General features: G+C 36.7%; 1 long non-coding RNA gene and 2 other non-coding genes across 3 annotated transcripts; 1 reads left to right on the top strand and 2 right to left on the bottom strand.

The window, feature by feature from the left end:
- Positions 1-32,774: 32,774 nt before the first annotated feature.
- LOC128292018 (small nucleolar RNA R71) lies at positions 32,775-32,881 on the top strand. The gene has a single exon (XR_008282002.1). It is a non-coding gene; the product is annotated as a small nucleolar RNA R71 (small nucleolar RNA).
- A 3,824-nt stretch (positions 32,882-36,705) lies between these two features.
- On the bottom strand, positions 36,706-37,627 carry LOC128291680 (uncharacterized). Its single transcript, XR_008281501.1, has 3 exons — positions 37,513-37,627; positions 36,860-36,934; positions 36,706-36,752 (listed from the first exon to the last, which is right to left on the bottom strand). It is a non-coding gene; the product is annotated as an uncharacterized LOC128291680 (long non-coding RNA).
- Positions 37,628-43,408: 5,781 nt separating this feature from the next.
- Positions 43,409-43,515, bottom strand: LOC128291927 (small nucleolar RNA R71). Its single transcript, XR_008281911.1, has one exon. It is a non-coding gene; the product is annotated as a small nucleolar RNA R71 (small nucleolar RNA).
- Positions 43,516-72,089: the final 28,574 nt, after the last annotated feature.

The raw sequence follows: 72,089 nt of genomic DNA, 5'->3' as shown, positions 1-72,089 counted from the left end.
GGAAAATGTGTAATTAATGAAAAGTTGAGGGTCATATGCATTGTAATGAAATGTAAAATATGCATGAAATTAATATATTCTATTTAATTATTATATAGATCAAGACTTGAATAAGAAAGACAATAATCGAAGAAAAAGGAAAATAGCGGATTAGTCACTGCATGTCGACTGGGAATTAAATCATAGGTAAGTGTAATAGCTCGATTTAGGGCCTAGTCAGAATAGTGGTTTCAGGACCATGAACCCAAAGTCAGAGAAATTATTTTATTATTATTTACATGTTATAACATGTTTTTAAGAATGCATGAAAATTTGGTAAAGAAATTTTAGTGTTTGTGAGCCCAATTGTGAAAAAGGATTAAATCGCATAAAGTGCAAAAGTCTTGAATTGATAGATAAAGGTGTTAAATAGTGAGAAAACAAAAATTATGGGCCTTTAAAAGGCAAATAGACCCTTGGAAGATGGTGTGGCCAGCCATAGGGTCAAGAGGAGATAAAATTGTCAAAATTAGGTGAGTTTTGGTCACCAATTTTGACTAGTTTTAATATTAAAATAAAACAAAGGCCGCTTCCTCTTGATTTTTCTTCTTCACTGATTTTACCAGCCATAGGAGGGTTTTGAAGCTTGAAATTTGCAACAACTTATCATCTCTAGAAGTAAGTGATTTTCATACCCTTTGTTGAAGATTTTTACATTTTTGAGACCCTTGAAGCATAAGCTTTCAAATGAGGGTACTATTTTGCAAAATGGTTGAAAGTCTAGAATTTTTCCATGAGAGCATTTAGGGTGTTTTCTAAAATTTTATGGAAGAATATGAAGCTTGGTGGTGTGATAAACAACTTTGGTGAAAGGATTTTCATAAAAATACCTAAAAAGGACTAGTTTGCATAAGTTATAAAGTAGATGATAAATGTGTGATATAGTGGGAATTTGGAGTTACTATAAGAGTAAAAAGGGTTGGGCTAGGCTTAGATGCAAAGAAATTTGATAAAAATCGATTTGAGAGACTAGGGGTAAAATGATCAATTTGTTAAAGTCTAGGCGCAAAATGGTCATTTTACCAAAAATATGAATTTTCGATTGCTTAATCCTATTTAGTGACTAAATAAGTATATTTTGCTATTATAGATCAAGAATTACCAAGTCCAAACCTAGACCGAGGGAAAGCCAAACAAATCGACTAAACCGTCTAGTTGCTACATTTTGAAATTCGAGGTAAGTTGTATGTAAATAATACGACTACATTGCTAATGTATGTATTAAATTGTAATTGAATTTAATATAGCTCACATTTTTTGATTGTGGAATTGAGAAAGTATGATGGTAATAAAGATAGTAATGTTCCCGTTCGAACCTACGAAAGATATCGGATATTCATGCCATGACATATGGGTTATTGTGGGCTAGTGTAAGACATGTCTGGGACATGCATCAGCCATATTATGAGAGCCAGTGTAAGACCATGTCTAGGACATGGCATCGGCACCGAGACGGGTGCTAGTGCAAGACATGTCTGGGACATGCATCGACCTCGAGATGTAAGCCAGTGTAAGACATGTCTGGGATATGCATTGGCTACGAGATGATAGCCACTGTAAGACCATGTCTGGGACATGGCATCGACATGAGATATGAGCTAGTGTAAGACCATGTCTGGGACACAGCATTGGCATCTTACCCACGTTTGAGGCTTAATGAATATCCGATAGTGATCTGAATGGTTCAACAGTGAGTATTACGACTTTAAGTTAATAAGCATGGCATAACCGTGTTGCCCTTCCACACGGGCGTATGTCCCTATGTCAAGTGACATTTTTTCTAGATGGCAAGAGGACCCGAATTGGCCCCAAATGATTTTTTATGTGTGTTTTGGGCCTCGTAAACCCATCTAAAGGATATGGTGATAAGTTTAAGAAAGTTCAAATTTGATCAGAGTTTCGGTAACTCGAAAATGTATGAAAGCATGAGTTTAGAGTTAGGTAATGCCTCGTATTCCGTCACGGTGTAGAAAACGGGTATGGGGTGTTACAGTAAGTCCATAGTATTTTAATATATAAATGAAATTCTACTTGTAATATTACATTATTATTCTTTGATTTATATGATTATAGATAATTATTGCCTGAATGCACATACATGCCCTTATTTCTACTTCAGTACCCTTGAATGGACATGCATGCCCCTGTTTGTACTTAGATACCCCTGAATGCACATACACGCACCTGTTTGTACTTTGGTACCCCTAAATGCATACACGTGCCCCTATTTGTACTTTGATACCCCTAAATGCATACACGTGCCCCTGGTTGTACTTTGGTACCCCTGAATGCACACACGTGCTCCTGTTTATACTTCGGTACCCCTAAATGCACACACGTACCCCTATTTGCACTTCGGTACCCCTGAATGAACACACATGCCCTTATTTGTACTTCGATACCCCTGAATACACACACATACCCCTATTTGTACTTTGGTACCCCTAAATGCACACACATGCCCCTGTTTGTACTTCAGTACCACTAAATGCACATGCGTGCCCCTATTTGTACTTTGGTATCGCTGAATGCACAGACGTGCACTTGTTTGTACTTTAGTACCCCTGAATGCACACATGTGCCCCTGTTTGTACTTCGGTACCCCTAAATGCACCAACGTGCCCCTAAATTCACATATGTTCCCTTGTTTGTACTTTAGATCCCCTGAATACATATACATGCCCCTGGTTGTACTTCGGTACCCCTGAATGCACATACGTGCCCCTGCTTGTACTTTAGTACCCTTGAAAGCACATACGTGCCCTTGTTAGTACTCTAGTACTCTTGAAGGCATATTCATGCTCCTGATTTTATTTTGGCATCTTTGAGAACATTATATCATTACATAATCTCATCATTTGTATTCTTGAAATTTTAATAATAAAATAATATATGAATCATGTCTAATTGTATTTAGATTAAACATTATACTATGTCCTTACTAAGCTATGTAAGCTTACGAGTTTTTATGGATTGCTTTGTAGATAATATTTGCTGACTCTTTGGAAGGATCAACCAACTGACTCACACTATCCATCTAAGTTGGTAGCTTTTGTATCTTTTGGGTAGTGGCATGTATATATAGATAAATATGTGGTTTTGAAATGTTGATAGATGTAGTTTATGAATGAGATGTGTGTTTTGGTTTGGGTATGTTTTGTATTAATGAAACAAGTATACGTATACAATGGCTAGATGAACACCTTAAGGTTTAATTGTTGAATGAAGTGATTTTAATCATAGTGCAATGCTTATTTGTTTAAAGTTATATAAATGAGGTTTTTTTTTAGACTAAATTTTTAGTATATATATGTGGTGCCTTTGAATGGCATATTGGTTGGATGAAATAGATTGATTGATTTGGTATATTTAGGTGTGTTGGAGTAGTGTCTAGGTCTATTGAATGTGTGCATAATTGGGGTGGTGGAATATTTATGGTTTGATCCTAAAATGGCATGATTTTTTGGTCCAATTTGGTGCACACGGCCTGGGACACGAGCTGTCACATGGACGTGTGTCATTCGTGAATTCATAGTGTTATAAGTCAGTGTGTTACAGGATCGTGTATGGCAAGTCAGAGAGTTACATGGTAGGGCACATGGTCTGCGACACGGCCGTGTGACCCTACTTAATGAGTTACATAGGTGAGGACACGAGCTGGGACACAGTCGTGTGTCCCTTATTCGATTGTTACATGGCCTAGCCACATGACCTTGTGACCCCTGTTTTCGTGTTTTTGTAACTTTTTCTTAAAACCTCAAATTTGTTTCAAAGTAGTCTTGAATTATTTCTAAACAATTTTTAGGGCCTCAAAGGCCTGATTTAATGCCCAAATTGCATTTTTTGATAGCCTCTTAATGAGTTTTCGTTAATTAACAATGAATGACAAATTTTGATATAAATTGTTTGGAATTTCTTGGTAATACTCTGAAACCCTAATCCAGCAATAGAGATGTGATTAGGGTGTTATAAAAGCTCTTACACAAGTTCAAAACTGAATTGGTGTAATATCTCGATTTTGGGCCTAGTAGGAACAATGTGTCGGGGCCACAAATCCGATGAAGAAAATTTTATTTTTATTATATTTTTATGGTCTACGATTTTACGAAATAATTTCACGAAAACCTCGTTCGAAAATTTTGACTTTTGGGCACTCAATTTAGTCAAAAGGACTAAATTGTAAAAATTGCAAAATATGTATTCTAGTTTAAAAAGGTACTAAGTACTTGTGAGTAATAGGTTTTTAAATTAGGGATCCATAAATAGTAAATAGCCCATTTTGTAATTAGTGGACAAAGATGGACATAGCATGGTATGTTTTTATTTATTTTTTATTAAGGGTATTTTGGTAAATTGGTAAATAAAGCAAAAATAATTAAGAAAAAGATGTCATCTTCTTTATTTTTCTCATGCCATAACCGTATATGGAGATGGAAGACATGGCTAGGGTTTCTAAAACTTCCAAGCTTGATTGTAAGTCCATCTTTTCCCCGTTTTTAAAGTTCTTTAAATTTTTGAAATCTCGGTAACTTGTTCTACTTATTTCTACCATTAATTTGAGCTAAGGTTCATGTCTAAAAATTTACCCATGAATAATATGCATGTATTTTGATGTCTAATGATAGAAAATGAAGGTTGGGTGTTAGATAAACGACTTTTGCTAAGCGATTTTATGTGAAAACGAGTAAAATGACATAATCGGTAAAAATACCTAATGTTCATAAATATATGTTAGAGTGAGAATTGGATGTTGCTATAGAAGGGAAAAATGATCAACATGTCATAAAAAATAAGAAAATAGTGTGAAATTTAATTTACAAGATTTGGGGCAAAAGTGTAAATATGTGAAAGCTTAGGGGCAAAATTATAATTTTTCCAAAATATGATTTTGGGTTGATTTGAATAATATGAGTCATAATTAGGCTATATTTGAAATGATAGAGTAAGGAAAATCGAAATTCTGGCTAAAATCGGTAAAATACCAAGTTGTGGACAAAATGGTAAAAATGACCATTTTCGCATACAAGGAAAGTTCATATGATTTTACTAATGCAATGTGTATTTTAATGTATTTTAATGTTAATGTTATGATATTATATGAATTGTAAGTATACATATATGTGAATAATTTGATATTATGTAATTGATGTAACATTACTATATGTTGTTGATGTCTTTATAATGGTATGATGATTATTATTTACGAATTGTTGCATGCTATGATTATTGTTGAATTATTATACAAATCATGTGGAATACTTGAAAAATATGAGTTGCCCCCGGAGTATCGATATTGACATCACGAGAAAGATGGAAAAGGCGTATGATCGAGGAAAGAGCTCGTTTGAACCTTAGGAATTGGTTAGGATACAAGTGACATGTCACTAGGAAATTTAAATCCGAACTCATTGAGTTATGGTCCAAGTTCGTGAGAATTATGAGGCATCTAAACTCGTTGAGTTGCGTTCCGAGTTCACCTATGGATGCAAGCATCCGAACTCGTTGAGTTGTGTTCCGAGTTCATTATGGAGATGCGAACACCTGAGCTCGTTGAGTTGCGTTCTGAGTTCATTATGGGTGAGATTATGGTAGCTTTGTTACATAAACCGTAGGCTATTGAGTTTGTCTAGCTACAGGCTTTCGTGTATTCGATTATATTTCGAGTGTTCAATGGGTAATTTGACGGAGTATTCGATAATGGTCCCAATGAGACAAGCCATTAGTGAGTATGTTTTTAAGTTAAATTAAAAGTTGTACAGGTATGTACACTAAACTTATGTGTGATGTCTTGATATATGAAGTATATAGTATTGGTGAATACTATGAAAATGACATGATGAGGAATAATTCTTGATACTTGATGACATTGAGATTATGGATATATGCCTATGAAGCATAATTATGTGTTCTTTCCATGATGGATGAAATGATATTGTATGGATTTAGTGAATAATAGTTGTGATTGAGTAAATTTAGCCTTGGCAGTTTTGGGTTACTGCAGTGATGCAACTTTGGAAATTCACCATAAATTGTGAAAATTGAGATAAAATATGAGATTAAATCTCAATGAGTCTAGTTTCACACAGAAGAAATGGTACATGCAATTGAATTTTATGTTATGAGATATTTAAATTGTTGTGAGACAGAGTCTGAATGACTTCGAGATCCCCTGTTCCTATTTGAGAAATTCACTAACAATTGTGAAAACATAATTAGGAGTTATAATTTAAATGTATAGATTAATTATTGAGTATATTTTTAAGAGAAATAAATGGCATATCCCTTTGAATTCTGTACAGAGAGAAAATTGATTCGTAGTGAATAGAGGTCAGAGTAGCCAAACACTAAAATAGGGAAAATTTTAATGAATAAACTGTACTAATTGGCTAAGTAAAAAATTCTAAAAATTTTATAGGAGAAAGGTATATGAGTATAGTCTTAATGAAAATTAACAGAACTTAATTTGGAGTTTTGTAGATCAAGATAAAAATGATTTAGTAACTGTAACTCGATAAAATAGCTTAATCTGAACATGTATAATTGTACAATTATAGTGTTTTATCTTGAAAAGCATGTTAGTAATTGCTTATTAATTTCATATGGACTTACTAAGCGTAAAGATTACCCCTCCTCTCCATTTCTTTAGTATTGGCAGGTCGGCTCGGGGTTGTAGATCGTCGGAGGCAGAATCACACTATCAAGCTATCACTTTTGGGAGAATTAATTCAAATATTAGAAATATCAAGTGAGTGGCATGTATAGGAAGCTAGTTTTATGACATGTTTTATTATTATGATTTGGCCTAACCTATTGATCGACGTTGAGTTATCATATATGGCCGTGGGATGTGGCCCATATTCACGATGGTTTGTAAGCTTAATTAATCATGTCATGTTCTATGTTTCTGGTGTGATGAGGTTGATAGTCATGGATGTTGGTTAAAGTGAAATATGTTTAAAATGAAAGACTTGTTGTTGCGTGAAATTTTCCAAGTTTTTGTAAGTTCTCGGTTTAGTCCCAAAACCGTTCCAAAGTATGTTTTGGGCTTCGTAGACCCAAATAAGGGATGTTATGCATGTGTCTGAACAGTTTTGAATTAAATGAAATTTTAGGGACAGTTTTTGTTTGTCTGCATGTTTAAGTCTGGTAATGCCTTGTATCCAGTCCCAGTGTCAGACACGGGTAGGGGTTGTTACAATTGGGACCATTTTGAAACTTTTATGAAAATATAGGTAAAATGGTAAAATAGGGGTCATACGACAGTGTCACCAAGTTGTGTAACTATCTCTTGTGAACATGATGTGAGAATTGTGCAAGTATACATGTCGAAAAGGTAATAAAGTGATCAGTAAGATCGTCTCCACATGGATTAGAATGGTATAATTTGGTCGAGTTATTAGAGTTAAGCTAGACGAATGCTGAAACAAAGTAACAGTGAGAATGTAGTGGTAAAATGAGAGAATGATGACGTATAAAATGTGCAACTCAAAACAAGTACACAAAAATAAAATGTCATGACCAAGTAACTAAAAAAAAGAAGCTTAAGTAATTCCAATATTGATTAGGACGACTGGGATTACTGATGCATCTACCTTCTCTAACTATTAATTCCACAACAAAGTCTGGACATTCTACTGCTTGATAGGTTTCTATAATAATCTGCTACTCTCGAGAGCAAACCTTAGGCTACCTTCCCTAAGGTACTATATCTCTATAGACTTAAGTTTGGCTACCACTAATATTTTCTACCCTCTTTCGAATGAGGCAAGGCTTTATGTCTAGAGCTTGCTACAAAGAAATAAATTTTCAATCACTCTTATTATCCAATGTTTATCCAAATAACCTAAACCTGCCGACATTAAGTTATCTTAATAACTTGCTACATATTCGTCAATAAACAACCTGTAATAAGTATGAAATACCATTAAATAAAACAACCAAATAATTCCAACTTAAATTGTGAACATTAATAGAATTTAAAGGGTTCAGCTAATTAATTGCAAGCCTAAGAGATTTAGCTCATAGCTGAGTAAATTGAGTTCAAGTTTAATGCAATAATCAACATCATATTTTACAATTAAGTTCTACAGGAAATGTGATAAGAATCAAAAAAGAAATTCTAAGATGTTGGCTTTTTCCTATTCAGCTATCAACACCAGCAACACAATGTCTTATAGCTTGCAAAGATGATGTAGTCATCTTCTACTTCTTTAATCGCCTTCCTTCTTGGTCCTTCCCTCCTTTCCAGTCAAAATCTGCTCCTATTTTTCTTCTATTTGAAAAAATTGCCCCTTTCTAGGGATCCCTTTTTAGCTTTTATAGGTTTGACTTCTAGGGTAGGTCCATCAGCCGATAATCCTTTCTCTCTTATTCAGGTGGATTTTTCTGGTACATGTACTAGATATATAATGCATGTAACACCCCGAACCCGAGACCGTTGCCGGTGTCGGACACGAGGGGTTAACAAGCCAAAACCACTTATGGCACCGACCAATTTGACATTTCCAGGCAAGCTGGAAAACTGCGTCGCTGTCGCCTTAAAAAGCATATCTCGAGTTTCACAACTCGGAAACTGATTCCGTAAATTTTCCCTGAATTTAGACTCATATATCCATCCATGGATTTATTTCTAGAATTTTTGGTTGGGCCAATTGGTACAGTTTATTAGTTGAAGTCACCCATCTTACAGGGGTCGACTACACTGACCTTCGCGCGTTACAACTTGAATATCACTATGTACAGGGTTTCAATACTGATGCCGTTTATTTCTAATGAAACTAGACTCAAAATGGAATCTGAAAATATAAGGCATGACTTCTAATTCATTCTGAATAATTTATGGTAAATTTTCAAAGTCGCGATAGGGGACCCAGAAACCGTTCTGGCCCTGTCTCACGAGAACTTTAATATCTCTCGGTATACTGTTCATATGATCGTTTCGTTACTTTCATATGAAAATAGACTCGTCAAGGTTCGATCGCATAATTTATTCACTATTTAACACCATTCCTACAAATTTTGGTGATTTTCCACATCCACGTTACTGCAGCAGGCAGCATCTGTTTTTAAGGTAGGCTTTACCTATATTGTAGTTCCCATGGACCAACTATAGTCTAGTCATACTTAGGTCCAACATATGATCATATTTAGCCATTACAATGGCTGATCATGTGACCAACTCTCTCATTCCAAACCATAATCACATCATGAAACCAAATATAATTACAAACCACATATGGTCAAATTCCATACTCCACTTTTACGAACCATTTTCGCATGGCCGCACACATATACATCACAAAGTACTTAAAACAACCGAGGGTAGTCCTATACATGCCATATTCAAAACTCGACTAAAGGAGTACCAAAAGGGCTTTGATAGTGTGGTTGACTTCAACTTCTATGATCCCGAATCCGATCGCTAACGAGCAAAATCTATAAACAGAGAAACAAAGAAACGGAGTAAGCAATTTATGCTTAGTAAGTTTGAGCCATAATATACACACAACCAAAGCATAGCATTCAAGTAGCTAAACAATAATTCATATGCACAATTTCTCAAAGACATGCTTACTTCACAATCCCAACTCTTATATTCATACACTAATAACGGCTTAGTCAAGGCCGATAACTCATTTATCATCGGAGCGAATACGCACATACACTTACTCATAGTGTGCAAAGCACACACTAAACGCATACCTTGTTGTTGGGAATTTCAAGCGTATTAACTGAAAATTTTTACAGCAAGTTCAAAGATCTCGAATCACATACCTTCGGAGTTTATCCGGATATAGCTACTCGTTCAAACGCCTTGGGACATAGCCGGTTATGGTAACCCGCACAAAGGCCTTGGGACTTAACCCGGATATCACAATTTGCACAATTGCCTTGGGCTTAGCCGGATATCATAACTCGCACAATTGCCTTGGGCTTAGCCCGGATATCATAACTTCGCACAATTGCCTTGGGCTTAGCCCGATATCACAATTTGCACAATTGCCTTCGGGCTTAGCCGGATATCCTCGAACATTCATACACATCTTTGTTTCAATTTCATAACACAACTTTTATGCACAATTCACTTAGCAAAAATATCATTTCGGCTCAATGGCCACATACAAAGGCACAAATTTGATTGCTTATTACTTCATTCAATCGAATCAAAATCTAAGTTTCGATACTCAAAACTTACCTCGGACGTGGTCGAACGATTTCGACGGCTATTCGACGACTTTTTCCTTCCCTTATCGGATTTAGCTCCCTTTGCTCTTGAGCTTAATTTAACAAATAAATTGGTTTTATCATTTGAGCATCGAAGAGGAATTCAAGATGCCTAGCCAATATATATGCTCATTAGGCATCAAAGTCGCATATGTACGAAATTACTTAATCGAACTCAACACATTAGTTAATATTCCTCTTAGCGAATTTTCTAAGCCAAGAATAGGCATCAATATGCTTGCCTCTAACCGAATGCATGCACACCAAATTCCCCTCATGTGGCCGAATATGCATGTCCATGTTGAGGCCAATTATGCACTTAATACCACACAAAAACAGCATGCATTTTACTAACTAACGCATTACATATTGTAGCTCAATACACATCTCTCATGTACTTCATAACCGAAACATCATCACAAGCAAATATATACCTTGAAATCGTATATATGTCATGCCAATACATCATGTGCAAACATGTATACACATATAGGTGGAAGGCCGAATCTCAAGGGGTTCATACCCATCCAAACACAAATTTTTACCAATCAAGTAACAAGCATAAATCATGCTCATGAATGCACCATGGCCGAATACATCACAACCATACTCTTTCAACTCGGTCATGGTTAAACAAAGAATTCAATGTCCTACTCAAGAATACTAAAAAGAAATTTCAAGAGTAGTCAATCCATCATTACATGCATCATCAACAAGCTTCACATTTAGCATGCAATGGCTTTAACACAATATCAACCTTGGCCAAATACCATTTTTCATGGCATAGCAAGGATTTGAACCATGGCTAACATGCACATCAAGTTAGCAACCAAAACAAGCATGAATCTCATGACACAACCTCATACATACCTTAATCTTGATGCAAGTTTAGCCAAATCTCCTTCTAGATCTCTTCTAAACAAAGAAAATGAAGCAAAATCTCTTCTTCCTCTTAGGAATTTCGGCCAAAGGAAGGAGGGAAAAGATGAACAATTTTTTTGTTTTTCTTTCTTAGTCTTTGCTCAAAGAAAGGATGAATGACAACTTTTTTTTCTTTCTTTCTCTCTAGCTACGGCACCATGGGGGGGGCATCCATGCTCATTTTTTTTTTTTTTTTTTTCATTTCTTAATTCTTTCTACATAATGCACTAACTAAACATGTTGGAAACATGTCCCCTTGCCCATAATCTAGACATGGCGGCCACTCATTCAAAATAAATGGAGTATTTGACATGCAACTCCATTTATTTTGCTTCATTCCTTTATTAACCTCTTGAAATTAGCTACATATTTTTAAATCCTTTCACATGTGTCCTTTTTCTTTCAATTCACAATCAAATTAACTAAATCAAAGAATTCAAAATTCACACATGAGCACACACATATCATAGGCATCAAAATAAATTTTAAATTATTTTTATACCTCGGTTTTGTGGTACGAAACCACATTCCGACTAGGGTCAATTTTGGGCTGTCACAACTCTCCCCACTTAAGAAATTTTCGTCCCGAAAATCTTACCGGTAAATAGGGTTGGGTATCGCTCTTTCATAGAGTTCTCGGTTTCCCAAGTAGCTTCTTCTATCCGTGTTTGAGCCATAACACTTTCACTAGCGGAACCGCTTGTTTATAACTCTTTCACTTCACGTGCGGATACGAATCGGTTCTTCCTCATAACTCATATTGGCTTGAATTTCAACCTCGATGGACTAATCACGTGCGATGGATCGGATCTATAGCGTCAAGCATCGAAACATGAAAGACATCGTGAATCTTTTCGAGTTCGGGGGCAAAATCGACGATATGCCACTGGACCGACTCACTCGGATATCTTATATGGCTCGATGAACCTCGGCTCAACTTGCCCTTACTACCGAATCTGAGTATCCTTTTCCAAGGTGAAACCACGAGAAACACTTTATCTCCCACGATGCTCGATGTCTTTACGCTTCAGATCCGCGCACGACTTCTCGATCGATCGAGGCTATTTTCGACTTTCACGGATTACTTTCACTTTCATTCAAAGCATCTCTAATCAAATCCACCCTAAAATTTTGCTTTCACCGAGCTCGGTCCAAAACAATGGTGTACGGCATTTACGACCGTACAAAGCCTCGTAGGGTGCCATCTTAATACTTGATTGAAAGTTGTTGTTGTAAGCGAATTCAATCAACGGCAAATACCGCTCCCATGAACCATCGAACTCGAGGATGCAACATCTCAACATATCCTCAAGTATCTCGAATTATCCGCTCAGATTGACCATCGGTTTGGGGGTGAAAGGCGGTCTTTGAAATGCAACTTGGTACCCAAAGCTTCTTGCAACTTTTTCCAAAATCGCGAGGTAAATCTCGGATCTCTATCCGACACGATGGAAATAGGCACCCGTGCAATCTCACAATCTGAAAACGCATAATTCGGCTAGTTTGTCCTTTGAAAAATCCGTCGTCACGGGGACAAAGTGAGCCGACTTAGTCAATCTATCTACCACGACCCAAACCGCATCCTTCTTACTCACGACAATGGCGGTCCGGATACAAAGTCCATGGTGACTCGATCCCATTTCCACTCGGGTATCGTGATCGGTGAAGTAATCTGAAGGCACTTGATGTTCCACTTTCACTTGTTGACATATTAAACATCTCAAACAAAGTCGGAGATGTCTCGTTTCATACCATGCCACCAAAACCGACGTTTCAAATCGTTGTACATCTTCGTACTCCGGGTGGATTGCCATTCGACTACAATGGGCTTCGTTCGAATTATCGAAATAAGTTCAATTCTTTGGAACACACGACGACTTTTGAACCTCAAACAATCGCCATCATCGATTTGAAATTCGAGTCCTTGTTCGAACACACTCACCCGTTTTGTAACCAACTCATCGTCGACTTTTCGAGCTTCACGAATTTGACGTATCAATAATGGTTTGGCTTTCAATTCAGCTACTAACACATTGTCGGGTAGAAACGGACAAGTGTACATTCATCACTCGTATAAGCGAATAATGATTTACGACTTAAGGCATCCGCAACCACATTCGCCTTTCGGGTGATAGTCAATGACCACTCATAATCCTTTAATGTACTCGAGCCAACGTCTTTGTCGCAGATTTAAGTCTCTTTGAGTCATCATATATTTGAGACTTTTGTGATCCGAACACATGGCACTTCTCACCAAATAAGTAATGTCGCCATATCTTTAAGGCGAATATAATGGCAGCCAATTCGAGATAATGGGTCGGATAATTTTTTCTCGTGTGGCTTTAATTGCCTCGACGCATAGGCCACAACTCGACCTTCTTGCATCAATACGCAACCTAACCCGAGTAGGGATGCGTCACTATAAATAACAAACTCTTTGCCCGTTTCAGGTTGCACTAGAATTGGGGCTTCAGTCAAATAAGTTTTCAATTGATCAAAACTTTTCTGACATTTTTCCGTCCATTCGAACTTAACATCCCTTTGGAGTAGCTTCGTCATTGGCGTGGCTATCGTTGAGAAACCTTTTGCAAATCGTCGGTAATAACCGGCAAGCCCCAAAAAGCTCCGAACCTCAGTAATATTTCTCGGAGGCTTCCAATTAAGTATGGCTGAAATTTTATTGGTCGACTCGAATACCGATCTGAGATACCACATGACCCAAGAAGCTAACCTCTCTCAACCGAACTCACGCTTATTGAACTTAGCATAATTGCTTATTCCAGTAAAATTTGCAGCACTAACCTCGTGTGTTCAAAGATGTTCGGTCTCATTTCTTGAATAGACCAAGATGTCATCAATGAACACGACTACGAACCGATCCAAATATGGTCTCGAAGATCCGATTCATTAAATCCATAAATACCGCGAGGGCATTAGTAAGCCCAAACGGCATCACTAGGAACTCGTAGTGACCATATCTCGCTCAAGGCGGTCTTGGGTACGTCCAGAATCTCGAATTCAGAATTGATAATAGTCCGATCTCAAATCTATATTCTAGAACACCGAGGTTCTTCAGTTGATCGAACAAATCATCGATCGCTGATAACAGATATTTGTTCTTTATCGTCACTTTATTAAGCTGACGATAGTCGATGCACAGCCTCATGGTTCCATCCTTCTTTTTCACAAACAACACTGGTGCACCCCAAGGTGAAAAATTCGAGCGACCAAAACCTTTATCCACCAATTCTTGCAACTGAGCTTTCAACTCCTTTAATTCGTTGGTTCCATACGATACGGAGATATCGAATTGGGATGGTACCGGTACCAATTCGATGCCAAACTCTATTTCCGAACGGTGGTAATCCCGCAATTCTTGAGGAAAACATCCGTATTCACAAACCACTAGCACAGATTCGGGTTTCTTTTCTAACTCCTTGTCATCTAGAACATATGCAAGGTATGCTTCGCACCCCTTTCTTACGTATTTCTGGGCCAACATTGCTGATATTACAGCTGGCAACCCCTTTAAGTCCGTAGACTCATCCCGAATTATCTCGTTATTTACGCACCTCAGATCAATAGTCTTGCTTTTGCAATTTACAACCGCATCGTGCATGTTCAACCAATCCAAACCAAGAATAACGTCGACTTCGTCGAACGGCAAAAGTATCAAGTCCGCCGAAAACAAGAACCTCGGAATACTAGGGGACTTTTCTTACACACTTTGTTGACAAGCACGTAATGACCCAAGGGTTTGACACCGAATTACAAACTCGAGACTCAATAGGCAAAGTCTTCTGGATGCTAAGGTTTCACATATATAAGAATGAGTAGAACCGGGGTCAATCAAAGCAATCACATTTGTATCGAAAAGAGTGAATGTACCGTAATGACATCCGGTGAGGCAAGATCCTCGGCGTGCCAGATGGCATAAATCCTAGCAGAGCACGAGCCTCGGATCGATGGTAGCATCTCTAGATCCTCTCGACCGCCACTAGCATTGCCCATATTTCTAGGTGGCCTACCTCGAGTTGTGGTAGCACCGGGTTCCCACTTTGATTTACGCTTTGTTCGGATAAACTCGGGCAATCCTTAATGAAATGATCGACCGATCCGCACTTGTAACAGAGCGGTCACGGAATCTACAACTCCCGAATGCCATTTGCCACAATATTGGCACTCGTTCTATCTCGACGATCATTGCCAACACTGGCGATCAAGTGACTCAGCGTGCCCATAGGGGTCGATCGCGGTCTCGTCTAGAAAAGCCGAAGTGTCTCTAGACCGCCTAAGCCATCTCTAAATTTCTTTGATGATCGTGGGAAGGGCTTCCCAAGACCTCTTCTGAAACTCCCTTGCTCCCACTTCAACTCTTCTTTCTCCATCTTGAGCTCCTCGGCTTTGCACGCTCGCTCGACAAGAGCCACAAACTCTGATTTCCAAAATGCCAACATACAGCTTTATATCATCATTCATCCATCTTGAGCGTTTACACATCACGCCTTCGAAGAAATGCATTCAGCTGCTGCATCGGCTAAGCCTCACAAATTTTCGTTCGAGTCGATGCCGACATGGAACCTTGTTTAAGTTCAAGAAATTCCTTCCGTTTTGATCCATAAATCTCGACCGATATACTTCTTTGAACTCGGTTAGAAAGAACTCCCAAGTTACGTGCTCCTAGGCACTGTGAGTCGAGTACTCCACCAATAGTAGGCGTAATCACAGCAAGGAGATAGTACACTTTAAGCATTCATCGGTGTACATGATAGCTCATCGAGCACCGAATAGTGTTGTCCAACCAAAATTCAGCTTGCTCGGCATCGTCGCTATCCGTAGCTTTAAATTCAGTAGCCCCATGTTTTGAATTACATCGATTGGGGCTTACTTGACCTTATTTGGTCGATTCTGGAGGTATTGTAGGTCTTGGGGTTGCATTAGTCGGGAATGGAGGTTGTGGAACAGCCGTGTTAGTTCGAATGTATTGGTTGAACCAATCATTCATCACGCTATAGAAGGCTTGCTTAGCCTCATCATTCGGATTGCTAGCAATAGGTTGAGAGTCTGCCGGCGCTGTCCCTTGCGGAGCAGGCGCCACACTCTCCACATCATCAGCTATTGCTCGGTTGGGATCGGGATCCATGGCTATAAACAAACACAAATTTCAAAATGTCAGAAATCACCACACTATCAATTATCACTTAATGGCATGTATAGCTAGACCCCAAACATATCACGGTAGTCCTAGGATCGACTAAACCGTAGCTCGATACCAATAAAATTGTAACACCCGAACCCGAGACCGTTGCGATTGCCGGACACGAGGTTAACAAGCCAAAACCACTTATGGCACCGACCAATTTGACATTTCCAGGCAAGCTGGAAAACTGCGTCGCTGTCGCCTTAAAAAGCATATCTCGAGTTTCACAACTCGGAAACTGATTCCGTAAATTTTCCCTGAATTTAGACTCATATATCCATCCATGGATTTATTTCTAGAATTTTTGGTTGGGCCAATTGGTACAGTTTATTAGTTGAAGTCACCCATCTTACAGGGGTCGACTACACTGACCTTCGCGCGTTACAACTTGAATATCACTATGTACAGGGTTTCAATACTGATGCCGTTTATTTCTAATGAAACTAGACTCAAAATGGAATCTGAAAATATAAGGCATGACTTCTAATTCATTCTGAATAATTTATGGTAAATTTTCAAAGTCGCGATAGGGGACCCAGAAACCGTTCTGGCCCTGTCTCACGAGAACTTTAATATCTCTCGGTATACTGTTCATATGATCGTTTCGTTACTTTCATATGAAAATAGACTCGTCAAGGTTCGATCGCATAATTTATTCACTATTTAACACCATTCCTACAAATTTTGGTGATTTTCCACATCCACGTTACTGCAGCAGGCAGCATCTGTTTTAAGGTAGGCTTTACCTATATTGTAGTTCCCATGGACCAACTATAGTCTAGTCATACTTAGGTCCAACATATGATCATATTTAGCCATTACAATGGCTGATCATGTGACCAACTCTCTCATTCCAAACCATAATCACATCATGAAACCAAATATAATTACAAACCACATATGGTCAAATTCCATACTCCACTTTTACGAACCATTTTCGCATGGCGCACACATATACATCACAAAGTACTTAAAACAACCGAGGTAGTCCTATACATGCCATATTCAAAACTCGACTAAAGGAGTACCAAAAAGGGCTTTGATAGTGTGGTTGACTTCAACTTCTATGATCCCGAATCCGATCGCTAACGAGCAAAATCTATAAACAGAGAAACAAAGAAACGGAGTAAGCAATTTATGCTTAGTAAGTTTCGAGCCATAATATACACACAACCAAAGCATAGCATTCAAGTAGCTAAACAATAATTCATATGCACAATTTCTCAAAGACATGCTTACTTCACAATCCCAACTCTTATATTCATACACTAATAACGGCTTAGTCAAGGCCGATAACTCATTTATCATCGGAGCGAATACGCACATACACTTACTCATAGTGTGCAAAGCACACACGAAACGTACCTTGTTGTTGGGAATTTCAAGCGTATTAACTGAAAATTTTTACAGCAAGTTCAAAGATCTCGAATCACATACCTTCGGAGTTTATCCGGATATAGCTACTGTTCAAACGCCTTGGGACATAGCCGGTTATGGTAACCGCACAAAGGCCTTGGGACTTAACCCGGATATCACAATTTGCACAATTGCCTTGGGCTTAGCCCGATATCATAACTCGCACAATTGCCTTGGGCTTAGCCCGATATCATAACTCGCACAATTGCCTTGGGCTTAGCCCGATATCACAATTTGCACAATTGCCTTCGGCTTAGCTCGGATATCCTCGAACATTCATACACATCTTTGTTTCAATTTCATAACACAACTTTTATGCACAATTCACTTAGCAAAAATATCATTTCGCTCAATGGCCACATACAAAGGCACAAATTTGATTGCTTATTACTTCATTCAATCGAATCAAAATCTAAGTTTCGATACTCAAAACTTACCTCGGACGTGGTCGAACGATTTCGACGGCTATTCGACGACTTTTTCCTTCCCTTATCGGATTTAGCTCCCTTTGCTCTTGAGCTTAATTTAACAAATAAATTGGTTTTATCATTTGAGCATCGAAGAGGAATTCAAGATGCCTAGCCAATATATATGCTCATTAGGCATCAAAGTCGCATATGTACGAAATTACTTAATCGAACTCAACACATTAGTTAATATTCCTCTTAGCGAATTTTCTAAGCCAAGAATAGGCATCAATATGCTTGCCTCTAACCGAATGCATGCACACCAAATTCCCTCATGTGGCGAATATGCATGTCCATGTTGAGGCCAATTATGCACTTAATACCACACAAAACAGCATGCATTTTACTAACTAACGCATTACATATTGTAGCTCAATACACATCTCTCATGTACTTCATAACCGAAACATCATCACAAGCAAATATATACCTTGAAATCGTATATATGTCATGCCAATACATCATGTGCAAACATGTATACACATATAGGTGGAAGGTCAATCTCAAGGGGTTCATACCCATCCAAACACAAATTTTTACCAATCAAGTAACAAGCATAAATCATGCTCATGAATGCACCATGGCCGAATACATCACAACCATACTCTTTCAACTTCGGTCATGGTTAAACAAAGAATTCAATGTCCTACTCAAGAATACTAAAAGAAATTTCAAGAGTAGTCAATCCATCATTACATGCATCATCAACAAGCTTCACATTTAGCATGCAATGGCTTTAACACAATATCAACCTTGGCCAAATACCATTTTTCATGGCATAGCAAGGATTTGAACCATGGCTAACATGCACATCAAGTTAGCAACCAAAACAAGCATGAATCTCATGACACAACCTCATACATACCTTAATCTTGATGCAAGTTTAGCCAAATCTCCTTCTAGATCTCTTCTAAACAAAGAAAATGAAGCAAAATCTCTTCTTCCTCTTAGGAATTTCGGCCAAAGGAAGGAGGGAAAAGATGAACAATTTTTTGTTTTTCTTTCTTAGTCTTTGCTCAAAGAAAGGATGAATGACAACTTTTTTTTCTTTCTTTCTCTCTAGCTACGGCACCATGGGGGCATCCATGCTCATTTTTTCTTTTTTTTTTTTCATTTCTTAATTCTTTCTACATAATGCACTAACTAAACATGTTGGAAACATGTCCCCTTGCCCATAATCTAGACATGGCCGGCCACTCATTCAAAATAAATGGAGTATTTGACATGCAACTCCATTTATTTTGCTTCATTCCTTTATTAACCTCTTGAAATTAGCTACATATTTTTAAATCCTTTCACATGTGTCCTTTTTCTTTCAATTCACAATCAAATTAACTAAATCAAAGAATTCAAAATTCACACATGAGCACACACATATCATAGGCATCAAAATAAATTTTAAATTATTTTTATACCTCGGTTTTGTGGTACCGAAACCACATTCCGACTAGGGTCAATTTTGGGCTGTCACAATGCAGCCTAAATGCACAATACACCCGTAAACCTAAGGGATGCATTTTCCTCAATGCATGTACAGTTATTTAACATAAAAACAAAAATAGAGATTTGTACAGAAAATGTCATGGAAAAATAAATAAAATGCATGAGGTAGGGAAAAACAATTTCCCTGGCTTGGACAGCAGTGTAATTACTTCATTTGGCCTTGTGATTGGATTTAACTAACTTTATATTGCAGGTTACTCTTCATGTGCTTCATTTTGTCCCCTTCCTAATCAGTTTTCGTGAGTTCATCAATAAGATGATCGATGTCATGGTCTTGTACAATCATTGAAGCTGGTGGGGTGGGTGGAATAGGGTCCTTACCTTTTGTGGTGGCAATAATGTCAGTGGCAGTTTCATCTTTCTCTTTTTCTTTTTCATTTTCAAGATTTAATGATGTCATCTTTTCAAGCTCCTCAGCAACAGTTCCCCTTCATCAATAGTGATTCCTAAATTCGTGGATTCAGCTCTAGCAATAGAAGTTTGAGCCAACTCTTCCACAGCTTCAAGAATTGGGAGCAAAGAGGTGGGGAAGGAAAGGAATTTTGGTATTGGCTTTGTAAAGTTCTTCTGTAGGGATTTTTTAGGAGTTAAATCTTTGCTCCTCATATAAGTCCAATATTGAGCTTGCTGTTGCTAGGACTTGACCATCCCTTTAACTATTTAAAACTGTTGAGTCTGAAACAAGGAAATCTTTTGCTCCAGTTGCTTTAAGGAGTGTAGCACTTCTTGTTCGAAAGATCTGTGAGATGTTAGGGGTGCTGCCATGGGAAAATGTGCAGTAGTAGAAGTGGTAGCCTAACTTTTTGAGTTTATTTTGACATCAATGCCTTAGAATTTGGAAAAAATGGCTTGAGACAGTCCACCCTTGTTGGGTTTGACATCCTCATCAGCATTGAGAGGGGCTGTAACAATGCAGAACAAAGCAGTAATGGGGGAGGGGAAGTTTAGGTTGCCAGCATTTTTCTCGGCACACCATTGCATCCTTTCATTTGAAACAGTTGTATTGTGAGTTGATGGCATGAGGCGGCTCTTCAGAAAATGGTACTGCACTTTTCCTATAGGCTTTAAAGAAGTACTCTCAACGATATAGCAATCTTGACCGGAAAAGTCCAACCCGTACCTTTGACACATAAATCATTCAAGACTTGAGTTAATCCATCAGCAGTGATATTGTCAGTGAAGGTTGTGTGTTCATATTGCACATCAGCGATCCCAAATTGAGTGTTAATATGATCATCAAATAAAAAATGAAGTGCCACGAACATAGATAAAAGGAGAATCAAGTTAATTAACATGTACATAAAATTCACAAACAACCTTTCCTGCAATATCCTTAAGGTGCAAATAGAAAATACTCCACCCTTCATAGCCCATTTGTGGTTTGTCCTTGAACAAGAACCCTAGTTCGAAACAAAAAGGGGCACTTTGAGATGTTATTGTTGTATTTTGTGGCTGCAACACTACTAAAAGAGGTTTTAGGTCGGGTAGTGCTGGACCACAATGATTTAGTGGGCTTCGAAGCAATCTTTACTCATGCCATTGAAGGAGGACATAAAGAAATCTCAAAAAATGTGGTCAAAGAAAATGTAGGAGAAGTTGAAGAGAAAGAAATGGTAAAGATGGAAACTTTGTGGGAAACATAAGCAGTTGACAAGAGGTGAATAGAGGAGATAATGTTGTTAATTCAGAAAAATGAAATGTGCAGAGTAATCTTTGTGGCGTGGAGGAGGGAGAAATATTGGGATTTTTGGGGGGCAAAATGTGAGGTGACCTTGCCCTAAAATAAAAGTTTTGGCTTTTCCCCATTGTGGCTACCCAAGTAATAGAATAGGCCCATCTATTAAAAAATCTCTCCCTTGGACTTTTCTGTCCGGTCAACCCATGTTAGATCGTGCCTCGACATTTATTCACCCATTTTTTCGTGGCATAATTTTCTTCTGAGATGCTATGGCAAAGTCCTTTTAGTATCACAACTGATAATCCCACACTTTTCTTCTGTCTCTAGAAATCTAGAAAAACTGCTCAGTAATCAAAGATAAAAATAGAAATGAAACAACATTAAACAATTAATGATAACAGTTAATAAAAACAAAATGAAAGTAAATCAATTAAAGAAAGAAAAAATAAAAACAAAACTGCCAACTCAAACATCTCAGAGGTCTATGGATTGCTTGTCACGATCCACATACCCCTAGTGCTTTAAGCATTGTCAATTAACTTTGAATGTGACCCCGATTTTTAGGTCTTTGATACTATCAGCTACATGAGAGTATACTTGAGCTATTTCAAAGGGACTTGACCAATGAGATTTTAATTTACCAGGGAACAATATAAGCCTAGAGTTGAACAACACATGTTGCCCTGGTTCAAATTGTCTTGGCATAATTCTATTATCATTGCAACGCTTGGTCTTCTCCTTGTACAGTTTAGCATTTTCATATGCATGTGCCCTGAGTTCTTCCATTTCATTTAGCTCTACCTTTTATATCCAACAGTGATCCAATCTAGATTTAGATTTTTAATGGCCTAAAATGCCTTGTGCTCCAATTCAACAAGTAGGTGAAATAACTTTCCATAGACAAACTGAAAAGGTGACGTTGTTTTAAATGTCATAAATAAGCCTACAAAGCTTCATCCAATCTAGAGGACCAATCATTCCGAGTTGGTTTCACCACCTTTTTAAGAATTTGCTTAATTTATCTGCTAGAAATCTTAGCTTTTCCATTTGTTTGAGGATGATATGCCGTGACAATCTTATGTTTCACCCCATACTTGATGCAAGGCATTAGCCACTTGCTTGCAATTAAAATGAGATCATTCATCACTAATAATGGTTCTAGTCATGCCAAATCTTGTGAAAATGTTCTTGTGCAAGAACTTTATTACTGAATTTGCATCATTAGTAGGAAGCACAATAGCTTCGACCCACTTAGAGACATAGTCCACTACCACTAGTATGTATAGGCTTCCTAATGAGGGTGGAAATGGACCTATAAAGTCTATTCCCTAGACATCAAACAACTCAATCTCTAGGATATTTTGCAGCAACATTTCATATCTCCTAAATAGATTGCCTGCCTTCTGACATGAGCATCCTTGAACATATTTGGCCAATAAAAACTAGATTGGAGTACCTTAGCAGTAGTTCTCATTCCTCCAAAGTGTCCTCCGTAAGGAGCCGAATGACAATGTTGTAGGATGTTGTATATTTCGTCATCATGGACACACTTCCTAATTATCTGATTAGCACAATGCTTAAATAGGAAGGGTTCATCCCAATAGTACTTCCTGGCATTATGAAGGAATTTTCGTCATCTTTGGTTATTGAGATCAGGTGGCATCAACCCATTTCCTAGGAAGTTCACTATATCGGCATACCAAGGTAATGCCATGGCAACTAGTAGTTGCTCTCATCTAGGAAGTCTTCCTTAATCAATTTGACATTGTCATCTTCATTTTCAGCTTCAAATCTTGACAGGTGACCAGCCACTTGATTTTTAGTCCCCTTTCTATCTCAAATTTCTAAATCAAACACTCTTGTAGCAAGAGCATCCACCTAATCAATCTTGGCTTGCATTCTTTCTTGGTCACCAAATACTTAATATCAGAATTATATGTGTAGACGGTTACCATGGTACCAACTAGACAGATCAAAATTTATCAAACATTAATACCACAACCACTAACTCCTTTTTAGTGGTGGTATAGTTATGTTCCACATCCGTCAAGGTCTTGTTTATATAATAGATTGCGTGAAATACCTTGTCTTTCACTTGCCCCAACACTACTCCCACAGCATAATCATTGGTGTCGCACATAAGTTCGAAAGGCAATGTAACGCTTCAAATCCCGACAACCCTTGTTAAATTATTTTTTTGTGTTGTGGCATGGATGTGTGACTGACTTAGTGGTTTAGTACTCTGGGAGTGTCTGGGATGGCATGGGTTCAAGCCTTGCCTTGAACAAATTTTTGCTCCTATTTGAGTAAACCTTTGTCCTTAGCTAGTAGACTTTTAAAATTATGTGAAGGTTGCATAACATAAGGCGCCTGCTATTCTAGGGGCAAGTGGCGTGTTACTTCTGTTAGGAGACCAGAGTTCAAGTCCTGTGTCATGCAAAGGGTGTTCTTTTTACTGTTGGTCGTGTAAGAGGTTGATTGATAGTGGGAGACCATGGCTCTTGGGGCAGTTGAGAGTGTTGGGGGAAATGGGAAGTGTGTAGCCGAATTTAGGGAGTGGTTAAGAGAGTTTGAATTGGTCAAATGAGAGTTTTGAGGAGAGAATTGGGGAGTGAATCATGGAGTAGGGGAGTGGGGAGTTATCTACTGAAAATATGACTCTCTTTGTGCCAAAATCGGTCATAGGCACTAAGTGACAATTAGGTTTAGTTCTTGCTCTTTACCGGTGACTTTTCTTTTTTTTCTCCTCTCTCGCTATTGTTTGTGTGATACACAAAATTTGCTTATGATCTTTCGGGTATGTTTCGGGTTAACCTACCTTGGTTTGATCCTACAGTAAGGTGGTTGTGTTGATAATTTTCCTCTCTCCTTCATTCTTCTAGTATTACCTGAACTTTCACTTCCCCTCTCTTCTCCCTTTCTTCTTCTCAATCAATCCCTACTAACCGATTGCACATTCTCTTCCTTCTTCCATTCAGATACTTGGGGCTGATTTCTGCTTGCTCTTCTCTAGTTGTAGCCGACTCATTTCTTCCTATCCTCTCAATTGTGCTATTTTCTCTTGCTAAAACTGAATATTTCTTTTGTTACTCGGGCAACATCTAGGTTGGAGTCTAGGTCGATTATTGGTTAATATTTTCTCTTCTCAGGTTTTCGATTTCTTTTTCTTCTATGGGTTGAATGTATCCTACTCATTCACCCTTATTTCACCTTTATGATTGTCACTTAACTCTGTGGTTGCTGAATGTTGCTAGGGGCGTGATCTCCTTGGTCAAGAGGGTTAGGCCAATTGTCCTTTCACAATAAGTAATCCTATCACTCGTGGAAAATACTTTAGGTATTATTTATATTTACAAGGGATTATAACTTCTGATGAATCGGTTAACTATTTTGGATAAAGGTTAAAGTTTTGGAGAGAGTTCATGGGCTGTGGAGCAAGAAGGGTCCAGCGATTGGTGTATTGGTAAGTAGCAATGAATCAGTTAGAGTGATTTCAATACTTTGGTTTTTGGATTTACGACGAATGTGACTAATGGTGGATCGTTGTGAATCATAGGTGCTTTGATATCGAAAGTACTGCGACAACAGTTTCATTAAATGTGTGTGTGCACACTTCTAGTAGATGTGTGATAGCAAAAGCCGAATAAGGGGTTGTCGACACCACACGATAGTGTGGCCGCCTGAATGGCAGGCCGTGTAACGAAACATGGTTGTCTGGTCGACGAGATGGCCATGAGCGCTTTTATGGGCCAGAACATTATTGGGCCAATCTAAGCCAAACTGGGCCGTGTAGGCCCCACAAGGAGAAATCGCACCAAGTGTGGTAAATATTGGGCTAGGTTGTGTAAATCACATGGCTAAGGCCATTTTTAGGCTTGTGGGCAATACGAGTATGTGGGCCCACATGGGCCCGCAAAATGGGCTGTAGGCCCATTACCTGTGGATGACTATTAAGGTTGCACGGGTCGCCTAACATGACTGTGGACCTAATGTTGGGTCGGTAAGTATACTTAGACCTTATACTGATGAAATGACCATTATACCCCTGTGAGGTAAATCGACTGAAATAACCCTGTATTATGTATGTCTATTTCTGAGCATGATATTTCTCCATACATGTATGTTATTATGTTGCATTACATAGGGTGGGATATATGATTTTGGAGGAAGTGTACTGAAAGGCTATAAGCCTATTACTGCTAGCTCTGCTGCAAATATTGTTTTTAGTACTGAGATTGGTACAATTTGGTGTGTAGGGTTGGATGGGTCGATTTTATCCCTTCACGGTGTGTAGGGCTGTTACGGAGATGGTGTGTAGCGGATGGATGGGGTAGGACTCTTTGTTTGCATACTGTACTGAAATGGGCTAAGGCCCAGACTGCTTCTGGGACTGAAATGGGCTTAGGCCCAGACTGATACTATAGGGCCTAACTGGAACTAACGGGCCTAGGCCCAGATTGCGTTCACTCTGATTGTTTGTTACTTTGGGATTTCAAACACTGAGTTTTCGTAAACTCACCATCTGTTATCTGTGCAAGAAATCCCCAGCTTAGACTGATCGAGGTGACAGAGGACTCGAAGTGGCCACTCGACGTAGTTAATTTATTTAAAATATTATGAGTTAGATTTTATTTGATATTGGGTTTTCGTTATGTAATAAGGCCTTTTAAAGTTTATTTTAATTTGGGGATTTAATTACTTTAATTTTACTTGTTAGTAATAGGACCCGTATTTTCAAGAAAGCACAAACCAATGTTTTTCTGAAGTCATCACGCTTAACTCCATATGTTTTAAAAGCTTCTGCAACAATCACTTTTTTAAATTTGAGAAACTAGTATAATTAATAATTTGAGTTTTCACAAGGAACTAGTCATCCTAACCTTTTATTTAGAGTCTAAAGAAGTTTTAATGAAAAAGGGATTTTTGTCGATTTGTGTTTTGGAAAAACACTCTAATGTCACATCATAGATTCAACCATAATGTCTAGGCCGGGTTTTAGGTGTTACAGGCAATGTCCACTCTAGAGCTATTACAATTGGTGTTGCTACCAGTCGTTTCTTGAATTCCTCAAAAGCTATCAAACAATATTCATCAAAATTGAAAGGTCTATTGTCCTCTAGCAAGGTACACAAGGGTTTAGATATCCTTAAGAAATCCTTAATGAATGTTTTATAAAAACCCGCATGGCATAAGAAACTCCAAATACCTTTGACACTAGTAGGAGGCGATAATTTTTCTATTACCTCAACTTTTGCTTTGTCAAATTCAATCCATTGTTGCTATACTTTATGCCCCAGAACAATGCCTTCACGGACCATGAAATGATATTTTTCCCAATTCAAGACAAGATTTGTCTCTTCACAATGGCATAGAACCAATTTTAGATTTTTCAAACAACCCTAAAATTTATTGCCAAAGATAGAGAAATCATCCATAAAGACTTCAAGGAAGTTTTCAAAAATATCAGAGAATATTGCCATCATACAACACTGAAATGTTGTCGAGGCATTACTGTGACATCCCAAAATTGGCCCTAGTCGGGAAGTGGTTTCGGGACCACTAAACCGAGTCACCGACATGCTCGAACGTAATATTTATTGTCTAGAATATGGGAAAATGCATGTGTGAATTTTGAATTCTTTGATTTAGTTAATTTGATTATGAATTGAAAGAAAAAGGACTCATGTGAAAGGATTTAAAAATATGTAGCTAATTTTAAGAGGTTAATAAAGGAATGAAGCAAAATAAATGGAGTTGCATGTCAAATACTCCATTTATTTTGGATGAGTGGCCGGCCATGTTTAGATGATGGGCAAGGGGACATGTTTCCAACATGTTTAGTTAGTGCATTATGTAGAAAGAATTAAGAAATGAAAAAAAAGAAAAAATGAGCATGGATGCCCCCCATGGTGCCGTAGCTAGAGAGAAAGAAAGAAAAAAAGTTGTCATTCATCCTTTCTTTGAGCAAAGACTAAGAAAGAAAAACAAAAAATTGTTCATCTTTTCCCTCCTTCCTTTGGCCGAAATTCCTAAGAGGAAGAAGAGATTTTGCTTCATTTTCTTTGTTTAGAAGAGATCTAGAAGGAGATTTGGCTAAACTTGCATCAAGATTAAGGTATGTATGAGGTTGTGTCATGAGATTCATGCTTGTTTTGGTTGCTAACTTGATGTGCATGTTAGCCATGGTTCAAATCCTTGCTATGCCATGAAAAATGGTATTTGGCCAAGGTTGATATTGTGTTAAAGCCATTGCATGCTAAATGTGAAGCTTGCTAATGATGCATGCAATGATGGATTGACTACTCTTGAAATTTCTTTGTAGCAATCTTGAGTAAGACATTGAGTTCTTTGTTTAACCATGACCAAAGTTCAATGGGGTATGATTGTGATGTATTCGCCATGATGCATTCATGAGCATGATTTATGCTTGTTACTTGATTGGTAAAAATTTGTGTTTTAGAGGGTTATGAACACCTTGAGATTCGGCCATGCACCTATATGTGTATATATGTTTGCACATGATATTTTGATTATGAAGAAAGTGATAAATATGTTTGTTTAAAGAAGAAATTTGTTGAAGAATGTTGTGAAATTTGCATGTACATTCGCCTAGTACATGTATAGTGTGAAAAACCTTGAAATTATTTTTGATTTTGTGTATTTATGACCATGTGTAATCGGCCACATGAGTAATTTGAGCACTTGATGTTATGTTAAAATTCTTGAGCTTAAATATATGGATGTATGTATATGTGGCCATATAATGGCGTTTTGGTTCAAAGGTTGAATGATAAATTATAATAAAGTGAGATGATATGAGATGCCGAATGTGATTTACTAGTAAACATTATTGATAGAAATATTGAATACTTCTACTTGTATTCGTTAAGCTCAAGAGCAAAAGGGAGCTAAATCCGATAAAGGGAAGGAAAAAGTGATCGAATAGCCGTTGAAGCCGTTCGACAACATCCGAGGTAAGTCCTCAAGAAATGACCCTACTCGAATTATGTGAAATGAAATATGGATGTGTAATGATTATTGATTTATGTGTGTATGAGTATTTGAATGATACCGGGCTAAGTCCCAAGGCGATTATGCTAGTGATATGTTTGTGTTTGAGCCTTAGTAACGAAAATGAAATATGGATGTGTAATGATTATTGATGTATATGTGTGCATGAGCAATTGAATGATATCCGGGCTAAGTCCCGAAGACATTTATGCTAGTAATTATATCCGGTTAAGACCAAGGCAATTGTGCTAGTGACTACATCGGGCTAAGACCAAGGCATTCGTGCAAGTTGTTAAATCCGGGCTAATACCCGAAGGCATTTGTGCAAGTCGTTCTATCCGGGCTAAGACCCGAAGGCATTCGTGCATGTGGTTATATCCGGTTGTATTCCGAAGAAGCTTGGGCTGAAGGTGAGCGTTGGTTGCTGTAATAAATTTAATTAGTACGCTCGAAAAGCCCAAAGGATAAGGTATGTTTATATGTGCATTGGAAAAGTCGATATGTTTGAGTAACATTCGTTCAATTGACTAACGAATTTTCAGCTATTGAATTGGTTGATATCTTGTGAAAGTATACAATGATGAAGTGTGAAGTAAGTATGATTATGTGAATGTGTATTAATGAAATGATTCATTTGGCTATGTGAATGTAATGCTTTAGTTAAAGCTGATTTTATTGCTTGAGACTTACTAAGCATAAAAATGCTTACCCCGTTGCTTTGGCTCTCTGCTTTATAGATTTTGTTCGTTAGCTATCGGATACGGGATCATTGAAGTCGAAGTCATCCACACTATCAAAGCCTCCATTTTGGTATAATTTTGGTTGAACTTTGAAATGGCATGTATAGGACTACCCTTGTTGGTTCAAATGTGTTGTGATGTACATGTACGGCCATGCGAAAATGGCTCGTAGAAGTAAAGTACTAACTTAGACCATTTGTGATTTGTATATATATATGGTTTCATGATGTGATTATGGATTGGAAATGGGAGTGTTGGTCACATGATCAGCCATTGAATGGCTAAAAATGATCATAGGTGAACCTATGTATGGCAAGACTAGTTGGTTCATGGAGACTACAAAATAGGTAAGACCTACCGTAAAAACAGGTGCTGCCAGCTGCAGTGACGGGAATATGAAAAATCACCAAAAATTGTAGGGATGGTATTAAATAGTGAAAGAATTATGTAAATGAACCTTGATGAGTCTACTTTCATATGGAAGAAACGAAACGGTCATAGGAGTTACGTGTTAAGAGATATTAAAGTTATCGTGAGACAGGGCCAGAACGGTTTCTGGGTCCCCTGTCTCGACTTTGAAAATTTACCATAAATTATTCAGAATGAATTAGAAGTCATGCCTAATATGTGAAGATTTCTTTTTGAGTCTAGTTTCATTAGAAACAAACAGCATCAGTATTGAAACCCTGTACAGAGAGATATTCAAGTTGTAATGCACGAAGGTAAGTGTAGTCGACCCCTGTAACATGGGTGACTTTAACTAATAAACTGTACCAATTTCCCCTACCAAAAATTCTAGAAATAAATCCATAGATGTATATATGAGTCTAAATTCAGGGAAAATTTACGGAATCAGTTTCCGAGTTGTGAAACTCGAGATATGCTTTTTAAGGCGACAGCAACGCAGTTTTCCAGCTTGCCTGGAATGTCAAATTGGTCGGTGCCATAAGTGGTTTTGGCTTGTTAACCCCTCGTGTCCGACACCGGCAACGGTCTCGGGTTCGGGGTGTTACAATTACATAACTTGAATGGCATTCATCTAAATGCAAAAGTACCATATAGACAACTGAAAGTTGTCTTCTCTTGGTCACTGGGAGAATCTGATTATACCCTGAATATCCATCCAAGAAAAAGTAAAATTCCTTCCCAGCTAATCTATCCAAGATTTGATCAACAACCGGTAAGGGAAAGTGGTCATTCCTAGTTGCTTCGTTGAGCTTGAGATAATCCATTCACACTCTCCATCCCATTCTAATGCAATTTGGTATGAGCTCATTATTATCATTGCTAACCACTGTGACACCTCTTTTCTTGGGCACACATTGTGTAGGACTCACCCAAGAATTGTCAGAGATAGGTTAGATAATACCAACATTGAGCCACTTGATAATCTCCTCAACAACTTCCTTTATGATGGGATTCGACCTCCTCTACTGTTCAATAGAATTGCTATGGAAATCCTCCAATAAAATTTTATGAATGCATAGAGTAGGGCCAATTCCCTTGATGTTGGAAAGTGTCCATCCTAATGCCTTCTTAGATCGTCGAAGAACTCCCAACAACCTAGCCTCTTGATAGGGTGTTAACTCAGCCGAAATAACTACTGGCAAGGTGTTATTGTCTTCCAAGTAAGCATATTTTAAATGCAGCAGCAAGGATTTCAACTCTAGTAGGAACCAAGTAAGAATATTTTAAATGCAGCGGCAAGGGTTTCAACTCTAGTGTAGAAGGTTCCTATATAGATGGTTTAGGAGGATTTAAAGTACAAGCCAATAAATCAAAGGACTCAATCTTTCTCCCTGGTCTGTCCACAATTTTTTGTGCCTCCATGAGTTCACTAAATTCCTCAAAAGGCTCAGTTTCACGTAGTTTAATGAATCTGTATCATTATCAGAATTGTTGTGGCAAAATTTTACAAACTTTTCCTACATTGTTGTTTCTATCAAACCAATGGCATTGCATTCTTCATTCTCATCAGCATATTTTAGGGCATCGATGCATTGAAGGTAATATCCTGATCATTCATCCTCATAATAAATTCACCTTTTTGCACATCAACTAAAGTTTTACCTGTAGTATGAAAAAGTCTTTCAAGGATAACTGACACATCATTGTCAACTTCACATCCTAAAATAATGAATTTGACAGGAAAAATAAACTGATCTACTCTTACCAACACCTCTTCAATTTTACTTTTTAAATGTGCGTTGAATTGATCAGCTAGCTGCAATGTAACCGTAGTGGGTCTTCCTTTTTCATTTCCCAGCTTCTAAATATAGACATTGGCATTAAATTGATGCTTCCTCCAAAATCACACAATGTCTTACCAACATAATGATTTCCAATTGAACATGGGATAGTAAAACACCCTGGGTCCTTCAACTTTGGAGGTAATTTATTCATCAACATTGTTGTGCACCCTTTAGTGAGAGCAACAGTCTCAAATTCCTCCAATCTTCGCTTCTTTGACAATATATATTTCATGAATTTCACATAATTGGGAATTTGCTCCAAAGCTTCTACTAGTGGTATGTTACTGTGGAGTTGTTTCATGACATCTAGAAATCTTTTGAACTGGACTTCTTGTTTACAATTGTGAAATCATTGAAGAAAAGGTGGAGGTGGTCGTCCTTCAGGTTGCTGTTATTGTTTTGTTGTATCATTTTTATTGGCAATACGATTTGATTCTACTACAACAGTTTTATGTTTAGCCTTTTTAGTTGCAATATGTTTTTCAGTTGATTTTGAATTCATTCCATGGCTAAGTCTAGAGTTGTCCTCTTCTATAGTGGTGTCTTCAACATCATCCAACTGTGTCCCACTTCTGAGAGTGATGGCTTTGCACTGTACCTTCCATTGAGTTCTCAAATTCTCAGTACCACTTAGTAATGCTCCTTGTCGCCTTGAATTTAAAGCATTTGCTATCTGCCCCACTTGATTCTTAAGAGCTTTGAGGGACACAACCTGAGTCTAAATTACAACATCATTCTTGGTCATATATTCCTTCATCAAGCCTTTATTGGAGGTATAAGATGATGCTTGACCCTATTGAAAATTTTGCCTCGGCATAGGATGATTATAACCAGGTGGTGAACTATTAGCATTATGGCTGGCAACATTGTTTAAATTCCCCTCACCTTGATTAATCCAACAAAATTTCAGATGCTGTTTTAGCTTGGATTATAAGTGTTGGAATAGGGGTGATTATTTAGGATAAAATTACCAATGTAGTATACAAATGCTGGGATTGTTGGGCATTTATCAAACACATGGTCTTCACGACAATAAACACACAATAGATCGACCTCTTTATTTTTTTGATCATATTAGTTAAAGAAGATACATGGGTTGTTAACGAAGTGATTGCATCAAGTTCAATGGTGCCAGCAGCTCTCCTACCACTTTCAACTCACGTTATAGGATATTGATAATCATTGTTGGCAATCCATGCCAAAATCTCATATGCTTCATTTAAGGATTTATCTAATAAAGTACTATTTAAAGAGGCATCGACTACCATCCTTGTATGTGCATTCAGCCCCTTATAAAACATCTACATCTGAGTCCAGTGTTGAAAACGATGCATAGGAAATTTCTTAAGTAATTCCTTAAATCTTTCCCAGGCTTCGTAAAGTGTTTCATCCTCTGATTTTTGAAAATATGTGATGTCATTTCAAAGCTTGGCATTCATGTTAGTTGGATTATATCGCAGCAAAAATCTCTGGCACAAGTCATTTCATGATGCCACTACTCTGATAGTAAAGTATTAAACCACGCTCTTGCATAATCTTTTAAAAGAGTATGGGAACAATTTAAGCTGCAAGACATCTTGAGGAACACCCTGTTGTTTAAATGAGTCATTGACCTCTAGAAAAAGTCTTAAACACACTTGGATCTTTAGTGGGTAATCCACCAAACTGTCCTACTATTTGCAACATTTGAAACATTATCGGTTTTAACTTAAAATGCTAAGCTTGTATGTGTGCTCTTACTATCCCTAGATTCCAATCATCCAAAATTGGAACAACATGTTCCCAAATTGGTCTATCTCGATCATCTATGACACGATGAATAGGAAGATCAACATCTCAACCATTTGGATTCAATGAATCATTCAGACTAGGATTTAATAGATTCAATGAGAGAATGATGATGTATAAAATGTGCAACACAAAACAAGTAAGAGAAATAGGAATGTCACGACCAAGTAACTACAGAAAAGAAGATTAAGTAATTTCAATGTTGATTAGGATGGCTGGAATTACTGATGTATCTACCTTATCTAACTATTAATGCCACAGTAAAGCCTTGAACATTCTACTACTTGATAGGTTTCTACAATAGTCTTCTTCTCTCGAGAGCAAACCTTGGGCTACCTTCCCTAAGGTACTATATGCCTATAGACTTAAGTTTGGCTACCACTAATATTTTATACCCTCTTTCGAATGAGGCAAGGCTCTATGTCTAGAGGTTACTGCAAATAAATAAAATTTCATTCACTTATATTATCCAATGTCTATACAAATAATGTAACCATGTCGACAATAAGTTATCTTAATAACTTGCTACATATTCGTCAATACATTGCCTATAATAAGAATGAAATACCATTAAATATAACAAAAAAATAATTCTAATTTAAATTGTGAACATTAATATTAATTAAAGGGTTCAGCTAAGTAATCGCAAGCCTAAGAGATTTAGCTCATAGTTGGGTAAATCGAGTTCAAGTTTAATGCAGTAATCAACATTATATTTTACAATTAAGTTCTAAAGGAAATGCATAAGAATCAAAAAAGAAATTTTGATATATTGGCTTTTGCCTATTCAACTCTCAACATTGGCAGCACAATGTCTTGTAGCTGCCAAAATCATCCTCTCCTTCTTCAGTTGCCTTCTTTCTCGATCCTTCCCTCTTTCCCTGTCAAAAGTTGCTCCTCTTTTTCTTCTATTCAAAAAAAAATTGCCCCTTTTTAGGGCTCCTTTTTTGGCATTTATAAGTTTGACCTTCTAAGGTAAGTCCATCAAACCATAATCCTTTCTCTTTTTATCAGGTGGATTCTTCTAGTACAAGTATAGCTGGGATTGAGAACGGTACGCATTAAGTGCTGACTAGGCATATTTTAGGTACTACCATAGCATTTTTGTTAGAAAACTACCCAAAATTTGCCACGTCAAACCTTCAACCCTCTACTCTGTGACAGCCCTTATTTGACCCTAGTCAGAAAGTGGTTTCGGGACCACAAAATCGAGTCATAAAAATAATTAGATGTTATATTCTGTGCTTATTATATGTGAAAGTGCATGTGTGAAAATTTCATGCTTTTATTTTGTCATTTGTGAGTGAAATTATTAAATAGGACTTGTGTGAAAATTTTTGAAAATGTGATAGGTTAATTTTGTAGTGGCCAAATAAATTATGGTGTTAAATAGGTGGATTTGCATGTCAAATTTCCCACTTTAATGAGTAGTGGCCGACCATAATGATGGTGATAAACAAAATATGCTTTTTAAATTAGCATTATTAAATTTGATGGCTTAATTATCATAAAATAAAGATAAATAAAAGAACAAAAATGAGGTAAAGGGAAAAGCTTGTTCATCTTTGTTCTTCATAGCCGGAATTAGGAGAGGAAAAGAAACTCAAACTACATTCGGTCACTTTTGAGTTGGAATTAAGGTAAGAAATTCATGTTAGTTTTTGAAATTGTAGCATATTTTAAGCTAGTTACTAAGTCCCTTACTTAGCCCATGTCAAAATTTTGAATTGGGTAGTGATTTGAGTATTCGACTATGGAAGATTTTGAAGGGAATGGTTGTTGTTTTTATGTTTTAATGAATAATTGTGAATGGGTGATGTTTGAGATAGTTTAATGTTCATATAGGTAGTTTAGATGATAGGAAAATCGGCTTGTGTATTTGTGAAATTGCCGAATGTGAACTTAGATAATATTTGAGTAATGTTTGTGTTTTAAAATGATAGAATGGAGTAGATGCTTTTGTAACACCCCAAACCCGGCCTGGATGTTATGACCGGATCTGATGCGCCACATTGATGCGTTCAAAACACTTAGTTTGGAAAAGCTGAGTTGGTGTTGTAAAGACACTTTTAAAAGTAAGTTAAAGTGAATGGAAGCTGCGCACTGGTAGGAAACCGGGAAGAAGAGGAGGTGAGTCCATCGGACTGCTTAAGTACCAAGCTCTCTCTTCGGATCCAATCCTAGACATGCACACCGCCATTGCCACACTCTAACATCTCGTATAATTTTGAGAAAACCGTTTGATTATGACCACTTAAGAAAATGATTAAGGTTGCAAATCGTTTGCTTAAAATATTTATTTTTCTTGGGAAAACATTTACTTTATGGAAACTTTGTGCGTCATCGTGATCTTTTAAAAACAAGTAGATTTTATAAAGCGAACCCTAGTGCTAGCCAGTTTAATAATCCCCACAATAAAAGTAATTAAAAATAGCGGCCTTATTACAACTTTAAGCATAATAAAAAAATAAAAAAATAAAATAACCCAAATTAAAGGCTAAACTTCTTTAAAATCGGCAATTAATCTTCATGGCCAATGAATCCCTTGACTCCAAGTCCACCAATTCTAGGGCTCACCTGCAAGGATGGAAGAGGAAGGGGTGAGTTTGGGAAAACTCAGTGTATCTGAAACCCTCCAAAGCCCAATTCAGCTCGAGCCCATTGGGCCTAAGCCCTATTCAGATAACAATTACACACAAGAGGTCAAGCCCTTTTCGAATCACAGAGCAAGGCCTTAGCCCTTTTACATAACAGTGTGGCCCATAGGCCCGTTCAAGAATATGAGTATTAACAGTAATAATGAATGCAAGCCCATCCGGGAGACTACTCAACCCACCAACCGCTACACCGCCTCATCATCACCCTACACACCATGTGGGAATATCTCAACCCACCCACCCTACACACCACACAGCGACAGAACGCTCAAATTTCAATCGATTGAGGCAAAGCCTCCAAGACGTGGATGAACCACTTTCAGATTTCCTCCATTAATACCCCAATCCCATGCAACAGATATTAATAAATGCATATCATGCAAAATACAAGAGTAATCAATCAAGCGATTCACCAATTTAAAACCCTAGGGGTATATCGGTAATTTTTCTCTTTAGGGTAATTTGGTAATTTTGCTCTTTAGGGGTAATTTCGTGCTCACGCTCTTGCACAAGCTAATTCATAATTTTTATCGCTTTTATGCAATTTGATTCCACCATCTACCTAATAAAGCTAATTTGCCCATCTCTTACCCATATTGGTTCGTAAGCCCATTGGGCCCAGTTTTGGCCCATCGAGCCCCTTTTTCTGAAATACGCTAAAATGTCACGCGAACGTGCTTTCCACCTTACGGTGCCAGATCTAACAATTATTCTATGACTTGAGAGCATTCGCATACCCACATGACCATGAAATGTCAGAATTTCGGCATTTCGGCTTTTGCCGAATTGAACTAAAGAAGGGTGTTCGGTACACACTTGTTTCGCGACGACTGCTACTGAGATCCCTTACGATGTCCTACAATTATTCATCACCATTTTTAGCATACAAGTTATGCTTAACAAACTCAAAATCCACCCTACCTTATTCGGCCAAAGAACCTTTATTGACCATAAGTTACTTACCTTCACAGGGTCCAATAATACGATTCAAGCTTATCCAAGTCGATACTCCAAGCCTCGCTGCTCCTCCAAAGTTGTCTATATCACACAGTCCAAGTCAGTCACTTGCCCACAAGGGCAAAATAGTCATTTAACACCCTAGGGGCAAAATGGTAATTTTACCCCACAAGGGTATTTCAGTAATTTTACCCTACAGGGGTATTTTAGTAATTTTTCAAACCATGGGTATTTTGGTAATTTTATAAACAAAGGGTATTTTAGTAATTTTACAAACTAGGGGTATTTTGGTGATTTTATAAACCAAGGGTATTTTGGTAATTCTGTAAATTGAGGGTAAAACGGTAATTTCAGAATCGGAGTACTTTGGTAATTTTACAAGTCGAGGGCATTTCAAGAATTGGTAAACTAAAGTATTCTAAACATGGATAACAATACGAATGGGCCTAAAGCCTATTCTCATTAAATGGGCCCACACTCGTGTGGCCCTTTTAGCCCAAACCTAGCCACGATATTCGATTCACCTAGCCTAGTCCAATATTTACTACACAATCAAACAACTTATCCAATTGGGCCAGAGGCCCACTGGGCCCACATGGCCCCTTTCTACCATCGCACCAAGTAGCAATCCAACAACAAGAGTAGTGATAAATACACACCTGATAGGAGACTGGAGTTAATCCGCGCTCCAAGCACTTCTAGCCGATGCCCAACCCAAACGAGCTCGCCATAACGCGAAAGGGATCAGCCAAGAAAGGTACCTTTGCTCTCCTCATAGTTCTCTCTATTTAAAGCCGACCGCATCCACTCCTATGTTAGCTTACCGATGTGGGATCCTCCATCATCAGAGTTTAAATTCAACACCAACTCTTGCCATCCCAACATAGCAAAATAATCAACCTTTGCATGCCAAGGGATTCGAACCAAAGTCCTCCTATATGCCAACTCACGCCATCACCACTAGGCCACCAACTCATTTGTGTCATAAATCCAACACATTAAACTTTAAAGCGCACCTACTTGCTTCTAGATTTATTGAAAAGAAAAACCAAAATATATTGCAAGAGCCAAGACTTGAACCTTGGACCCCTTGCTTCCTCTATGGCGTCACTTCCTTGTCCCCTAAGTGGCGTCACCTTGCCACTACACCACACTCCTTTTTTGTGTCACAATTTCTCCAACAATATTCTTAAGGCCTACCTACTACACCTGTGGTTTGATCTACCTTAAATTTTTACTAGAGTCCGTGTTTGAACCCAAGACTTCTCCAACACTTCTCAAGACACTTAACCACTAAAATAAGCCTTCATTAACAAAATTTACATGCACAACAAAATATTAAAAGCGCCTTCAACCGCTCCCATGCTCAAGGCCCAAAACTTCTAGGCCCAAATTGTGGTGTTACTGACTTTAGTTGGATTTAAGGTTTGTTAAATTGCCATTGTCATTGCCGAATGTTTGCTTAGTTAAGCTTGTTAATTTGTTCTTAATAATTAGGTTAAATTTGCTCTTAATAATTCTGGTTAAATTTGTTCTTAATAATTCCGGTTAAATTTGTTCTTAATAATTTCGGTTAAATTTGTTCTTAATAATTCCGGTTAAATTTGCTCTTAATATTTCTGGTTAAATTTTCCCTTATTATTTCTGAATAAGTTACTTAGTTAAAGAAAATTTTAAAGTACTTAGTTAATTGATACTAGGTTAATGTTGTGTATATAAATTAATATAAACTTTGTAAGTGTACTAAAGGTTGTAGATGAATTCGGTCTTGGGAGAAATTTTGGTATAAAATGCTTGAATGTTAACAGGTAATTGCTTTAATGACCAAATGTGTCAATGGCTAATGCATGGTCTAGTTGATCAATATGTGTTAAAAGGGAAACGTAAATAAATACCTAATTGATGAGCTATATATATATTCGGCTATATGGTAAAGATATATATATATATATATATATATATATATATATATGAAAATATGATAAGCCTTATGAGTTTTGTGTTTGTGTATGTGAGCTAAGTATACAATGAATATTCGACTATAAGCTAGCTTGATGGGACCTTAATAAATTAAATTTTGTTTGAATTAGCTCAAGAGCATAGAGAACCAAGGTTGGACAGGGAAAAGAGAAAATAGTTGAATAGTCGATCCGAGACCTGTTCGAAAATATTCGAGGTAAGTTTTAAGTAGTTAAATATAAATAATATTCGATAATGACATGACAGATTATGAGAATTAAGTATTACTTGTCATATATATATATGGCCGAATGGCAATTGTAATGGAAGTAAAATGTGATAGGCTTTTATGATCAAATGGTAATGTTAGATGAATATGAGTAAGATGTTATGTGTAAACTATCAAATGATAAATGTGAGTGATGAAATGAAATAAAAGTGAATAAAATGTAGGATGATATATTCGAATGATGCTTGTACCTAATTTGGTGTGATTGTGTTATATGAGACTTGTTGAATTGAATATCGTACAGTACTATTCGGGCCTTTGAGCCTAGCAGGCTATAGTGCTGGTGATATACTATTCGGGCCTTTGAGCCTAGCAGGCTATAATGCCGGTGATATACTATTCGAGCCTTTGAGCCTAGCAGGCTATAATGCCGGTGAGATACTATTCGGGCCTTTGAGCCTAGCAGGCTATAATGCAGGTGAAATAATATCGGGCTTCGAGCCTAGCAGGTGAAATGCCGGTGAATGAATTTGGGTTTAAAACCTAGTAGGCTGAATGCCGGTGATTTGATAAAAGTCTAGAACTAAGATACCTCGTGTTAGAACGACAAATGAATACGTTCAATACGATAAGTTGGCCAGGTACGTATTATGTACTTATATGTGAGTATGATTTGAATTGAATCATAAGTGTATAATGTGATACATATGTGAATAAATGTTATATCTATATTTATGATCATGATATATATTTGGTCAAGGTGTGAAAGTATGTGAAAATTTTCGATTTATTTATGGCATATGAATTCAGATTAAGTGATATTAGAATGCTAATTGTGCATTATGTGCTTATGTATATTCGACCAAATGGTAAAATATCTAGAAAATGACCTCTTGAGAAATTGGATAATTGAGTTTATTTGTTGCATTGCTTAAAACTTACTAAGCTTATGAAAGCTTACTCCGTTTGTTATGTTTCTCTATTTTATAGATTGTTGATTTCAGTCACCTGCTCGGGAGGGGATCGTCAGCAACTTGTCACACTTTCTATCTTTTTGGTATTACTATATTTTGGAGCTAGTATGGCATGTATAGAATAGACTTAAGTGAATTATATTTTAAGATGTTGTTGTATATAAGCCATGTGAATATGGAAACTTTTGAATGTTAGTATAAGTCTGAATTTCGATCTTTGATTGTGTTTGACTATGCATATAATTGCTAATGAAATTATGTATATGTGAATGTACAAATGTAGTGTTTTGGGTTGGTAACTCTTCATAACCCTCTCCGGCAATGGTTACGGGTTATAGGGGTGTTACATACTCCATCTCCTACACATTACACATGCCAATCAACCACCAAACAAGTCCTTCCAATAGGTAACTAAGAGCAACATGTAATAAAACTTAAGCAAAATCCAAGCTCTTTAATGCAATGCTCTAAAACTGCTAATGCAATATCTTAAAATGCAACTAAAATCACTTAAGTACAAGCAATTAACTAAGTCTAAAGGCATCAAATATGTAATAACCCATTTTTTAGTGGTGTCGAAAACAGTGTTTTCGAGGCCACCAAATCCAATGAATACATTCATAAATATTATTAGTTAATATATATGAGTTAATTGTGACTTTGAAAAGGTTTTTGATTTAATAATTTATACTATTCCGAAGATTAATTAAGTTCAAGTGGTAAGACCCTAAAGTCAAGTGGTTTTAGAAAATGGCGTATTGGGACCTTATTTCTATAAATCGGTTGTAAATATTTTATAAATATTTACAAAGTTTCATTAAGGTGGTATTAAAGTTTCATTGAAAAATTTTAACTTTTTGATAATTATTTAATTAAAAAGGACTAAATCGTAAAAGATGTAAAATTTGATCGCTTTTTGATTTGTCTGATTAAATGGGTAATTGAATAAAGGAAAAGGGCTTTAAATGGTAATCAGACCATTCAAGGTGTTGTGGACAATTATGCGCTTGAATTTGATGTTTATTTTAATTATTAATCAAGGTGAAAATGGTAATTTGATAAATTAAATTATATTAAAAATAAAACAATTATGTTATCATCTTTGTGCTTTAGTTTTATCGAAATTGGAGAATGAAGGAAACCATGGATGATAGCTTAAACATTTAACCAAGTCCTCTTTTGCATGTAAGCTAAATTTGGGTTTATTTCTTTTAATATTTATATTTTTGAGATCGTTGCAACTAGGTCTAACTAGCTCGTACCTTCGATTTTGAAACTATTAAAGATTTTAATGTTTCCATTGATGAACCTTATGATTTTATATGTTAAATGATGAATTTTAAATGTTGGTTGATATTTAAAAGTATTTGATAAACCGTAATTAATACATATTTTACCCCATGCTTAACGCATTTTATGGATGATTTTTCATAAAAATTGGTGAATTTAATGCTCCTAATGCTTTAATTTCATGTTTTATACTTAGGAGAGCATAGGAGAGCGAAAGGAATGAGAAATGGGCCAAAAATAGAGAAAAATTGGCCAAAGTACGAATTCAACACGGTCTAGACCTCCTCACACGGGCAGACCACACGGCTGTGTCAATTTGGCAGATTCAAAGCATGACTCACACAGGCGTGTCCCTACCGAGCCCAAGTTGAGTCCAATTCATAAAAGGCCAATTTTGAGGGCTTCTAGGCATTCTAAAGCCTATAAATACACCCTAGAGGAGGAAAGTAAGGGACACAGAGGGAGGAAGGAAGGAATTATTTGAAGGAAGCCGATTGATCCATCTCAGAAGCCGGACTCATCATCAAGACTGAAGATCTCCCTTCAATTTCCCTTGAGGAGTTTTGGGTTTTCTTTATGTTTTGTACTCATTATTCTTCTAAGATTTCCTTTTTAGTTATGAAATAAATCCCCTAAATACATAAGGGGGATGAAACCTAAGATGAATCTTGTTATTATTTTCTGAATTGTATGATAAATATTTAACTTGTTCTTAATTATGTGTTCTTAATTCTTGTTTTGATATCCCAGGATACTGATTCAAGACAAGCTCTTATTCAGAGGAGGAATAGACCCTGTCTAAGAGTACATTTGTCATTATTAAGTGGAGTTAATTGTGCGCCTAGACTTAGGGTGACAAGATTTTGCCAGATTAGGGTGAAACCTAATAGGGGGATCCATAGATCGAGTTAATGCAACCCTAGAGTGTTAATTAGAGAAAAGTCTCAATTATTCAATCTAGGTATTAGACGTTATTAGTCTTGAATAGGGATAATAACATAACTTAGGGATCTCTATAGAACAAGTTAAATGAATAAATCATCTGATTTAGAGCCAGAATAACAAGTAAAGTCTAGGTGGATTTTTCCTTAGGTATTGTCTTAATTCAGTCATTTTCCAAAAAGTAATCCCCAATTCTACTTTCTGTGAATTCTTAGTTTAGGTAATTAGTTAGCTAAAACAAAACCCCCTTATTTTTAGGCTAGATAATAAAAAAACAGTCATTACTAGTACTTTTAGTTCCTTTGGGTTCGACAATCTGGTCTTGCTAAAACTATACTACTGTTCGATAGGTACACTTGCCTACATCATGATAATAGTTAGTTTCAAGAACGATTCATTATAAATATTTAAAACCTGTCACACGAAAATCGCGATCAAGTTTTTGGCGCCGTTGCTGGGGAACTAAGATATTAGGAAAGCTCAATTTTTATTACTTTAGCCATTTATTTTTCTTGCAATTTAATTTAATTTAATTTTTTATTATTTATTAATTTACTTTTTCTTTCTCTTGGCAGGTTTTTATAGTTTATGACTAGAAGAAACCCGTCAGGACCACTACTTTTTGACGAAAAAATCGATCGCTCAGTTTGCAGAAACCAAAGAGAAATAAGGCAAAGCTTAAGATACACAGAGAACGAGCAAGAGGATGATACTCAACCCTTAACCAAAGAGATGGCTGAAAACCAAGACAATCAGGTACCTCCTGCAATTGCGGTTAATCGAAATCCTACTCTACGCACTATGTATGATTATGGTAAACCTTCTTTAATAGGAACTAAATCGAGCATAGATAGACCTACTGTAGTTGCAAATACTTTTGAACTGAAACCTAACACAATTCAAATGATACAATAATTTGTTTAGTTTGATGGTTTGCAGGATGAGGATCCCAACGCTCACTTAGCAAACTTTTTGGAACTATGCAATACATTTAAAATCAATGGTATTTCTAATGATGCCATTCGTCTTCGGTTATTCCCTTTTTCATTGAGGAACAAAGCTAAACAGTGGTTGAACTTGTTACCACGAGGGTCAATCACTACTTGGGAACAAATGATCGAAAAATTTCTATTAAAATATTTCCCGCCGGCTAAAACAGCCAAATTACGTAATGATATCTCTTCGTTTGTGCAGATGGACTTAGAAACTCTTTACGATGCATGAGAGAGATACAAGGGCTTACTGAGAAGGTGCCTTCACCATGGGTTACTGCTTTGGCTACAGGTTCAAACATTCCATAATAGCCTAAATCCTTCGACTCGACAAATGGTTAATGTAGCTGCTGGCGGAACCACCAATAATAAAGCACCTGAAGATGCTTATGGGTTTATTGAAGAGATGTAACTGAATAACTATCAGTGGCAAGTCATGAGGACTAAGCCAACTAAAACAACAGGCGTTTATAACATTGATTCGGTTACTATGCTGTCAAACCAAGTAGAACTTCTAAATAAAAAGATTGATGGTTTACTTGGTTCTACTCAGCTACAGCCGGTGATGAGGTGTGAGACGAATGAAGGAGGAGTATGCACACAGTATCAACCCTTCAACCCTAGCATCGAGGAGGAACAAGTCCAATATATGGGTAACAATAACTCTAGATCCCAAAATAACCCATATAGTAACACTTATAATGTAGGTTGGAGGAATCATCCCAATTTTTGGTGGGGCGGTTAAGGAAATCAAAGACCACAACATCCTCCGGGTTTTCATCAGCCACCCTATCAACAGGAAAAGAAACCAAAACTTAAAGAGATGCTATCTAAATTTATCTTGGTGTCAGAAACCCGTTTCTAGAACACCGAGACAACACTTAAAAATCAACAAGTGTCGATCCAAGGGCTCAAAACGCAGATAGGCCAGCTGTCCAAACTAATCTCCGAACGACCATAAGGTAGCTTGCCAAGTAGTACTGAACCCAACCCAAGGGAACAACTCAACGCGATTAATGTTCAAGATGAAGAAGAATTCGTTGAGCCTGAGCCAGAACCGAGGCAATAAACTATGGTAAGCAGAGGTCAAGGTGAGATAAGTCATAATAAAAACAAATCAGTGAATGTCGAATATAAACTCGTGTGCCATACCCTAACACGACAAGGAAAGACCACTCAGATGAACAATTTGGTAAATTCCTTAAACTCTTAAAAAAATTACATATTAACTTACCATTTATTGAAGCTCTATCATAGATGCCAAACGCAATGGAATTTTTAAAGGAGCTTTTAGTAAATAAGCGAAAGTTGGACGAGGTGTTGTATGTGGAGCTAAACACAGTTTGCTCAGCTATTCTCCAAAATAAACTACCCGACAAACTAAAAGATCCAGGGAGTTTTACGATTCCTTGCTTAATTGGTAGTTTAGATGTTAATAATGCATTAGCTGATTTAGGGGCTAGTATTAACATCATGCCCTACAAAATGTTCAAACAATTAGGTCTCGAGAAACCCAAACAGAATAGGATGAGCATTCAATTAACAAACAAAACTATAAGATTTCCTTGGGGTATTATTGAAGATGTGCTAGTTAAAATCGATAAATTTATATTTCCCGTTGACTTTATTGTTTTAGACATAGAGGAAGATAGCAACACTCCTTTGATTTTAGGAAGACCCTTTTTATCAACTGTTAAAGCAATTATTGATGTTGGCACAGGTGAACTCACACTCCGTGTGGGAGACGAAACAATCACCCTTCAAGCTCGCAATTCTGGCAACATATCGAAAATTGAAGGTGATCGTTTATCACATTCTACTAAAATTGACAATATGGTACAACCTACTTTGCAGGAAATGAGTTTGAAGGAAGCACATGAGTCATTCTCAAGCAGTAGTAGAGGACCTGTTCATGGAGATCAAAGGCTACAAATTGAGGAGCTAGATGAATTGCAGATGCATAAACCGAAAACACATGATAAACTGAAACTACGCCAGAACGAGCTCAAGACCTTCCCATATCAACTTAAGGTTGGAGATAAAGTCTTATTAGATGCTGCAGATCCTCACATTGTCACTACCACACCGAATGAAGAAATTCCTCTTACGATACTTGGCATTTTCCCATTCGGTACAGTCGAGGTAAGTCATCCCAAGTTTGGTACTTTTAAGGTAAACAACACCAGTCTAAAACCTTATTTTGATGAGAATGATAGCAGGAATAAGGAGTATAAACTCCTCGAACCCCCATGACAATTCAATGGAGAGGTAAGTCAAGCTTAGACTATAAATAAGTGCTTCTTGGGAGGCAACCCGAGCACTAACTGTATTAACTTCTTTAAATTTTAGTGTTTAACACCTAACTTACTAACGGAGCTCTTGAATATAGGTTTACCACGTAGACACGACCAAGCACACGGGCGTGCTTAGGGCCGTGTGAAAACAGGGCAAAGATTTCTCCGACACAGGCTACGATAAATTGCCACGGCCATACACCATGGCCGTGGGCGAACCTGCCAAAACAACACGGGAGTTCGACATGCCCGTGTTTTGCACCCTTGGTCGAACCTGTTAAATTAATATCGGCGTGGGCCTACATACACAGGCGTGGGAGAAGCGAACAATGCCAGACATGACCGTGTGACACGACCGTGTGAACCAACACGCCCAAGGTACACAGGCGTGGGGAAATTGTTAGATGCGCCCAAATTCAAAATTCGCGAATCACGCGGGCTGAAATTGGGGAACACGGGCATGTTCCCTGGCCGTGTGCCCCAAAATGTATAAATAGGCTGCACTATTCATTGTTTTCTTCACCAAAAAAACCTTAACCTTAGCCGCTGCAAGTCCACATGCCCTCCATGCCATGCCCGTGCGCCGCTCCCAACTTCATTCTCTACGCTCAATCTCTTTCCTTTAGCGTTTGTTTACTCCTTTCTCTTTTATTTCACTGATTTATAATGCTATTTATCATAGTAATCTATATTTTTCATGTTATTTTCATCTTTCTATCACACAAATTACATTTATAGAACAAGTTATCATCTTTTTCATGTTCAAATTCTTACTCATTACATGGTTTCTCTACTCCATTTAATTAGCTAGAAGTGAATATTCATGGTTAGGATAGTTGAAATTATCATGCCTTGTGTGTTGACATTTCTATTCATTCATATAGTATGTTGCATTCCATTCTTTGCCATTTTTACTTATATCCCCACGGAAATGCCTCAAAAATAGGTCATTGAACTTATTGTTTTAGTTAAACTTAGTAGTTGTGGCTGAACATATTTATGCATTTTTCTTTTTGAATTTAGTCGCATTTTTTTCCTTGTCTACTTATCAAGACAAATTGATGTTTCCACTTGTAGGTATACAATGTTGTCTTCACATGGTAAAAAGGCTGCTGTCCCTACTTCAAAGAAAAGGAAGGGAGCGTCATCTTTCTCGGGTCTTACCGCGGAAGTTCATCACCCTTTCTTGAGGTTCCTCATTGGGCCCCAAGAAGAACTCTTCCAAATACTCCGGGCCCGACCTTTAATTGTGGGCCGTTGCATCGACTGGGTTGCAATAGAACAAGTTCAGTTGGCTGATGCGATTCAGGCCCTCCTAACCACTGACCCTTAGCAGCTTTTCTTTGGGATCATCGAGCCGACATATCTCGAGCTTACAATGAAATTATGCTCCATATTTCATCTTCAGACCGTCATGACGAATTAGGATGATCCCAGCACGGTGCAATTTCGTCTAGGCAGATTAATTCGCCGGCTCAGCATCCCAAAATTTGGTACTGCACTGGGTTTATATACAGAGGAATTCAAGGAGGAGAATGACTTACATGCTCTCAATCACCACATCCATCATTCTTTTTCACGGTGCTGGGACGCACTAGTACCAGGGGGGCCACCTAAAATCCTAGCCGCTCCAAGGCATCGGCTCTCCCTCCATTTCTGAGGTACCTACACGCCATTTTGGCTCACATGATTACAGGAAGGTGAGAGAGCACTGGCGTCGTCAACACTTACGACGCTTAATTTTTATGGTGTATGTCGCACGGGCACGTCATCAACCTTGCCTATTTCATCGCCCTCGCGATTCAGCACCAGACGGAGCGGCATAGGAAGGGGGTCATCTTCATTGGCCCCTATGTTACTCAGTTGGCTCGACACTTTGGGCTCCTCAGCACCGCATCCCAAGAATCATCCTTAACCCTCATTTCCCAAATGTCTCCACAAGGCATCTCAAGCATGCTTAGCATGAGGATGATTGAAAAGCGCCGATGAACCTACTCTCCTCAATATCATCTCACCCAATCTACCAAGGAGGAGGCTTACGAGGACATTCCTGATGATGTCCCTCCACAGCACGAGGACCCATCAACTCAGCCACCACCACCCTCTCGTCCAGTTCATGCGGCGGCTTCATATGCTGACATCTCTGAGCACCTCACTCGATTCGAGCAGTAGTGTTTTCAACGATTTAACAACATTGATGCTACTCTATAACAGATTTGTCAGCACCTCCACATCTCATCGCCAGTCCCACCTCGTGAACCATCCAGCGATGAAGATGTTTAAAAACATTTATTTATTATTTTATGTTTTTAATTTTTATTAAAATTATTTTTTATTTTTTATTAGACTTTAGAATTGTATTTTTTTAATCATCAATTTCGGTTATTTCTTTATGAGTAATTATTCTTCCTAATATCCCTTAAAAAGTTTCTTATTTTATCACAATTATATAAAGCTCCTAAGCTCATAATCGCATAAGAACTAAAAACTCCACCGAGAACGATTCTCCACGACTACCATGTTCTGATCGACCACGACCATAGCTACCACTAGATATAATATTCTTTTGGCACAGGACTTATGGACTAATGAACCTCTACCACTGCCGGAGGATAATTCTCCTCCACTCTCGCACCGATTTCTCTCCAAAACTCCAGTTTGAGGAATTCATCATAGAGGAAGTTTCACTTCTCCCCCTATCTTATGATTACAAATTTATCATTTCCTATCTATCTTTGTAAATTGAGGGCAATGTACGTCTTAAGTGTGGGGGGTATTTATTTCATTATTAGAAAAATCCCTGAATGACTGCCTTGTTCTCTTGAAAAGCTCTCATATCTTATTTAGGATAAATTTTGATTGATTTATAATTTTGATTGATATATCTTGAATTAAAACATAGGTATTTATGCATTGATTGTTTAAACCTTGAGACATTAGAGAATCAAGCATGATAAGTTGATTTTTAAGAATTTAAAATTTTAGGTTGTTTCCCCAAAGTTTAGGTATTACTTTGAGTTGGAATTTACAAGTTTTAAACATCAAAAATCCATAATTTTTGTGAGATTTTTGAGCCTTTTGAGCATCTATTAATTCTTTCATGCTTTTATTATTGCTTTGAGTGCGTCAGTATTGAATTGTTATTCTAGAACTTGCTTGATTATGCATGTCAAGATCACACTATTTGATTTGATGTGTAAAAATGATAAAGGCACTTAGGATTAACCCACTCATGCTATGAAAAGCCTACCTCCACAATTAACCCTTAGTGAACCCCGTTGAGCTAGCAAGCCATTTCTTGTATTACCCTTAATATTAACCCTTAACCCATTATTGTTGAAATCCCCCAAATTAATTTGATCTTCATTTTTTATCGAGATTGGAATTGAAATAGTTGCTTAGCTAAGTTTTATTCTACTTTGTATTTAACTTGCTCTTAAAAAAATGTATACATCTTAATAGTAGTAAACCTCTGAGCTAAAGAAGTTAAATTCCATATTCTGAGAAAAGCTCTGTTGTACGCAATTGATGAATAGATATTTTTCTAGTTAGGCAAGTTTTCAAGTCAATCTCGATTCTGACCTTTTCTTTCAGCTTGTGACCACACCCCCTAACCAAGCCTCATTACAACCCTCTAAAGACTTTTTGATTGATATATCATCTCAAATTATAGTGGTGGAGATTTGATTTTTGTGCAAGCCTATGGTAATGACTTTTCATTATTGACTATTGAGTGCTTCATTTATTGTCCTTAAACACCTCGAGTGATTTGAGTGAATCTTTAGTGAGGATGTAAAACTCTATGACATTTTGAATACAAGGTAATTACTTAGACGAGAGGAGACACCTATGTTTTCAGACACCTATGGATTATTTTGAGATATTATTGATAGAATTTATAAGTTGAGAAGAATTTATTTTGATTATGAATTGAGAATTTTGCTTGAGGACAAGCAAATGCTTAAGTGTGGGGGAATTTGCTAAACCATAATTTATACATATTTTTCCCCCATGCTTAACGCATTTTATGGATGATTTTCCATAAAATTGGTGAATTCGATGCTCCTAATGCTTTAATTTCATGTTTTATACTTAGGAGAGCATAGACTAGCGAAAGGAACGAGAAACAGGCCAAAAATAGAGCAAAATGGGCCAAAGTACGAATTCAATACGGCCTGGACCTTTTCACATGGGCAGACTACACGGCTGTGTCAATTTGGCAAATTCGAAGCACGACTCACACGGGCGTGTCCTTGCCGAGCCCAAGTTGAGTCCAATTCAAAAAAAGTCAATTTTGGGGGCTTCTAGGCATTCTAAAGCCTATAAATACACCCCAGACGAGGAAAGTAAGGGACACAGAGGGAGGAAGGAAGGAATTACTTGAAGGAAGCCGATTGATCCATCTGAGAAGCCGGATTCATCATCAAGACTGAAGATTTCCCTTCAATTTCCCTTCAGGAGTTTTGGGTTTTCTTTATGTTTTGTACTCATTATTCTTCTAAAATGTTTTCCTTTTTAGTTATTAACTAAATCCTCTAAATACCTAAGGGGGATAAAACCTAAGACGAATCATGTTATTATTTTCTGAATTGTATGATAAATATTTAACTTGTTCTTAATTATGTGTTCTTAATTCTTGTTTTGATATCCCAGGATACTGATTCAAGATAAGCTCTTATTCAGAGGAGGAATAGACCCTGTCTAAGAGTACATTTGTCATAATTAAGTGAAGTTGATTTTGTGCCTAGAGATAGGGTGACAAGATTTTGCCGGATTAGGGTGAACCCTAATAGGGGGATCCATAGATCGAGTTAATGCAACCCTAGAGTGTTAATTAGAGAAAAGTTTCAATTATTCAATCTGGGGATTAGACGTTATTAGTCTTGAATAGGGATAATAACATAACTTAGGGATCTCTACAGAACAAGTTAAATGAATAAATCATCCGATTCGGAGCCAGAATAACAAGTAAAGTCTAGGTGGATTTTTCCTTAGGTATTGTCTTAATTCAATCGTTTTCCAAAAAGTAATCCCCCAATTCTACTTTCTGTGAATTCTTAGTTTAGATAATTAGTTAGTTAAAACAAAACCCCCTTATTTTTAGGCTAGATAATAAAAAGACAGTCATTACTAGTACTTTTAATTCCTTTGGGTTCGACAATCCAGTCTTGCTAAAACTATACTACTGTTTGATAGGTACACTTGCCTACATCGTGATAATATTTAGTTTCAAGAACGATTCATTATAAATATTTAAAACCTATCATACAAAAATCGCGATCAGTATTTTATTAAGTGATTTTTGATGAATTTTTCAATTAGGGACTACAATTTTAAAATAGTAAAAGTATAAGGACTTGATGTGAAATTATTATAATAATGTGTTATATTTGACGCCATAAGTATTTGGCTAGGTTCAATTTTGGGTACAAATGGTTAATTTGCATGTTTTGGGCTCAGAAACTAAGTTGAATAATAATAAAACTTTAGGGGCAATTTTGTAATATGTCAAAATGATCAAATTGCATGAAATGATTTTTTATTGTCTAAATTAATATATTGAATAAAATTATTAATTTAGATCAAGATTGGGTGGAAAATCAGGGAAAATGTAAAATTACCAAAATGCCCTTGAACTTTGGTAGTTCTGCAATTTAGCTAGGCAAGTTCTTATGAACTATATTTTGTATAATTTTGATTAAATTGAATGTTAATATGTGATTATATTGTGATTAAATCAATATATATTAGTATACAATTTACCGTGTTTTGAAACGATGTAAATCTAACAACGTATGGCGCTTATCGAGCCCCGTTTGAACCTTAAAAATTCGTAGGAAACAAATGACATGTCATTAGGGATTACTGATTTCAGCTTGTGAGAGCTTATTGATTCTCAGCTCGTATGAGCTTACCGATTTAGCTCGTGAGAGCTTACCGATTCTTAGCTCATATGAGCTTATCGATTTATAGCTCGTGAGAGCATACCGATTCATAGCTCATATGAGAATACATGTACATGAATTGATGGATTACAGTTTAACACGCTATGTGTGAGCTATCCCAAGTATCCAAAGATATTCTAAATGGTTCAACAGGTAATATTCTGATACAAAATGGTAATAGTTCAATACGAACTATTACAGTGACACATATAAATTGCATGGAAATGTTGTTACATGGTATATGGAAAATTAAATTGGATGATACATGTATATGAAAATTAATCAATTGTTGTGATCATCCATGATTATTGGTTTATATATGTATTTACATGGCTAACATGTGTTGTTGTTTGATGCTTAGGCATGTGCCAAGCTATTGATTGAATGGTATTATGTTTACTTATAAGTTGCATTGAAATGGTAAAGTGCTCCAATGGAAATATGCTTGTGTTCGTGAAAGAGTGGTAAGGTTTAAATTATGTAATTTCTTATGAAATGGTTTATCATGTGACTAATTCCAAAAGGAGTTATGTTTTAATGCACCAGCTTGTCGCTATGATTGAATGATACGCTTATGTCTTGTGTGTTATGCATATGAAACGGGTGTGGAAAGGTAATGAATTAGTAAGTTCATACTCGAAGTGTAGAATGATGAAAAAGGGAATGATGAATTGAATTAATGTTGTTGTTTGAGCTAATGAGAGTAAATGAAATAGGAAGTATTGAAATGTAAATGAAAATAAGAAAGTTTGAATGGGTTTAAAGTTTTATAAAGTCCTACTATGCTAGGGATGATATGTATCAGTGATGTTGTGGATTTATTCACTTTGTGAGTTGTTGGATATGGTTTCATGAATCTTGCAGTATTGTTATATGATTATTCTTGATATGTATAAATTTCATATTTGAAATGGATTAATATGACTAAAGTTTATACAAGCTTACTAAGCATTCATTGCTTATGTAGTAGTTTTTCTGTTAGTTTTCAGATTATCAGAAGCTCGATCAGGTTAGAAGTTCATCGAAGATCTATCACACTATCCAGCAGCTATATCGGTAGATTTTGATATTTTGGTTAAGGTTATAATGGCATGTATAAGTGAACTTATAGTTGATGATTAGTTGAATGTAAATTGATGTGTTTGGCTTGTATACGTCGTTTTAGGTAATGTAGCCTTGGTACATTTGGTTCCGTATTGATATGTGTTAATTTGATAATATGTTAAAGCATGTTTGAACAGCCTAAGTGAAATATGATGAATTGACCTCTACATGGTCAATATATGGTATGCCTTGGAAAGGTTTTGAATAGATGGCCTTGATGGTTGGAGTTGATATGGTCATTTGAAGTGGTCTTTTGAATAACCAAATTTGTATGTTTGAATGTAATTTTGGCATGTGGCCAATTATGGTAAAACTTGGTATGGAATTAAACTATATATATAGATGAGTTATGGTTAATTATGTATAAGTTAGATATATGTATATTTGAGATGCATAATAACTATCTGATGGAAGTTCAAATAGTAAATAAAAATGTATATTATAAATGGTCTTTTGATATGTTTGAATATGGTGAATTGGTATAATTGTTATAGATGACATGTATGGCTATTGGTGCTAGATGTAAAAGGGCATATTTGGTACTTTTAGTGTGAAATTTGATAGGTAAACAAAGTGGTAAGTTATGACATAAGTTTAGTTATAAGTTAGTTGAACTTTTGGCCAATATACATGTTTAATGATTGCCATTGAGGCACTTTTTGGACACATTGGTTGTATGCTTATGTCCCTTAATTGGATAGCTTGTCATAGCATGGTTTGGTGCACTTTGGAGTGCTTGATTACATGTGGTAAATTGGTTATAGGTGTATGTATTAATGGGTGAGAAAAATGGCTTGGAAATGGTCTATTTTTCGTCCACACAGTCATAGGCATGAGTGTGCATCTCAACTATGTGTGACACACGACCAGGTGACACTATCGTGAGTCCCTTATAGGTTTTTAAAGGTTGCATTTGGAATGTCCACACGGCCTGGTCACACGACTCTGTGACCCTTGCAATTTGAAGATTTTCATCTTTTTCTAAAAAATTCTAAATATTTTTGATTTAGTCTCGACTTGTTTCCAATATGTTTTTAGGGCCTCGAGGGCTTGTATAAGGGACGATATGCATGTTATTGTTTGGTTTTGCTATGATTAGTGATATGAATTAAACTTTTAAACTTTTCGTTTGTTTTGAAATGTAAACTCCGATCATGCTCTGTAACCTTATTCTGGCAGCGGATACAGGTTAGTGGTGTTATATTTATTAGTATCAGAGCAACGGTTTAGTCGGTTCTCGGACTGAGCGTAGTATATGTGAAGTCTAGAAATATATGTCATTATATAAACTATAATAGTGTGATGTCTCCTAACACTGATGAGATTTGTTCCATTTTAGACAAAGATGCTTTCCAACCGAGCTAATTCTGATAATGCTGAAAGCGATACACCCGTATATAAGTAAAAAGTTGCTTATGATGAGTCGGGACTAAAGGTATGGATAAATGTTTTATAATGCATGTTAATGATAAATGCTATGTTATGTGTATAAATAATGAATGTTATGTTATGTGTATATATATATATGATGAATACTAAGAAATCAATAAACTCAATTCATGTCTAAACCATTTCATATCACAACTCAATCATACAAAACATAAGCATTTTCTTAACAAACCAATGTCTATAGCTATTTCATATCACCATTTTAAACATATATATAATAACATTCACCTAAACATTCTTAATATCAAGTCTTATAATAATTCGTCCATCACATGACAAGCTACCATATGCATATATTCATATATTTATATACATCCAAACTCAACCATGCCAAACACAAACACAAATTTTACATTTCTCATTGACCTGATCGACACGTTCTGTACATCCAAAATCTACAGAAAAGTAGTAACAAGGGTAAGTATATAAAATACATAGTAAGCTCATACAATATAAACGGATAGCTTACCTTAACTATTTAACAATTACATAAATCAATATGAAACAATTTCACCTATCATGACACTCAAAACAACATCAACCAAATGAAATTTAGGCCAAACCACATATATAATTTCAAATGGTAAAATACCAACTTCAACTCAAAGTACACCATGAATCCATTTTCTAATTTATCATTTTGCTCACTTTCATCATTCAAATTGCATCATATATCCTTGTCATAATCATTCATATCATGTTCATCCTCTTTGCCAACACCAATTTCATATTTTAACATTTCCATATTTTATTTCTACCCAATGAATCTTCGTAAAAGAACTCTGTATACATGTTAAAGTAATAGTTCCTAGTTACCCAATAAGGTTTAACATACACGATAAATAGTCTAGCTAGGGCTTAATATTCTAGTATTCTCAAGTATTCAACATATGGAAGAGCTCAGAACCTATACCTAAATTCTCGGGTCCGCAATAGATGTAAGAGCTTGAAATCTATTCCTGAATTCTTGAGTTTGCAACATATGCAAGAGCTCAGAACCTATTCCTATATTCTTGAGTTAGCAAACTATGCAGAAGCTCAGAACCTTGGCAAAACTTATAACCTCGTATATGAGACATTTATTATTTTCATCAGGATTTTAACACCCTATACCTGGTTTGATCGCCAGACCTGAGCTACATGATGCTATAGAAGATAACGAGACAAAAACATGTAAATATAACATTTAGCAATCAAAACAATCATTAAAACGTTCATAAGTCAAGTGTGTAATGATTTACACATCAATCCGAGTCCCAAATGAGGTTACGAAAGCTCTTAAAACATCCCAAAAATAAATAAGGACTTAAAGGTAAACTTAACAAAATAAATGAAAATTTCAGCAAATAGGGGTCACATGGTCATGTGACAGGCTGAGGCCGTGTGGTGCTAAACCACACAATTGTGTACTCCAACCATGTTCAAGACTGATGTCGTATAATGTAAGGTCACATGGTCGCGTCGCCAGATCATGTAACAAACTATGTTTGTGTGGACCTAATTGTAAAATTTTGCAAATATTCACATGGTCGTGCGGTTGGTGTGACAGACAAGACCGTGTTTGTAACAGCCTATTTTTAATGGTGTCAGAAATAGTGGTCTCGAGACCACAATTTCAATGAGTGAGTTATTATTTTAATATTTATTTAATGTCTACGAGATTATTTTAAAGTCGTATTAAAATTTCGTTAAGAAATTTTGAAGTTTAAGTGGTTAATTAAGTAAAAAGGACTAAATCGTAAAAGGTGTAAAACTTGAATTCTATTAGTTAAAAATGGCTAAATGGCTATGTAAAGGAAAGCTAATGGAAATATATGGTAAATATAACATATTGCATGTTAGTGGATGTGCATGGATAGGTTTTAAGGAAATTTTAATAGTTTTTTAAGGTTAATATGGTAATTTGATAATTAGGTTAAAAGATTAAGCAAATTAAAGGTAAAACAAGCTATCATCTTCATTCTTTTCTTATGTTTGAACCAAAAATTGCCATTGAAGGAGAGGAAGCTTTGGTTTGAATTTTTACCTTGATTGGTATGATTTTGTGTCCCGTTTTTAATTATTTTTATGTTTTTGAGTTCATTTTAGCTTAATCTAGCTAGCTCAGGGGTTAATTTACAAAACTATTAAAGTTTGAGGGACTTGCCATGGTTTTTTAATAGGTTTTGAAGCTATTTGATAGATTATTAATCTTGTTTATAATATAAACATGTTTTGTTAAGTGATTTTTGATCAAATTGCATTTAGGGATTTATTTGTAAAAGTAGTAAAATTTCATGGTAAAATTATGAAATAATGATTTAACTGGTTTGATATGAGTCCCTAAGAAAGTTGGCTACCTTATGTGGATGATTAAAATGGTTAAATTTCAAATTTATGAGCTTAAGGACTAAGTTGTGAAAAGTTAAAATATTAGGGGTAATTTTGTAATTTTACATAAATAGGAATTATGGATTAAATTGAATACTAGAAGTACTTAATTGAATGAAATTATCTATTTAGATCAAGATAAACCATAATCAGACTTAAATTGAGGAAAGGCTTAAGCTTCGGATTAGTGTTCAACTCTACTTCTATGACCCTAGTTATCGAGGTTAGTTCGTAATTATAATCATATTAATTTCAGTTAAATTGACTATCTATTATATTCTGTTAATTATCAATGAATTCAATTATACATGTATCAATACTATGAATAATTGACGGATAACAAGTCTCGTTTGAACCTTAAGAATTCTTAGGATACGAATGACATATCATTAAGGACTTCATGTTTTGGGTGCAGGTCTTGAATGTCCTACTGATGGCTGAGGTCCTACATTTGTTGAAATCCTCCACAGCTCGTGTGAGCAGCATCGTGTAGCTAGCATTCCGACCCACAACCCGTGTGAGTAGGCCCATTTCACAGCTCGTGTGAGTACTATTAAAAAGGAAAGGTTACGGTTACATGGAAAGCCACACTATGTGTGAGCATTCCTGAGTATTCAATGTAATTCTAGATGGTCCGACAGGTAAGTAAAGGAAATGGCATGGTAAGTATACAAATGAAACGGTCCATGATCATATGAAAAGGTTGATGAGTTAAATGATGTATATATGAAACTTATTTACTATATGATTGAATTCATTTGTATCATGGATAAGCCTACTAACTTGTGAGTTTTATGGTGCTTGTTTAGGCTTTTACTAAGCTTATGGTCTTGGTAATGACATTATACTTATTCTATAATTGTGCTAATGAAATGGTAAGTTTTGTTTAATTTTTTACGAGCTTACTAAGCATTATTTGCTTACGTAGTTACTTTCCTTTATTTTATAATTTATGTAACATCCCGATTTTAGGTCTAGTCAGAACAATAGTTTTAGGGCCACAAATTCGACGTAATAAAATTTATTTTTATTATATTTTTTATGGTCTATAGTTTTATGGAACTATTCTGTGAAAATCTTGTTCGAAAATTTCGACTTTGGGCACTCAATTTAGTTTTAAGGACTAAATTATAAAAAGTGCAAAACTTGAATTCTAGATGTTAAAGGTTCCAATTGCTATGAGATTTTAAATTAGAGGTCCTTATATGATAATTAGACCATTTGTTAAGTTAGTGGACAAAACTGGACATGTTTAGGAAAAAATTGAAAGAAAGGCTTCAAGGGCATTTTGGTCATTTGGTAAATAAAAGAATAAAAAGGGAGAAAATCAAGTCAAAATTGGTGTCCATCTTCTTCACCATAGTTGAAATCTCTCCATAGCTAGGGTTTGTTCAAGTTTCAAACTTGATTGTAAGTGCATCCTAGCCCCGTTTTTAATGCTCTTTATATTTTTTAAGTCGTATTCACCTGATCTTTCCATTTCTACCACTATTTTGAAGTAGGCTTCATGTTTAAAATCTTACCCATGCATGGCATGCATGTGTTTTGATGTTTTATGATAGAAAATGAAATTTTGATGTATAATAAACAACTTTTACTAGGTGATTTTTTTATAGAAATGCATAAAAGGACCTATTTGTAAAAAGTTGTGAAATGGGTAGTAAAAGTATGATTTAATGGAAAATTTGGGTTGATATGAGCATGTATATGGTTTGGATAGGCTTGAATTTCCAAGAAATTGAGAACATTTCTTTTTACAAGCCTAAGGACTAAAATGTAAAATGTCAAAAAGTTAGGGGCAAAATGGTAATTTGTCTAAGATGCAAATTAATGTAAATGTATGTGAAAAACGACTAATTGATAGTCAAATTTGCTTATATAGACCCAAAACAACCGATTACGGAACTAGATATGGAACTAGACTGAGGAAAACGAAAGGTCCCGGAATAGTTAAGTTCGACTACGAACCATTCTCAAGGTAAGTTTGTGTAATTTAATTTGGTATATTATTATGTTTTAATTGAATTGTGTGATTGAGATAATATATATATATGTAATGATACACACTATGAAAGAATCATAAGATGCAAAACATGAATAAAATGTCATTGTCTCCGTTGAGCTTTGTATTTCGATGGATTATAATAATTTCCTTGAACTGAATAAAAATAATATAGAAAGGATTTATCTCGAACGGGTAATCTTGAGCTATACTCTCTCGAACAAATGTCATGAAATGGGTTTAGCCCGGACGGGTAATCCATAGTAGGCTCTAATGAGCTAACGTTATCGAAGGGATTTAGCCTGGACTGGTAATCCTGAATAAGCTCTTAAGAGCGAATGCTAAAGATGGGATTTAGCCTGGACTGGTAATCCTATTTTATAAATGTGGCATGAGAGTTGTGCTCTATGAATATGGGCTCAAGGAGCACTCTGGATGTAAATTGACTGATGATGGACATGTATACCTCGAGTATACTACCCGAGTCTCCATCGAGATTTACAATAGTTCAACGAAAATAAATCTTGAAAAATGGAAATTTTGAAATGACATGAAAGTTTATATTACGGTGAGCTCATCTTTGCTGGTTTGAATACTTCACGATGTGTATGACTAACTTGTTAATGAGCGAATGTATTTAGGTAACTTGTCAAAATTATTGATGGAATGAATGCGTATGTATGCTTATTGAATAATTATGACAAATAAGTCTTCTTTCTATTACGCGAACTTACTAAGCATGAAAATGCTTACCCCATTTTACTTTTCCTTGTTTTATAGTGCTCGTAAGGCTTGAGAAGTTGGAGGATTCGGTCGGAGCAAAATCACACCATCCAAAACTCTCCTTTTGGTATAGCTAAATGATTCATTTTGGTATAATGGCATGTATAAGCTACTTGGTATAGATGAAGGCTTGTAAGTAATATTTTGTGAGTTGGCCATTGGAATGGCTAAGGATGTTCAAGTGGTGCATGAATGATGTTAAGTATGTCCAAATTCTTGATTTCAAGTATGGTTGATGATAAATTTTGTAAATGTCCAACGAAATTGGCTAACATTGGTTTAAGTTTATATGCATATGAAGATGTCTTTCATCGATGTGGAAATTGCATGGTATGAGTTAATAAGTATGGCATGTAAATGATGTGTGGATCCCTTGGTCATGGCTGAATTGGATGTATATTTATACTTGGAATGTTATTACATGTTGTGGTGTAGGTTATGCATGGAAGGGTGGCAAAAAGGCATGGTAAATAGCCTTATTTTTGTCAACACGGGTAGACACACGGGCATGTGTCTAGGTCGTGTGTGACACACAACTTGCCCCATGGGCCTGTGTTTCGGTCGTGTGTTCCCTACACCTAAATTGTTGCAAAACAGAATGCTCAGTATTGAGCACACGGGTAGAGACATGGGCGTGTGTCTCAGCCATGTGGATGGCACGGCCTTGAACACGGGCGTATGCCCTAGCCGTGTGAAGTCTGCACCTATTTTATGAAAAATTATGAAAATTTATTCGACCACACAGCCTAAGCACATAGGCATGTGCCTTGGCCATCTGCATTCAATTTGCGTCATAAATAGAGAGTTACACGGGTTAGGGACACGGGCGTGTGTGACCACACAGCTTTCCCATAAGGGCGTATGACCTCTGTTTTGGAGAAAAAATTTCTAAGCATTGTAAAATTTTCTAAAGTTTTCGATTTAGTCTTGAACCACTTTTAATGTATGTTTTTGGCCTCGTGGGCTCGTTTTAGGGAAGAAATGAATGTTTATGAAAAGTTTTACGTTCTTTATTTTGAATGTTTGTTTGAGTTTAAGTCCATTAATGCCTTGTACCTTGTTTCAGTGTCGAATACGGGTAAGGAGTGTTACAGATTATTGGAAGCTCAATCGGTTAGAAGCTTTTCAAGGATCAATCACACTATCTAGCAACCATTTCAATAGTTTCTCTAGTATTTCGGCCAAGGTTATAAATGACATGTATAGGACCTTTTGTAATGCTAGTTCATGAATGTGTTAATGGTTGATTTGGTATGTATATGCTTTTAAAGTTATATTTGGTTTGATGGACTTTTAATGCTTGTTCAAGTTAGGTCATTTTGATCATTCGTAAGTGCTTGTATATAAGACTATTTTGGTATATTTCTGATGGCTTAAAAATGGTCATTTGTGATATCATTTGGTAGATAAATGAACTAGGTTTTTATGCTTGGAATATGGCAATATTGACTTGTTTTGGTTAATGATGTTTTGGTATAAATGTGGTGCCTCTGAACGGCATATTGGTTAGATGAATTAAGATGTTTGAAATGGTATGTTTAGGTGTGTTTGAATGATGTTTAAATCTGTTGAATGTGTGCACAAATGGTATGGTTCATTAGGTATGGTTTGGCCTTTAAAGGGCATGTTTTTAGGGACAAAATATGAATCAAACAGCCTAGGACACAGGCTATCACATGGTCGTCTGATACACATGGCCTGGCGACATGGACATGTGTCATTTTTAGAACCCTAGTGTTTTAAGTCAGTGAGTTACACGGCCTACAACACAACCATGTGTGGCAAGTTAGAGAGTTACATGGCCCAGCACATGGTGTGACAGCCCAAAATTGACCCTAGTCGGAATGTGGTTTCGGGACCACAAAACCGAGGCATAAAAATAATTTAAAATTTATTTTGATGCCTATAATATGTGTGTGCTCATGTGTGACATTTTTGATGATTGATTTAGTGTTATAAAGGTGAATTCCACTAGAAAGGACTTAGTAGTGAACTTTGAAAGTACGATAGGGAAATGTGTGATGACTAATTAAAGCATGCATGCAAAACAATGGACTTGCATGTCAATTTCCCCCTTTTATAGGTGGTGGCCGGCCATGACATGGTTTATGGGCAAAGAAAACATGTTGAAACATGTTTTGTTAATGGAGCATGAAAGAAATGATTAATAATTAGATGTGGGAAGAGAAACAAAAAAAAAAATGTGTGTGAGAGTGTAGCATTCCCCATTGCCGTGTAACTAAGAAAGAAAACAAAAAAATTTTGTTCATCCTTGTTCTCTCCTTTTTGGCCGAAAATACTAAGAGGAAGAAGAGATTTTTGCTTCATTTTCTTTGTTTAGAAGAGATCTAGAAGAAGATTTGGCTAAACTTGCATCAAGATTAAGGTATGTATGAGGTTGTGTCATAAGATTCATGCATGTTTTAGTTGCCAACTTGATGTTCATGTTAGCCATGGTTCAAATCCTTGTTATGCCATGGAAGTGGTATTTGGTCAAAGTTGATATTATGATAAAGCCATTGCATGCTAAATGTGAAGCTTGATGATGATGCATGCAATGATGGATTGTCTACTCTTGAAATTTCTTTGTAGCAATCTTGAGTAAGACATTGAGTTTTTCTTTGTTTAACCATGACCGAAGTTGAATGGGGCATGATTGGGATGTATTCGGCCATGATGCATTCATGAGCATGGTTTATGCTTCATGCATGTTAGTTAAAACTTGTGTTTTGGATGGTTATGGACACCTTGAAATTCGGCCTTGCACCTATATGTGTAAATATGTTTGTTTGAAGAAGAAATTTGTTGAGGAATGTTGTGAAATTGCATGTACATTCGGCCTAGTACATGTATAGTGTGAAAAAAAAAACTTTGAAATTATTTTTGATTTTTATGTATTTATGACCATGTATAATCGGCCACATGAGTAATTTGAGCACTTGATGTTATGTTAAGATTCTTGAGCTTAAATATATGGATGTATGTATATGTGGCCATATAATGGCGTTTTGATTCAAAGGTTGAATAATAAAGTGAGATGATATGAGATGCCGAATGTGATTGACTAGTATACATTATTGATAGAAATATTGAATACTTCTACTTGTATTCGTTAAGCTCAAGAGCAAAGGGGAGCTAAATCCGATAAAGGGAAGGAAAAAGTGATCGAATAGCCGTTGAAGTCGTTCGACAACATCCGAGGTAAGTCCTCAAGAAATGACCCTACTCGAATTATGTGAAATGAAATATGGATGTGTAATGATTATTGATATATGTGTGTATGAGTATTTGAATGATACCCGGGCTAAGTCCCGAAGGCGATTATGCTAGTGATATGTTTGAGCCTTAGTAACGAAAATGAAACATGGATGTGTAATGATTATCAATGTATGTGTGCATGAACAATTGAATGACATCTGGGCTAAGTCCCAAGACATTTATGCTAATAATTATATCCGGTTAAGACCAAGGCAATTGTGCTAGTGACTACATCCGGCTAAGACCGAAGGCATTCGTGCAAGTTGTTAAATCCAGCTAACACCGAAGGCATTTGTGCAACTCGTTATATCGGGCTAAGACCAAGGCATTCGTGCATGTGGTTATATCCGGTTGTATTCCGAAGAAGCTTGGGCTGAAGGTGAGCGTTGGTTGCTGTAATAAATTTAATTAGTACGCTCGAAAAGCCCAAAGGATAAGGTATGTTTACTTGTGCATTGGAAAAGTCGATATGTTTGAGTAACATTCGTTCAATCGACTAACTAATTTTCAGCTAATGAATTGGTTGATATCTTGTGAAAGTATATAATGATGAAGCGTGAAGTAAGTATGATTATGTGTATGTGGATTAATGAAATGATTCATTTGGCTATGTGAATGTAATGCTTTAGTTAAAGCTGATTTTATTGCTTGAGACTTACTAAGCATAAAAATGCTTACCCCGTTGCTTTGGCTCTCTGTTTTATAGATTTTGCTCGTTAGCGATCGGATTCGGGATCATTAAAGTCAAAGTCATCTACACTATCAAAGCCTCCATTTTGGTATAATTTTGGTTGAACTTTGAAATGGCATGTATAGGACTACCCTATTGTTGAAGTCATGTACCTTTCGGTTTGTGTAAGCTTGGATAGCCATGCGAAAATGGCTTATATCGTTTTAGTATGATTCTATAATCGTTTGTATGATGATCATTATGGGGTATGGAATTGTTTTGAAAATATTAGCCATTGGAATGGTTAATCATGATCACACTTTGTGCTATGTATGCAAAAAGGGCCAATTGAATCGTGGAAATCATGAAATTAGTAAAGGTTACCTTGAAAACAGATGCTGGCAGCAGCAGTGTTGTGGTTTTGAAAAATTGCCAAAATTTGTATGAATGGTATTAAATAGTGAATAAGTTATGTAATTGAACCTTGATGAGTCTACTTTCATATGGAAGAAACGAAACGGTCATAGAAGTTACATGTTAAGAGTTATTAAAGTTATTGTGAGACAGGGCCAGAACGGTTTCTGGGTCCCCTGTCGCGACTTTAAAAATTTACTATAAATAATATAGAAAGAATTAGAAGTCATTCCTTATATGTGCAGATTCCATTTTGAGTCTAGTTTCATTAGAAACAAACGGAACCAGTATTAAATCCCTTTACAGAGATATATTCAATTTGTAACGCGCGAAGGTCAGAACAGTCAATCCCTGTAATATGGGTGACTTTAACTAATAAACTGTACCAATTGGCCCGACCAAAAATTCTAGAAATAAATTCATGGAAGGATATATGAGTCTAAATTCAGGGAAAATTTACGGAACCAGTTTCCGAGTTTTTAAACTCAAGATATGATTTTTAAGGCGACAGTGATGCAGTTTTCCAGCCTGTCTGGAAATGCCAAATTGGTCGGTGCTTTAAGAGGATTTAGCTCGTTAACCCCTCGCGTCCGACACCGGCGATGGTCTCGGGTTTGGGGTGTTACACATGGCCTGTGGCATGGTCGTGTGACCCTACTCAGTGAGTTACACGGGTGAGGAGATAGGCTGAGACACGACCGTGTGTCCCTTATTCTATTGTTACACAGCTTGGGCTATGTCACACAGCCGTGTGGCCCTTATTTTCAAATTTTTCAATGTTTTCCTAGATTTTCTGTTTTTATTCAAATTAGTCTCGAATTGCTTCTAAGCTATTTATGGGGCTTCGAAGGCTCGGTTTAGGGACAAAATGCATACAATTGATTGGGTTTTAGTATGATTAATTTATTGAATGTTATGATGTTAATTGTTTTTTGATTGTATGGTAATGCTCTATAAACCTAATCTGGCGATAGAGATGGGTTAGGGGTGTTACAATGTCAACATTCATGCATCTAAATTACCTGTGGCACACGGTCGTGTTAACCAACCATGTGAGAGACACTATTGTATGACAAATCGTGTGTGCTTGAAAAGGCACCTAATGCATAATTTGGCTCAACCTTACACAATGACCTGTAATGCATTCATTTACAAACATTAACACCTGCTCAAATATGCAGATTTCATGCCCAAAATGAAACTTTAAAGCATTATTAACTGTCTAATCAATATGCCACAATTGGCACCACAATCAACTAAACTATCTCAATCCATTCACTCATAATTTATGCAATCATCCAACTATCATCACTTAGCACATATTCAAGCTAGTCATACACATCTTCATACATAATAGCATAAGTATAATTCAACTTACCAAAACAATCTCATAAATTTGCTTCAATACAATACCTAAACAAGCATACCAAAATGGGAAAACTCCAAGCACATATATAGATCACACCTATTACATGCCACTTATAACTGAACCAAGATGAACCAAAGATTACAAAAGGAGATGTTGGATAGTGTGAGCTTTGGAAGTGATCCGATAGTCAAGTTCTGCAAAGATGCAACTACAAAAGATATGAAAATAAAACTGGGTAAGCATGACATGCTTAGTTAGTTCATAGGTACTTAGAAAAAAATTCTTACTTTATTTTACAATTAGGTAAACATATATAACTAATTTAACATGACTTCCTATCAAGACATTTAGAACATCAAGGTGAGCATTTTATGTATCAATCGTATAATCTTTCAATCAATCAATATGATATATTTCTGTGTCATTCAATATGAAAGATTCAACATATGAATCATATTAACCAATTGATCGTATCAATTCATATTCAAAATCAAATACCATTTCTATTAAACATATAACCTTATCACCACATACCAAATTTATAAACAAAGTGTTTCATACATATAAACTATTAACTTTCTAGTCATTTTTATATTGTTTCTAAACAACTTGTAAACAAATACTCATCATTCATTCAATTTCATCAGTTAACGTTTCAATAGTTGTACCAACATATCATTTCCAAGCAATTCTTGTAGTGAATCAATATAACTTTTTTTTAATAGTTAGCTCGATGAATTATAGAAAAATAATTCAAATACTTGGTTATCCACCCAAAACATGCCAGAATGCTCAAATGAGCTAAACGAACCAAGAACACATCTGGGCATAGGGTGCCAAGCCCGAAGGATAACATCCCTCCAGAAACACGTTTGGGCACTAAGTGCCAAGCCCGGAGGCTACACATCCTCCCCCCAAAACACACCTGAATCACTTAAATACAACTCGATAATTCGCAACAAATGCTAGATAGTGGCACATTTAGCGAACCTATAAGCATATCATATGTCATCATTTCATCTCATATCAAACCCATATACTGCGCGATACAACCCAATTGGCATGCCAATCAGATCCTAATCCTTCACTACATTCAAACCGACATTTAAAAAGGATTCATAATATTTATAAATTAGGGGCACTTCCATGTTCTTAGCGTACAAGCTATAAACAAGTCACATTCATTCTGAATCCATATGAATCATGTAACGCCCCTAACCTGACCCTATTCATTGGGTCCGGATCTTGAGTGTAACCATGTAAACCACTTAACAAATTTTGTAAACAGTTAACAATTATACCTTAATTAAAACATTTTTCTTATTATTTTATTTAAAGAATCCATATTAAGGAACAAATAAAAGTATTTAAAAATTAATACATAATATGTCGAACTTGTTACAAATTATTACAACACATAGGCTTACAAAAGACATACTCTTAAGGCGTAGTCCTACTAAATGCTAATTTTTTCCACAATATCTACTGTATGCATAGTATCCTCATACACCGCATCTTTGTCCCATTCCTGGCGTTTTCCCTCCAAGCAAACTCTCTTAAACAGCTATTCCTGAAACATAAACATGACACTAGTAAGCTTAGAGGAACTTATGAGTTTTGAACACCACATACCTTTTATCTTTTCTTGATAAATTCTTCATCTTGAATATTTGGATTTCCCCATATCTACCTTTGGTGGATACGTTCACCTTATCAATTATATAATTACATTCTTATATGCCACTTATCATCCCTAACATATCATTATTCATCTAGTTGCTCAGTTGACTCCAGGTCTTAACAGACAATACAACCATTGTATTTTTCTCTTTAAACAACTTTTACAAGTTCTTCTAGAACAATTAATGGCATTATACTTGACGAATAAACTTACTATTCATACTTTCAATGGTTTCCCACATTGAGTTTTCTAAATCAGATTAAAAATCGAATCATATCCTGATTCTATCTAATACTTACTCATATTGATGAGAAACATTCTAGATCATTCAGAAGAATTCCACACAACTTTACTACAGGGCACGGATAACTCAAATTGATAGACTCTTATACTGAATACGCCTACATACTAAACTATCAGATAACTACACTGAATACCCTCTCTGAACATATTTATTCATTCTTCTTTTCAAGAAACTTCTCTTAGGACTTACGCTATTTCATCACAGAACTTCTCACACCAAATAACTTCATATAAATCATATCTTTAACATAGACTTATTAGAGTAGGCCACAAGGTCTAGACAAAATACGCCAAAAAAGCCTTCAAAGTACGCTAGACAACATACTGAATATACCACAAAAGCTATCAGAGTACGCCACAAAGACTATCAAAGTATGCCATAAAGGAAACATACTGAATATGCCATAAAAGATACCAGAGTATGAAACAAAGGCAACAAACCGGATATGCCACAAAGGATACTAGGGTATGAAACAAAGGCAACAAACCAAATATGCCACAAAGGCCAACTAGAATACCACCTAGGCACCCCAAGTGAACTGTCGTGTTTGCGATGTGGATTTTCCTAAACTCACAATCACGTGAGGTTTACCCATCATTTCCCTAGGATACGCAAAAACCCTAGTCGATAAATGTGACTCATCTGCCCTTTCCAAAATGTGCAATGGCCATGGACTTTCTTTAGATTTATCACATTGTAACTCATTTTTACTACCCGAAGGACTTCATTGAAAACCATTATAGTGTCAAAATTCACATCTCAAAACCTCTCAACACTCAGGTACACCCTATTTTTGTATCTTTATCAATCACACCTAATATATCTAACATAGGTACACATTCAAATAGACTATACTTATTTTCCTAACCAAATCCTTAGCTTCTGGTTTACATAAGAAGAGTTACCAACAAATAACATTTAATATTTAAGAAAAAAGAAAGAATTAAAGAATCACCCTAAAGGATGAAGAAAATCTTCTCACGAGCCCTCCTTAAACTTGAAATGATTCGGGACCAAACTGGAAACATTTGGAAAGTTTAAAAAAAAGGTTAGAAAAATTTGACTACAGGGGTCACATGGCAGTGTGGCCAAGCCGTGTGACACACTTGTGTTTCAGGCTATGTAATAATTGAATTTGGGACACACGGCTGTGTCCCAGCCTGTGTCCTCATCCATGTAACTCATTGAGTAGGGTCACATGGGTGTGCCACATGCCCGTGTGCCAAGCTGTGTATCTCTTGAAATAGCCCCACACGTCCGTGTGTTAGGCTGTGTAACTACCTGTCTTGCATGCAATGGAACCTATAGGGGACACACGACCGTGTCGCCAGGCCATGTGTACCTAAATTTGCCCAAAATCAAACCATGTTCAGCACCAAACCATGCATACACCTAAAAGCATTTTGTGCACATAATCAAGACATCAAAACCTTACCAAAACATGCATATAATGATTACTTCAATAGCCTTAAAACAATCAACCAATATGACATTTCAAGGTACCTTACAAGCAAACATCAAAGCTTACCTACACATGCGCATTTGTCCACATTTCCATCATCAAACATAATTCATGTAACATCCTGATTTTCGAGTTTATTCGCAATTTTCAATATTTTGTAAAGATTTTTAAAATTTTGTATTTGGATGTGGAATTAGTATTTTGGGTAGGTAAATGGGCTTATAGAAGGCCCATGAGTTGGCCAAAACCAGTTGAATTTTTGGAATTTTAAACTTAGGAGTTAGGGGTTCGGCTAAGTGGCCTTAAGTGGAGTGATGGGTAAATTGCATCACAAATGAGCCTTTGGTAAAGTGGCTAAGTGGACGCCACTAGGGAGCTATGAAGGTGGCGTGTAAGTGTTGGGGAGACACAGGTTCGATTCCTTTGTTGGCAAATAGATGCATTTATTTTTTAGTGCGGGAGGGTAAGTGTTGGAGTTCGTGGATTCGCTAGAGGAGAGTTGGATCGGTTTAACTGCTTGGATTAAGGAGTGATAAGGGAGAGATTTAAGGATTGGGATGAGGCTAGGAGTTAGCCGAATGGGGAATAGAAGAGGAAAATCGGCAAGGGATTATGAGGTTAGTATTTGACACTTAGGGTATTGTTGGTGCCGTTTTCTTCCTTTTACACCTTAGGATTGTTCTTTTCTCTCTTTTTCCTCTCTAGCCGAAACTACCACCTCCCTACTCTTCTTCTTCTATTTTTTCTTTCTTCTTCTTCAAAACTATTCATCATACCTGCTATTCATCAATACTTTTGCCGAATCCATAAAAGCCGAAATCCTGTGATCATTGCTTGTGCCGATTTCTTCAAAGCCAGGTTCTCCTATGTTCTTTTGTTTTTATTAATTTGCAATTATCTTTTCTTAATCCTAGATCTCTGACCGCAATTCTACTTCAAGGTTGTAGCCCCACATTATCATCTTCTTCATCACACAAAAGCCGAAAAACCATAGATTTGGGGGCTTATAGCCGAAACTTCAAGACTTTGGGGAATCGAGTTCTACCGTCATTTGATAGATAAATCTACACTAGATTGCATGGAAATCAAGTGGGAGTAAGGGGTAAGTACGTATCATCTCGGATCTGTTCTTATTTTGCAAAGTTAAGAAAAGTCAAGTCCCTAAAATTAGGGAGGCTGTCGATTTGGGCATATGGCTCTAAGAGTCTTTAAGCGATGTTTTCTTTCGGTGACTAGAGTCTTCTTAAGTGTTGAATCTAAGGCGTGGTTCATTGGAGCAATCGGATTCGAGCTAACTATCGATTTTGGCAAAAGGTAAGGTTTCAAAGGTTTTAGGGATATGGTTCGATCATGGATAAGTAAGTTTTGGGGTTTAGTGATTATGGTTTGTAAATAAGAACTGTGCTAATAAATTGTAGGACATCGAAGGGATCTCGTAAGCGTCGTCATGAATCGGTGTGTACCGAACACCCTTTCTTAGTTCAATTCAAAAGCCGAAATGTCAAATTCGGCATTTCATGGTCATGTGAGTATGCGAATGCTCTCAAGGCATAGAGTAATTGTTAGATCTGCACCGAAAAGTGGTAAGCAAGTTCGTGTGACGTTTTAGCATATTTCAAAAAGGGCTCGATGGGCCAAAACGGGCCCAATGGGCTTACGGACCAATATGGGTAAGAGATGGGCAAATTAGCCTGTTAGGTAGATGGTGGAATCAAATTGCATAAACCGATAAAATTACTGAATTAGCTTGTGCAAGAGCATAGATCACGAAATTACCCTAAAGAGCAAAATTACCGATATACCCCTAGGGTTTTAAATTGGTCAATTGCATGATTGATCAATGTTGTATTTTACATGATATGCTTTTATTAATATCTGCTGCATGGGGTTGGGGTATTAATGGAGGAGTCTTGAAAGTGGTTCATCCACGTCGGAGGCTTTGCCTCAATCGATCGAATTTAGCAGCTTCTGCAGCAACTGTGTGTGTGAAATTTGGGTGGGTTGAGATATTCCCACATGGTGTGTAGGGTTGGTGCAGGCGGTGTAGTGGTTGGTGGGTTGAGTAGTCTCCCAGATGGGCTTGCATTCATTATTTCGTTGATACTCATGTTATCGAACGGGCCTATGGGCCACACTTGTTATGTAAAAGGGGCTAAGGCCTTGCTATCAGATTCGAAAAGGGCTTGACCATCTTGTAATCGTTATATCGAATAGGGCTTAGGCCCAATGGGCTCGAGCTGAATTGGGCTTTGGATGGGTTTCTGTATACACCGAGTTTTCCAAACTCACCCCTTCCTCTTCCCTCCTTGTAGGTGAGCCCTAGTTGGTGGACTTGGAGTCAAGGGATTCAGAGTGGCCATGAAGATGGATTGCCAATTTTAAATAAGTTTAGCATTTAATTTGGATTATTTTATTTTTATTATGTTTAAAGTTGTAATAAGGCCGCTCTTTTTAATTATTTTTATTTTGGGGATTATTAAACTGGTTAGCACTAGGGTTCGTTTATAAAAACTACTTGATTTTTAAAAGATCACGATGACGCATAAAGTTTCCATAAAGTAAATGTTTTTCCAAGGAAATAAATATTGTAAACAAACGTTTTCAACTTAAACATTTTCTTAAGACGGACATAATCAAACGATTTTCTCAAAATTATACGAGATGTTAGAGTGTGGCAATGGTGGTGTGCATGTCTAGGATTGGATCCGGAAGAGCTTGGTACTTAAGCGGTCGACGGACTCACCTCCTCTTTTTCCGGTTTCCTACCTAGTGCACGACTTCTATTCACTTTAACCTACCTTTAAAAGTGTCTTTTGCAACACCAACTCAAAGCTTTTCCAAACTAAGTAATACGGAATGTTTTGAACGCATCAATGTGGCGATCGATCCGGTCATAACGCCCGTGCCGGGTTTGGGGTGTTACATTTAGTGGTATCGAGCCTAGGTTGCAACAACTCGTACGTGGATCGGTCCGAAAATCTTTTCAAAAACTTGGGCCTAAGAAGGGTATTTTTAGAAATGGTAAGTTTTTCGAAGATGTTCAAGTTTTTTTTTCTATTTGTTAAACGAAGTTAAATCAACAGTTTTAAAATAAAAGTGTTTTCAAATAAAATCTTTTTTTCGGTAAACAAAAACATGGTATTTGAAATAGACTGATAAATGAGTGGCACACTGAATCCCCGGCACCATGTCTGTAGTATCTTTCTGCTCTATATATATCTTTGTCATCGCATGTAAATAATATGTAGATAATCGAGCCTTAGAGATAGAGCTATTGATGATGTAGTATTAGGACTACAAGACTGGAACCATAGCTAAATTATGATTGCGTGAAATAACTCAAGCTCTACTGTTCATAAGATATTCGTAATAAACAAAGTGAAACCAAAAACTAATGTCATAAAATTCGTAATCGATAAATCGTTATGAGTACAAGGGCTACTCAAGAAGAGGCCGTGGTCGAGGCCGAGGTAGCGCTCAAGCCGGATCTGCGTCATCGAACACATGCCGGTGGCGGGTACGCCCACCACCGATTAATGAAAATGGGCCGTATGACCGGCCGCAGGGATGACGCTTTGTCTCGTGCCATGTTGAGGGTTTTGGAAAGGGTGGTGGAGCTAACGTCGGGCCCATAAATAGGGGTCCGTTTCGAACGACTTCGCCAACGATTGAGATTTTAGGGAGTATCTGAGTGGCCCCAAATGTGGCCGAGTCTTGGTTGGAAGCCATAGAGCGGATCATGGAC

This window comes from Gossypium arboreum, chromosome 4, assembly GCF_025698485.1.
Source record: "Gossypium arboreum isolate Shixiya-1 chromosome 4, ASM2569848v2, whole genome shotgun sequence".
Taxonomy (NCBI): Eukaryota; Viridiplantae; Streptophyta; class Magnoliopsida; order Malvales; family Malvaceae; genus Gossypium; species Gossypium arboreum.
The sequence above is the reverse complement of the archived record's forward strand: the minus strand, read 5'-3'. Positions and strand labels throughout refer to the sequence as shown.